The sequence below is a fragment of the Musa acuminata genome, chromosome BXJ2-2, assembly GCF_036884655.1.
Source record: "Musa acuminata AAA Group cultivar baxijiao chromosome BXJ2-2, Cavendish_Baxijiao_AAA, whole genome shotgun sequence".
Taxonomy (NCBI): domain Eukaryota; kingdom Viridiplantae; phylum Streptophyta; class Magnoliopsida; order Zingiberales; family Musaceae; genus Musa; species Musa acuminata.
The window spans coordinates 32,925,606-32,995,206 of NC_088339.1; the positions used below are offsets into that span (position 1 = coordinate 32,925,606).

Below are 69,601 nucleotides of genomic sequence, written 5' to 3' on the forward strand. Positions count from 1 at the left end.
GCAGTGTTTTTTTCCTTCCTCAGAAACCATATATGGTTCTGGGAACACTTCGCCAGCAGCTGCTTTATCCAACTTGGAGTGACAAAATACACCCTGATTTAAATAACTCCCCTGGTAGGTTTTCAAATATCTTACCGTATGTTACAACTGGTGTATGTGAATTTGGATAGTGTCTATCATTTCCATTTTAAATGTTGATTTCTTTTTTCCGTCAAAACTGGGATTAGAGTGCAATTCCATTCTACTTATCTTGTGCTATTAAAGGCCATTTTGTGACATTCTAAGATATATTTTCACAGCAAGTACTCCAATTTGCAACCGTTCTTCATTGCATTACTTACATCTTACTCTTTGTGCACCTCTTGATATTTCTTCCTCCAATCAATGCTTCTTTCCTAGAAAGATGTCTACAATACAATTTTATTGTTCATAATCCATAACTTGCATGAAAAATGAAATTTGGTCACAGATTGCACATGGGGATCTGCTAATATGTATTTAGGTACAGATATGCTATTATAAGTGATACGAGAAATGTTAGTTATGTTATTTCTGTAAAATGCAAATCTGAAGCAAGTCACTGGACATCCTTCTCTAATTTATTCAAGATAATGATCTTCATTTTTAGTATCTAGAAGTATACTTATTAATTTCTATTGTACATATGTTCTAATATTTTATTATGAAAAATTATTTTTTTAAACGGTAGGCATCCTCCGAACATTAGAAGAGTCACAAAAAGGTCTTGATGATGTATTTTTGAAATTGAGAAGCTAGTTTCACAAGAAAAATGCTCTTAACCTTATATAAATTATAAGATGAGCTTAACTATGATGAAATAATATTACGAATATGTTCTGCGTAGTATAATACTATAATGTATACAATGACATGACATCCCAAGTTCTAAGATCATTGATTCATTTTATCCACATTAATGAGCATTTGCCATACTTCTACAAAATGTATCTAAGAAAATACTACATGAGAATCTTAAAATTATCCAACTTTTTCTTTAATGATTAAAGAGATGTGACATAAATGAGGTATCCAGTACTCTATGTACACTCTACAGATTAGACAGTTTGCTTTAAATCATCTGTATCTCTAGAGTTAAGGTAACACTGGTAGTTGTGGTTAATTCATCCTTGTTAAATGCAACACAAGGAACTACTTGGTACTACTTTTCTAGCATAATTAATTATTATGTGAAGAAAGACTTCCTTGTGCTTATGTCTTAAATTTCATGGTTGATTCTTGTCACATGGTTGCAAGATTTGAACTTAACAGATTGGGTAGCTTGTCAGCATTTTGCAATGAGAAACTTCTGAGTGTGCCATGCTTGACATGTTTAACTCTCCAATATTCATCTGGTGTGCTTAGTTCTGAAGTATCTGATATGCAGACCTGAATTACTAGCCTTTCATATGCTGATATGATGGATTGATATCACTCATTAGCTTAGCTATGAAACTCCTAGACAGACCCATAGTTTCTAGAAAACATAGTTAATTTTCAAAAATTCAATCTAATTTCAAAATTATTTTATAATGAACTTGAGCCTACTTTCTGTATAAATTTTGTCCTATTAAGTTTTCTGTTTAATTAAGTTAGCCTCAGAAAAAAGTTGTCTAGTATTCTTTTTTTCATGTGCTTGAATGTATCTATATTCAAGTTAGGGTTATCTTGGTTCAGATTTATGTGTCGTTCAAGGTGTACATCCAAGTCAAGTTATTATTGATTAGCTTTTTCTTCTATTCCTTCTTAATGTCATCATTATTGCATTTTCAGAATTGTACCTTTTGTTGTGTGCATTTTCCAGACTTTTGGCAGTTACTAATGCACGAATAGTATTTGGTAGCTCCTATATTTCTGGTCTAAAATGACTGAAAATTATAAAGAGGGCTGGCTTAGAGTTTTGTATAAGACATCTACTCAAATGCTACTTTCTTTTTTATTCATTAATGAATCCTGTCTCAATTAGGACAAGGATCAGACTGAATATTAGATTTGAGCCCAATTATGTGTACCTCTGGAAGCCAGTTGCATCTCGAAAATTGCATTATAATCAGAGCTTTTTTTTATGTTTCAATTGAAATCTTTGAAAACTTCGAAGATTGGAGAGAATTTGAAATTTTAGCGTATCAACAACAGACGATTTTGTGGAAGCAATGATGAAAACAATAGAATTTTGATAACTTGAAGAATGATGTATGTGTTCGCTGATGAGTTGGGCAAACTAAAATGAGAGTCATGAACCAAAACTAAATGTCCAAAATCTGAAGATCTGGAAGGCACTTTGCCCGTTTCATGGTAACTAAAAATTGCTATGGCCCTTATTTGGAACTATTTCCAACTAGTGGCCATTCACTGCTCTTCTAAGTCCCCATGAAATATCCCCAAGTTCATCCGTTAAAGTGATCTTGAGTATTATCCATTCACATCCATTATTGTTCTGTACAAATAAATCATGAATGTCTGACAACTCATGCCTTGTATGAAAGATTAGGTGTCTGTTATCATTGGTCCAATGTTGTCTCTTTATTTGACATAAGAAAAGAATACCTTGAAAGAGTATGATTAAAAGTAGCATTTTCAAGCTCTTTTTTTTTTAATTTTTTTCACAAATAGCAAATTTCAGTGTTATTTCTGTTGACTATGAGATAAGAAACGAGTATGATAGATATCTTTTTGATATTAGATTTTGTGAATATATTAAATGACACTTTCAGTGATTTATTTGTGACATTTACATTCGGAAACTGTCAAAGACAATAACTCTTACATGGTGTTGCAGGTTATATCTTTTCCGAGAACAAAATTCGGAATTATAAATTTGCTATAACCATATTTGTCAAAGTAATCTCAGATGATCTACATGGTCTTTAATTATTGTTGTTCTTAATTGCTTTTAGGTTCTCTGCCCTTCTTGTCTCAAGCACCAAGCTTAGCGGATGAATTTGACAAGCCTGAGAAGCCAACTATTGATGATATGATTCAGGTGCTTGAAAGAGTTCGGCTTGGGGATATCTTGTCTCGTTTCAATGGCTTGGATTCAATCTATGAATGGTCTAGTGTTCTTTCTCTTGGTGAACAACAGCGCCTTGCATTTGCTCGCCTGTTGCTTTCGAAGCCCAAATTGATTTTGTTGGATGAGTCGACAAGTGCATTAGATGGTGCCAATGAGGTATGAACATTTTATTCTTTTTCTTCAAATATTGGATGCAGATGTTACTTTTTGCATAAATATAACCAGGGAACCAGTTTTTTATTCTGAGGAATGGATAAATATGCTTTTTGAAAGAAAATTCGTGGAGAAGCCTTTCCTTATGAATTTTGTTCTAATTAATAAGCATTTGAATGCTGGTTATCTTTCTCGATTTGGAGAAACCTGTTAGTAACATTGTCATGTTATCTAATGTCTCATCCTACATTAAATGCAGAATCTGGATTTTTTTAACTCTTTTAGTTTCATGCCTAATTAAAGATAGCTGCAACTTATGTGCAGGCTCATTTGTACAGACAGATTGAAGCTGCAGGGATAACATACATCAGCGTTGGACATCGGATGACTCTTCGAAACTACCATAAAAACATCTTATACATATCTAAGTATGATGCAAGAGGCAGTGAGCGGAATTGGCACTTTGAGCCCATCAGCCAGACAGCTACAGAGGCAAACTCAACATGTTAACGGTGAAGCAGTATTACACTTGAAAGCCGACAAAACCATTGGGCAGACTTTCTGGCTCGGTATCAATTGGTTAATATAACAAAAGAAAAAGAAAAAAAGGTTCTTAGTGAAGATACATGATTGGATTTGGCTTTTTTTCATCATCATTTGCTGGTGGATATGGAGTCACAGTTTTCTTGTATAGAAGAAATATCAAGTTCAAGAATTATCTAAATCTTCTCTTTTTATTTTTGGATCATGATATATTGTTGTATAAGAAGTTATTTGATCCACATTTTTGGACTATTATCATACTCATTCTTAAATACTTTTAGTTTGCTATATCTTGTTGCATTACTGATTACCCTGCTGTCGTATTTCTTCTACAAGCCTATTGATGAATGCAGAGGGGGAAGAACTATTACCATCACAATGGCTTCCTTTTCGCCCTGTCGTGAGGTAAAAGATGAGTAGAAAGAAGAAACTGGTTATGATTCCCGCCATTTCACATTGTAAGTTTGGGAAGCCTCAAATTTTTGTAGTTCTTCTGTAAATATAAATATCATCATTATTATTATGTAAAAAAATTTAATATCAAAATCTAATAATATATCAAATTTATGATATATATCTTTTAATGTTATTCATGAAGTTTTTATTTGATTTTTAGGTGTATCGGATCCAAAAGCTATAGTAATATCGATTTACAAAGAGAATAAGATTTGTATTATTTTCTCTTTTTATCACTCACATGATCCGTATTATTTTCTCTTTCTAACACTCAGAGCGATGAATTAGGAACAAAGAGAATAAGATAGGAGATGAAAGAGAATATGTAATATCTATTTAAAGAGAGATAATAGAAGATTTTTAATTTTTCAATAATGTCATCTCATAATAATGTCACATATCCATCTATTGTGCTTTTAATTCTTGTGAATTTTTATCTATTTATATGTGAGAGAAAATGATCTAGAATAAATAAATAAGATATTTTCTACTGTCATCTCCTAAGAAATTATATTATAATTAGATTTTTTATTAATTAATAATTATAATCAAAATTTAATCATATCTAGAATGTATATTATCTAATTAAATATGAACATATAATCTAACACCACCTTCCTAATAGAATGCAAAGTTAAGTTCGAAAGATGTTTTCTTCTTTATATGAATATAGAATGTTTCGTAACTAATATTTTAACTAGAAAGATGAATAAGACCTAAGAAAAACTCGATTTGAAAGATTATTATTATTATACTCTTTCAACCTGCAAATTATGTGATAAGATGTTGGACGATGAGGTAAGTGAATATCTATGTTCGAGAGATGATGAAGGATTAAATAGTGTAATGTTATAAGTGTTAAAAGGGTTCGATGACATATATTGGGTTTGACATGTAAATTATAAAGATCAAACTTTTGACTTGAATTATTGTTTAATCTCATAGACGTTATTGCTGACCGGTTTGCTTCGTACTCATCCACTTGTTTATAAAATTTAAAGTTCTTTTAGAGAAAAAAAAAATCAAAGTAGGTTTTTAACTTTAAAAAAAATTAAAATTTAAGATAAAAGAAATCACAAGTGGGTTTATGCTAAGCTCGAGTTGTTTTGTAAATTTCTACTTAAGAAAAAAATTCGATAGTTTCATAATTGAGCTTAGTTGAGATGGTACGTGTGTCGAGTGTCGATATAACGGGATATGTCGTTGACACTAAAAAATTATCAAAAATTCCTCCGAAAATATTTAAAAATAAAAAAAACTTAGATTAAATGTTTTAAGTTAAAAGTAATTATAAAATTAGTATAATTTAAGTATTAATGATATTGAATTGACCTAATTAGTCTTCTTTCACTGCTATAAACATATTAAATACCTTAATAGGCATTAAAGATATTGAATTGATTCAATATAAGTCAAAATTTGATTAACTCATCATTAAAATTACTAATCATAGTATTAATAAATTTAATTAAAATATAATTAAATATATTATACCATCAAAATATGTAAATCACTCTAATATGCATGACATATAAAGATTTCACATTATATATATATATATATATATATATATATATGATTAAATTAATATTAAATAAATTAATCATAACATTAAAGACTTTAATTAAATCCTAATTAACCCTATAATAACAATCATAAAGGTCTCAAACAACATATTAGACATTGAAAACATATAATATGCTTAATCATTTCATAAATCAGTAAAAATCTAAAAAAATAATATATACATTTGCTTAAAAAAAATTTCTCTAACTTAAGTGTTAATCCTCTTAAATTAACCACTAAGCTTGATTCAATCCATAAATAATAACTTTGTATAGTTAAATAAGTAAAAAATAAGAGAATAAAAAAAAAATGAGTGAGAAAGAGATTAAAAGAATAGAAGAGTTTATGAGAGTGAAAGAAGAATAAACGAGTGGATAAAAAGGATTTAAAAAATCTTTTGATTTGGTTTAAATGTTCAGATAGACCATTTGAATTTAACAAATCTCATCCATTAGTATAAGTTAAAAACTAATTGTTACTAATCATTATATGTTAGTATCGATCGGATTTCATACAAATTCCATATCAAAAGATATCGAATCATATGTCACATACCATCGGTACAAGATGATCTATATATCGATCTCCTATCAGATCGATACATACCGCTTAATATACCACGACACGATGGACATCGATAGGAATGCTTCACCAACCTTGATCAAATGACAGACATCATATCCAAATGCTCAATCCAATATTCATAATGGAAGTAATGCTCAATAAAAAAGAAAAAAGAGTAAATGTTTGGTTGATAAAAGACAGAAGTGAGATAAAATTTCTCATATATCTCTCTTGAAGAATGAGTTCTTTCAGATTTCTTCCTGTTTGAAAATGAAGTACATATATAGATGTTTGAAACTAGGAAAAGCTCTCATAAATATTCTCTTTCAAGAGTATACAAGAAGATATTTTGACTTATGGGCATTCATATACAACCCTAGAATATGGCATTTATGATAAGTTACATTCATAGAGTGATGAACAATGTATCAATTTCCTCATCTGAAATAATCGATCAATGTGATACTTGCAACACTTGTAGGGACAAAAATAATATCTCCACCACCCAACAGAAAGAACAATGTTACGTGAGTAATGGGAGCTCGCTTACTAAATCTTGATTCAACCCCTCTTCCACATGATCTCAAAAATATCTTATTTTTACATCCAAATTCTTGATTCATTTAATATGGTTTGCATAAACAAGTTTAGTCTTATTATGTATATATATCGAGGCCTTCGTTTTCCTCTAAAAACGCAGTGCATTGTTATTATCATCATAAAAGCATTCAACTTTTGGACAAAGAGAAGAGAAAGTCCTAACTCGGCACTTTAAATGGTATCATGTGCAGGACGGCAATCTATTTGAGCCACAATGATCTAATTGATTTCAGCATGCTCTCAGGGAGCAAAAGCATTTCCAAGAGAAACTAGGGTTTGCCATTTCTCTGGAACAAACACTGGATATGCATCTGCATGAAGTAGACAATTGCACCACTCAGGGCAAAGGCAAACATGAAATTATCATCGTCCAATGTCCAAACACTGCTAAATCTATATACATCTGAAACCACAAACCTCCAAACATTTGCAGAAATCCATCGCAATCTTAGTTAGAGAACTTCAGTAGATCAGCTTCACAGCCAAGATACTGGAAAGGATTCCTATGGACCGATGTCGCCATGTCCAGGAGCTGAGAAGGTGGATTGCACTTGCTCTGAAACAGCTGGTCTAGGTCTTGATGAGAAGCCAGAAGCTTGTCCAAGATTGACCAGTCCCCAGGAAACCTATCCTGTGGAAGAAGAGCTCCTCCTCCTGTTGTCAGTTTCATGAGGTTCTGAGAGCACTCGAGGTCCAGAGAGTTGATGGAGAGTGGTGGCACAAAGGGTGAGATTGTGGCCTCGGAGCTCAAAAGCTGAGGGAGATGCATGGAGGCATTGAATGAGAGGTCGTATGGGGTTTGGATGCTTTGCTTCTGATCTGCTGGAACAGATCCACTTGCCTTCCAAGGACTGAACTGCTCTTCTTCCATGACTGCTTCTGGAGGAATGCCCCTTTGGTAGTTCTTCTTCTTGAAGACTCTGCACACAACCCATCCATCTTCCTACATCGACAGAAAACATCTCTCTTGGTTAGATTCAGAGATTGGAACTTGTCAGGCTTGATCGGTCACATGGTACCTGGATGTCTGGGTTTTTGTCTTCCAGGCGATACTCATGCATGATCCAATCGGTCTTCTGCCCATGGGGGGCTCTCCCGGTGTAGAACACTAGGGTTTTCCTCATGCCAATCCTCTTGGAGCTGATAAGGTGGATAGCTTTGTCTCTCCCGGTGGCCTTCCAGAATCCTGCGGTTGTTGCTCGGTTGGTTCGAGTCCCGGTCGGGTACTTCTTGTCTTTGTGGCTGAAGAAGTACCACTCATTTTGAGGCCCAGACCCAATTCTGCACTTCTCTGCAATGAATCAAAGGAAATCTATGAAGACTATGATGAGGCATCTCTTTTAATACCGTTTCAAGAAGCTCATGGATCATATCACAGAGAGAAGCAAAGGGAGATGAAGCTCATTCGACTAAACCTTTGAGGTCCCATGGCTCGAGCTTGTTGATGTCGACATCTCTTATGACATCAAGATCAATAGCTTCATATGCCACCTTCTTCCTCAAGTAATAATACAGCAGCTCCTCATCTGTAGGGTGAAACCGGAAGCCCGGAGGGATCGATAGCTGCCCGTTGCTCGGCATCATACTTGCTAAAGCAAAGCAGACATCTCTCATGGTTCATATCTTAGCATGGACTGTACACAGAAGAACACAGAAAAAGAGACACACCTTCAGAGAACCGGGCTTCTTGATCTGCTCCGAACACCAGCAGCAAGGGACAGTAAGGTAAGCCAAGAGGCAACTTGTTCTTCCAGGAGATGGGCTTTAAGGGAGAGGGTGGTAAGCGTAGGACACACTCACAGCAAGCAACCATAGCAAATATAATATGATGCAGGTTGCGGTAAATAATATACTGGTCGAGCTAGGGTTAGGGTGACAGTGAGAGTGCATGGGTTTTGGATCATATGGAGAGTCCTACGTGAAGAAGGGGAGTTGTCTTTTGAAGAGGAGACCTGCTTGGGAAGAGTCTCACAGTGAATGAGGAAACATGCATGCAGACCGCCAATAACCAGTAGAGATAGATATCAAAGAGATGAGGTCTCTCTCTCATTCCATATTCCTCTTCTATTCTTCATTCACCTTCTGTTCCCCCAACCCCACCCCATATGAGGCCTATTTTATGCACCATAGCCTTTTCCCTCATGCAGATCTGACATTTCCACCTTATTTTAGTTCTCCCCTCTCAAGAAATGGATTCATGGAGACCTCAGATACCATTCAATAACATATATCAGTCTCATAATTCTTGATTTATGAGTTCTCATACACATTTTACAGTAACATGATTTCCAGGACCTACTTGTCCTGTTACTTTCTGTCTCAAGAAGGCGTTCAGGAAACCTAAAGCACAGTCAAGAAGAAGAACGGAGAGAATTGTGGCGGCACGTGCTGCAGCGTGGCCAACAGAACAGAGGCGGATTGATCCTCGAAGTCTGTGTGGGTTTGCACGTGCAAGGATCCCGTAGCAGCACTCCACCGCAGCCCTCACTTCGAGGCCGCCTCAAATCCAACCACAGCCGAGAAGAAGAAGAAAAAGCTCTTACGTTATTTGCAGTAATAAACAAAGCACGTCATTGTCTCGTCGAAGGGATTCTTACGCTATCTTTCCCTCACCATCTCCCGGTCAAACACGGAGGCGTTCAAAGAATTCTTGTGATGTCGAGAGTGAGAGAGATGAGATAACTTGATGTGGCTCCTACTTCCATGTGTAATCACTGGTCCCTTTCTTGCTCAAGAGAATGAATACATGCCATCAGCTGGTAGTGACAGCATTTCTAGCAGTAAAATTATCAGTGGCTCAACATTTACGAGGGCCTGCATGCCGGTGGCAAAGACATGCATGGGAGCATGTAAAATGGAGGAGGCTTTCAACTCCTCAGCCTCGAAGGAAGAGAGAGAGAGAGAGACAGAAAGAGGGGGGAAATAAGAGAAGGGTGAGGTTACACGAGCTACTAGTCTGTGACTTCCCTTCTTCTTCGCCTACATTTCTGTGCTCTGTCCCTTCTCCCTTCCCCTTCATTTCCTACTGTGTCTTGTCTCATGTAGACTCACCTTCAGTGGAACACTTTGATACGTAGACAGCATAGTCTAAAAGGAAGAGACGAACGAACGAACGAACGAAAGCTTTTACAGCTTGCACGACATCATCACCACATTATTCCTTGCCCTAACCACAGCTTTTACTCAAATCATTATCGCATCTTTTGGCCAACGTACACGGTTCAGAGCTGATAATGTACATATCTTGATCATCTATCATTTGGTGTGAGGATGAAGCTAAGATCATCAAGTATGTGATGTTCCTTAGCTGTTGATTCTCTTTGCTAATGGCATCACGTGGAAGTCTGTGCTCCTTTCTTTAGGAATCCTTTCCTAGAAGATGTTGGAGTGATTGAAGTGTATGATTGTGAATTTAAAGTGCATTGCGTAGAACAATTTTATTATGTTTATAATTACAAGCCTAAGTTTACGTAAGGATGACAATCTTATAAATGACTGCCATCATACATATAGTCTTCATTAGAATTAGCTTGCAAAACAGCTGTGTCATTGTTGTCACCTTATATTAGCATCATTAATGTGTACAAAATGCCTTGTTGATGAAGGATCATCTGGTGCTACTTGTAGAAAACAACTTTGACAACATACTTTAAGGAACATTTAAATCTAGATACTACTAGCATGTAGCATGTTGTGATTCTAAAATTAGGTTGGATTTGTTTTTGAGCTCCCACATGCTAGAAACATTGCTTAACATGATTGCGATTTCGACCGATACAATTCTACGATACCGAATTTTTTGACAATCGAGCCGCTTCACAAAAATAATCAATCTAGAACATATGCATATGCAATTGCTTCGCATGCAAGAATCGCATTGCTAGTCGTTCTAAATTTGAGATATTTCCGTAATTGACAAGCAAGGTATCTCAATAAAAAAAAAAATTTATCCTTAATTAACTAATGCATAAAACCAATGAGAATGTTTCATCGGTTTTTAGATAGATCATTGATCTTGAGATTATTATTGGCTAAAAGTAAGGTAATTTGTTCATGGAGATCCACTAACGAAGGAGATGGTATTAAGCTACAAGTATGAAGGAACCAAGCAAATTTACATTACTTTTCTATTTTTCATGCTCTCACAAAAGTTTGAAGAACAATGGAAGCTTGTGAAAAAATTATCAAGATTAGGAAAGAAAATGTAGATCTGACTTTCAATTTAAATGATTATTCATGTAGTTTTGATTCGTCGAAAACCTATGTTTACTATGGTTGATAAATGAGCCACACCATTAATAACCACTATTAATATGTTAGGGTCTACATTTTGTAATTTAAACCATACATTGATCAAGGCATTTTATAACACATACAAATTCAATTTACATTAAATGATTATATGTTATTGAACAGATCATATCATATTGTTGAATCTATGGTGTACCTCTTTAGGGCTATTGATGAATGAGTATGAGTTCATGAAAAAATCAAAATTGATAATACAGTTTGATTAGATTATAGCATGTATATAATTATTATTTATTTTGAATGTGAAGTATGAAGTATAGAAATTTTCTAAATGTAAAATTTAAGCTTAACTTCAGTACTATGGATTTATTTATGATGTGGTCTAATTTACCATCAAGCAGTTTTAGTTTGATAAAATTATTTAATTATGACACATATATAGCTCATTGAGAATTAGGCTTATGTTTGTGTAATCTCAAGTCAAACTCAGTCAATTGTCTGATGATACAAAAATAAAGTTAGAAATCAATCTCAAACTTAGCTTTATTGGGGCTAAATTCAGGATGAAAATGATGAATAAAAGTCAGCTAATGAGAAATCCTAACATCAATCTAACATGTAAGGAAAAACAAAAACAAAAAAAATTGTTGACTGTGACCTGTTTGACAGTCTAATTATGTAAAAATATCTTATTATAGAATTACACACACACACACATATATATATATATATATATATATATATATAGTTTTGTAAGAAAGAAACTTATCTAAGAATATCCAAACTCTAAATTAAAAAGATTTAGCACTCACAGAAGGAATGGAAAACAAAAATATTTGTCCAATGTGACCTCTTTTACAATTACATAAGATATCTTTTTCTAAGTATATATCCTACTCTGCAAGAAAGAATATTCCTATAACAATTCTAATTTAGAAAACTTACTTAAGAAATCCCTATCTTAATTGATGTACTTCAAACAAACAAATAGAATCCTATAGAATCATCAAATATGGCTGAATAAAATTCTATATAATTTCGGAAACTCACGGAAAAAGAGTAGATCTAATGCTCATTCAAGGGTAGGAAAACAAAATTTGTATTCCATATAACCCATATCTTATTTTTCAAGAAAAAAAGTGTATTAGAGTCCTCCTATGTAATAAGATCTTATCTCAATTAATTCAGTCTTGAAAAATAATTAAGAAAATATAATTCTATGTAATCCTCACGAGTTTGAAGGTGCGTTCATGGGAGATTGTGATACCTTGAAAGATTATTTCTTGAAAAATTGATGGAAGTTGCAAAAAAAGAAAAAAAAAATGCATATATATCATAGAATATAGGGAGGATTTAACATAGCAAACATATGATTTGAGAAAATTCTTTGGAGTTTGGCTATAACAGGTTTTTCTTGGCCAATATGTGCATAAATTGGTAACGATAGCTATTTTATTATCTATCTTTATTGATGGCTATGGCAGAATGATATGGGAGGAGAAGTCAGATGAGAAGAAAAGAGGACTTGTTATGAAGATGTTGTAGGTGAATCATGGTGATTTGTCTAAGAAGAATTTTCTTGTCAAGATTGGCATCCAAAATGCACTTCTCAGCATGCTTTAATCTGAGAGAAAGCATTGGCTTGGTAAAGATATTTAAAAGTGTTCTCAAGCAATTCGTACTTGAGCATATACATCGACATTGCATCATCAAACTCCATTTGAAGCAGTGTCTGTGTGGAAGACAAAGGCAACTCATTTTGAAGTCTTTGGCTATGTTGCTTATAACAAAACGACAGTAGAGTGCAATACATAAATTAAAGACTCCATGTCTTATGATCGTCTCACTAAGAAGTTGCTGATTAGCTGTGATGCAGCACTATCAAGTTCTAACGAAGAAGATGATGAGTAATTGATTGCTCTAATTTAACATGTTGATGAAGACGATAATGATTCCAGCTCTTTCGCAATTAAAACTGAGCAACACTAGGCTTCATCAGGTTCCAACTCTCCCAAGCTCCTCTTCCTCCAAAACCCCTCCATGAAAATGGAGATCATCAAATGAATCTATGAGACATCAAAGTCCTTTGAAGAAGCTACGAAATGATTGCGGTGGCACGATGTTTCGAAGAGGAGAGAAAAACTTGTGGAGCTGAAATGGATCCACAAGAGGTCTGATGGCTCGATTCAGAAATGTAATGATGTTGATTTGGAAGAAACATTTGCTTCCGTAGCAAAGCTCGACAATATTTCGGCTATGTTTAGCTTTAGTTTCTCAACATAATGAAATGCTTATCGATTCGATGTAAAATCAACTCCCTATAAATAGTGTTGTAGAAGAAAAAGTAATTGTGCTACAGCCACAGGGACAAGAACTTGCAGATCAAGGAAAGAAACTATACGAACCTAAGAACCACTCTGTCCAAAAGGATTAAAAGGCATGCATTTCAACAAACACAAGCTACATAGAAATGTGAGTGATCTCACATTATATATATGGCAAGAGCTCATGAGGTACTTTAGGTCTTCATGTGGATGAACTCATTCATATGCTTGTTGATGAGTTCAGTTTCTTGGATAGGAAGTGGTGCAAAATGAGAGAAGAACTTTTGTTTCTCAAGAAAACTATAAGTTACTCCAGTTCAAATGATGAAGCAAAGACTAATTCTAATCTCAGTCAGCCTGACATTTGGCAAACTACGAATCTGTTTATCCCAACAATGCAATGTGCAAGCAAGATTGATTAGGGAGTCGCAAGAAGTTTACTATGACACTTGAAGAAGAAGAAGAAGAAGAAGAGCAAGCTCTTTTGGCAGTTAGTATGCTGAATCTGTAGAGAGTTCAGAGCATATGTGTCTGAACTCTTTCAATTGATGAAAGGTGTTTTCCATCAAACAAAATTAATAATGTTTGAAGATTGATTATCAATTTAACCAAATCTATTTCAAGATTGCTATGCTTATTATAAAACCAACAAAATTGATAGTATTACTCTTTCCAAGTTTATTAAGAGTATGTATCACAAAGCTTCTGAATTGAGGTGAGAGCCTTCCAAATTTTCCAAATAATTGCTTTCGGAAATATTGTTGTTTTAATTGTAGATTGGTGGATGATAGATTAGATCAACATTTGAACATTCTTGTCTCAGTGCATATTTGGTAGAAGTAAAGTAAATTTCCTGTGCAAAACGAAAATAAAGTTCAGCCAAGTTGATTCACTATTATTCGATATATTTCCCAACACAAAGAGACATGCATATAAATATCTCTTCCATCTCTCGGTCTCCTACACGTACTGTCCAAGTCATGCAATCCTGCGAAAAACACAACAATAATATATCAATTCAAAGTCAATATAAAACTTTTGCCTGTCTGTATATGATGTTTCTCTTAGACAAAATTATGATTTTCAGAAAATATGCAATTGCTTAATCTTTCTCAAACACGAGACTAAATGTAAATTTACAACAACTACTTAATCATTTGCTTGCATGGAATAACAGTAATCGAGCATGCAACGGAGAGAAACAGAGAAACGGGTTCTTACTTGGAGCAGTCAAAGCTGAGGCTGGTGGGGATGACGTTGGTGGAGACGCCACAACCCCCCGCAAGGCCTTTGGCCTTTGACGAGTCGACAGAACCTCCGGCATCTTTGAGTTCTTGGACGAGGCATGCACAGATCGCCCGGCGGTCCTCCACCGTGGGTGTCAGCTCCTTGATGCTCTTGACGCCGCTGCAACACTGGTCCGAGAGCGACGGGTCTTTTCCGGTCACGTACGGCACGCATTCACCGAACGCCGTCTGCGCTATCCCGCAGTCCGTGTGCGTGTCCGACGACGCCCTCAGCATGGCAGCCGCCAGAATCGCTACGAGAAACAAGAGACGAGCCATGCGCGTACAGAAGAAGCACTACACTCGCACAAGGACAAACTGCGACGACTGCAACAAACCACGCAAGCAGGCAATGTATATATGCAGGAAAGAGAGAGGGAGTAGAATGCCGTGATTTGTTGTATGATAGAGGTTAATCAGGCAATTACCGATTTGATGCAATTAAATCAGGACAAAGATTCCAATCGAAGTGTCATCAGATCAGAGATTTTGAATCGGATCGGATTTTGCATGAGCTATCTCGACATAATCACAAGCGTACGAGAGATTTGATGGATATGTATACCCCAATCAAGCTATACTATTATGTATGATCATCTATTTTGTGATTTGATATATTTGGCAGACACATAATTAATTGATACTAACATCAGAGTCAACGTTGATGTATGCGACTATAGAAACAAATCAAAAGAGAAAGAAAGATAATTTAGAAAGTTTAATTATCTTATATATGTTTCTTCTTCTTCTTCTTCTTCTTCTTCTTCTTCTTCTTCTTCTTAACTACACTACTTAGAAACTGTAGATCTCATTTGTTATTACTATCTTTGCAATATTTGATAGCGTTGAAAAAACCATTTGTTATTATACGGAGTTGTTTTTATCTAAAAATATAATATCATTATTAGTCTATCAGATGATTGTATATTTGTTACATCATAATGTCAAACATCACATTGAAATTATAGCTTTGTGTGTGTGTGTATATATATATCCTCGTGGAGTTCGCATTCGCCGGCCTTCGTTTGCATGTCGCGTTGTGCATTTCATATGCGCCGTTTGGGGATCACACGATGCTGGATTCCAATCCTTGCCGATGAGCCCAATGACACAGTCATTCGTCTTCTCTCTCACTTCTCCCTCCTTATATACGCTTGGGGGTTGTATCACCTTCAAAGCAACCTGCATCGACCACCGTGAAGCCATGGCCGAGAAGGAAGGCGGCGTCGTGAAGGAGGGCCACGAGGAGGGCATGAAGCAGGCGCTGTCCCTCCTGGAGGAGTTCGGCCTTCCCCTGGGCCTCCTCCCGCTGGCCGACGTCGTCGAGGTGGGCTTCGTGAGTGCCACCGGCTACATGTGGATCGTGCAGAAGAGCAAGGTGGAGCACAACTTCAAGATGGTGAGCAAGCTCGTGAGCTACGACAAGCTGATCCACGGCTACGTGGAGAAGGGCCGTATCAGGAAGCTGAAGGGGGTGAAGGCGAAGGAGCTGCTGCTGTGGCCTCCCGTCCACGAGATCACCATGAACGAGGACCCGGCCACCGGGAAGATCCACTTCAAGAGCCTCGCAGGCGTCACCAAGACCTTCCCTGTCGAGGCCTTCGCCTTGGGCCAGTAGGGGAGGAGCTGTGTTTTGCCTTTCCGTCCATGGAGTGGTTGGGTGGGTGTTACTACTACTAGTTTCTGTTCTCTGTTTGGGGGGTCACAAAGGGAATAAGAAAACATGGAGAAGAAGGCTCTCTGTTATTATGTTTCATGTTATCTAAATGTATGTCTATCAAGGGTGATTTTGATTCTCCAACACGTCCACACTTTTTGATGTTATCACAAGTGGCTATCCAATGACATGTAGGACGACAGGTCATTCAACTTAGTGTCAAGCTGGAAGCGACACACCGTCTAAATGTCCATTATCATCTTCTCCACGTCAGCATCTCACTAGGGCAATGCAATATAATGAATGCCTATGCCACATACCCAATCCTTAATCACATATCTTAATTAAACACAAGTGTTAAACCTTATCTACAACCCTAAAGATGGGTGGAAGTTGCAGATTAAAGAAATATTGATATAAAAAGTTGATGCACCAAACCAACAAGTCTATACTTAAAGATGAGGCATCCACTTTGCTCATTGTTCTTTAGGGGGGAGATCATAGTGGAGCATATCATTACTTTATGTTATCAAATTGGTGGGAACAGAGACAACAATTTGGATGCTAAACATGGTTAATGTGGCCACACCAGACTTCCAGCGAAGAACAATTGATCAATCAATGTGTTGCTTGATGGGTGGCGATCGTTGACCAAACCGGTTGACTTGTTCAACCCATTAGGCCCAATAATAATAATAATAATAATAATAATAATAATAATAATAATAATAATAATAATAATAATAATAATAATAATAATAAAGCTTGGATTGGAGTGAGAAAATTTGATATATAGAGTCCATGACATTCTTATAAGTAGAATTTGATTGGAAAGTATTCCATGGTGAAATATAAAAGCGGATCCAATTAGTAGCAGCCCGACATTAAACTAAAGCACATGACTGCTGCGTTCTCATGCTCCTTGAGATCACGTCGTCCCATTAAACTATAGCAAATGCTGCTTTTCTCTCATTTGCCTCTTGCGGTTTCCGTTTCTCGCCGGCGATAAGAAGGTCTCGCCCTTCCTACGATTCCGAGCTACACAGCTTGAGATCGGACGAGAAAGAAGGAGAAATGATCGATTTCAATAGGAGTCCGAAGATGAAACCCGCCGCCTGTTAGTCTCTGCCTCCAATTTTCCCGTTTTCTCTCGTGATGGAAGCGATCGAGTGGGTTATAAGAAGACGAGTTACTGGATCCGTCGTTGGAGAGCAGGTAGAGGGCGAGGTGAGGAAGCTGCGGCGGCTGAGGCTCCCCCTCTGGTCCTGCCCGCCGAACCGCCCTCCCGGTTCTTGTGTTCCAGCAGGACAAGGCTTGGATTTTTAAGTCGCCTTCCCTTCTTTCCTCCTCTTCTTCTTCTTCTTCTTCTTCTTCTTCTTCTTCTTCTTCTTCTTCTTCTTCTTCTTCTTCTTCTTCTTCTTGTTCGAGTTCTTGCGTTTGGATCTGTCTTTGTTTCCCGCGTGGTTGCCGCTGTTGTTGTTCCAGCTATGGGTTCTCTTCCAGATGGGGATCCGGGGTTCTTTAGAGGGTTTCCTAATGGTCTGGGGTTCAGTTCTGGATCGGATGGGTCGTCGTCCTCGGTGGTGTTGGATCAGGAAAGGAGTAAGCTTGTGGGGGCGCCTTCGAGGCTCGACGGCGGAGGGGCTCTGGACGCCAAAACGGCGATGGCGATGAAGAGCCACTGCGAGGCCGAGAGGCGGCGGAGGGAGAGGATAAATGGCCACCTTGCCGTGCTGAGGAGCATGGTCCCCTGCGCCGACAAGGTTGGTGGTCGCTTTCTCTTTGTTCTTCTTTGTTTGCTTCGGTGCCTGCTTGCCTTGTGCTGTGGAGGTTCTTGCAACACCACTTCACAACTTGATTTAAAACCTTGATTTGTTCTTCTGTTTATGTGAACCCTGTGAACTTGACCAGTCTTTGACATGGTTGAGGTTATTGGCATCTCTATGATTTGGAGGTGAAATTTTAATTTTCTTTTATTTGTCCCTTTCAATTTGCCAATGTTGTATATAAACCTCTCCTGCCTCTAAAAATTGTGTTGTAGTTATAGGTGTGCCTCTTTGCTTCATTGGCATAGGTTAGATTCTTGGTTTTGTTTAGTCTGATATGGTTGGGTGTTTGAGAAAATTCGAACAGTAGGAAGTGAAAGTCAAATAGAGAGAAACTACTCTGGAGCTATTCACTGAACTTATCAGTTTCAAAGAGTATCTATGTAAAGCACCTATTCTGAGATTCTATGAAGAAAAAAAAGCCCATCTTATGTTATTTCTCAAATCACCAGTGTTTACTAAGGATCAACCTACCCAACATACGCAAGCCTAACACTCATTGTTCTTCTAATTTTTCCTTGCTTTCATGAAACTTTGTTGTTGACATTATCGTGTCGCACGACAAGGCCCAATCAACAAGGAGGCATTCCCCAAGTAAATCCTTGGTTTTCGAATATTAGGATGAGCGAGTTAATGTTCACCTTTTTCGGCTTTTGATAGGTTTGGATCTTACTCTACTCCATTCAACCACTATTTTGAGTGTGCACTATTTCTTGAGGTTCATGTGCTGTTTAATTAATTCACACTCCCAGTGAGTTTTGAGAATTAGTATTTAGTAGTAGAAGATGTTGACAGTTGATGTCAAGATCATTGATCATAAAGATTTTTTGTCGTGAGACATGCATTTTCTCGATAGATGGGACTCCTCTTTATTGTATTTTTATTTTTATGGTCCTAGATAGCATCTACGCTTATCAAGAGCTACAATCTTTATTCCCTGTTGCTTTCACTCATGCCCTTTGTTCTAATTCTTCAAACTGTAATATTCTTTTCTTGTTGCATGGTTTGTTGAATTTCCATCATGAATTTAAAATTGGAGTTCAGTTTTGTATTTTGTTGTTCATGATCCTAGCTACCTTTATCTAAAGTCGTAGTTTTTTTTGCTTTCCTGGGTTTTGTTTATGCTCTCTGTCCTATTCTGTTTCTTCAATTGAGTCCTCTGTTGACTATGATCCAGAAAATGGTAAGGGCGTTCCTTAGTCATCTACCTTTCCAAGATTAATCAGATAGTTTTTAACATCTGATACATGGAAGATGTTTACTTTATATATGATGAGGATTATAGAACTTAATATTTTATATTTTTTTCTAGAATACTTATCTATCTATTATGACTTTTACATCTAATTTTTTGAAGACCTATTTCAATATTATCATTGGATACCTAATCCATCAACAGCTTAAGATTCTATGTCATCTTGCACTTTAAGAACCAACTATTCTCTTGACAAAGCATGTCTATGAGTGCAAAATCTTTTCATTGAAGAAACCAGTGGAATTATTAATATATCGATAAATTGTTGTTTTTTTGATTGATCAATAAATTGGTTAGTAATATTGGCTACATTTTAAGACATATTTTATTAAAAGGTAGTGGTTACTTCTTGCAGTTGGACAAAGCTGCCTTGTTGGCCGAAGTCATTGGTCATGTAAAGAAACTCAAGAGGAATGCTGTAGAAATCAGCAAAGGCTACACCATTCCATCTGATACTGATGAGGTGAGGGTTGAAGTTCAAGGAGATGCAATGAGCACCAGCGGTTTTATGGTCAAAGCATGTCTATGTTGTGAGGACCGGCCATGGATCCTTGCAGATCTAAGACAAACACTTCACAGCTTGCATCTTCAAACTATTAGAGCCGAGATTTCAACTTTAGGTGGTCGAATCAAAAACGTGTTTGTGATGAGATCTGCAAAAAACTCCAGAAACATCGACAGGCATCATTTTGTGGCTTCTGTTCACCAGGCTCTGAAGTCCATACTCGAGAGAATCAATTCACAAGTGGACTTTCTGCCGAGGGCCACATTTGCTAACAAAAGGCAAAAAATCTCACTGTTGGAGTCATCGAGCTCCGCTTCATGACTATTACATTGAGGAATTGAAGCGCATAGTTGCACTGCTTGCACCTGATAGGATGTGATGCTTGGTTTACATGGACTGTTTTATCTACCGTAGCTGAAGTATGTCAATAGTGCTGCTTTGAACTAGAAATTGGTGTTTGATGTATGTTATATTGGGTTTCCTCACATGTAAATCTGCAATGTATGTGAACTTGATGGACTAAATTTATATAACTTGTCTTGTAATTTTCATGTGTTATTTATTTGCTGGGGCTCTTTTGGAAGGGAGATTTACGATTAAAATCAGCAAAAACGATAAGAATAGAAACATATAGAGGCACATAAAGCTACCTTCATTAATGGATAGATGTTGTTACGCTTATTTTTAATATCTTTTTGGAAGCAAACGTTGTTTAGGCTTTCGAATTGTGTCTTCAATCCCCATATATTATAGTCGACAGATTTAGTTCCAAATAGTGTTGCATTTTGTCTCTCTTTTTTTAATCCTTTTCTTTCTTCCTATGCTTCTCTTCTTCTTCTTCTTCTTCTTTCTTCTCTGTCTCCCTATATATATATATATATATATATATATATATAAATAAAGAAACGCAAAAGATCGTCGCCACCTCTGCTTCCTGTGCGCCTCGAGTTGTCACCATTGCCTTTCTTCCGCGATTCTGAAGGCGGCGACGGCGACAATAGCAGGTGTAGTAGTTTCTTCCGCAATGGCCTTAGTTGGACTCCGACGCTATTATTGATACCATCATATGCTTCTTCCCAGTGGCTGCTACTGCTGCCACCGCTGGTTCACAATTGGCTTCCAGAATTACCCACCGGACTGTCTGCTAACACTGTCATAATCGCTTTATGTTATAGTTTTCTTATATTGGTAAAAATTTTATGTATGATAATTAAATTTTAATTATGATTTTTAGATATTTATATAGTTATTCACATGTATATATTTTAAAATTATAAAATAATATTTATTTTTTACATAAAGATATGAATTATGTTTTATCATGATTATAGTTATCATATAATTTTTTTTTATGATGATTAATACATAATTATTATTATTATTTTATTAAATATTTTTATATAAACTAGATTTAAAAAATTTGATCAATATTATTTATAACTTATATTCTTATGGTTTATTTGTCTAGTAGTTGCCAAAGCATCATAAGATGATAAACTTATGGGATGTAAATTATGATAAATATTTTATCATTTATAAAATATTTTAAATTATATTTTATATTATTATTTCGATCTTCTAATCCCTAAAGTAGCTTGGATTAATAAATTTATAAAATTATATTAAGAAAATTTGTCTTAAATAATATTAAAAATATAATATTCATACACATAAATAAGAGATTTAGATAATCTCAAATAAAAATATACTTTAAATAATATGTGATGATGCAGGATGATACTACATATCCTTTTAGTTTATGATTGTATATCTAATTATAGCAACTCTATTCCATACTGATGATATCAGTCATTCATAATGATAAAATCTTGTGTGAATACTAGATATATCAATATTTCATCCAAAAATAAAATAAAGACGATATTAATAGTTTAATATTTTCTAAAAAACTTAAAATATTAATATTATATTATTTTGTTACAATGATACTTACTTCATTGTATTCTTATAAATGTTAATTTTTTTAGATTAAATTATTATAAATGGCTTGAGTATTAAGAGTTAGATGTTAAATTTATTTGTTGAAAGGATCACAAAGTTTAATAATTATTAAATAACTTTGAAAAGGGTCTAAAAGGTTCAATTTTAATAATTACTAATAATATTTAGATTTTATTATAAAATATAATTAATATATTGAGAAATTAAATAATTGAATTAAAGTTATTGGTAAATCAATAATTGATACCTTAATGGAAAAACCGACTATAACTCAACATTACAATATTAGTGAAATTCTATGATATATTATCGTTATTACTAACAAAAATATAAAACTTAAAAATATTGGGTATAAATTTAGTTGAGTTCTTCAAGCATAATTTATTTTTAATTCTCTTCCTTCTTTATTTGGTCTCATTATAAGATAAATAGATAAGTAAAATTTAAATGAATTGACCAATATATATTTAAAAATAATTAAGATTAAAATAGAAAAGATTTTTAATATTTTGAGTACCACTCGAGGAGGAAAGGGTAATAATAAAAATTTGAAACATAATTTATCAAATAAATCAACTTAGCTTATAAATACTATATAGACTCATAAAAAAATATTCACATTAAAATATTATTTCTCTAGTAAAAAATATTATATGAATAGGACTATAAGATTTGGCCAAAAAGAAAAGGTATAAGCTAAATTATATGAATTAATTCTAACGCTGTAGCTTATGTTACCAATAATAATATGTAGAAAACTATTTTAAATCAAAAACTAAAATAGCATGAAAGAATCATCATTATAGGGAATTATCTTAAAGTGAAAATGATAATAGTAGATACTTATCATCTAAACCTAGAAACGATTCATATAATAGATATTGTGGATGTATGTTATATTCTAACCATTCTATAAATTTAGTTAATTTATCTAAAATTATTAAATATTATTTATTTTGGTAATGTTAAATTCAGTATATTTGTAATTTAATTGGTTATGAACTTGTATAGCATGATTTCTATAAAACTAATATGAATCTTGAGTTTGCAATAATCCTATAATCAAATATTATAATGAAACATAGATTTATCCTTCGTATTATATATATTTATATATACGAGTCACTTCATGTTCTTGTGTTATTGGTGAAAAGAGACATGTTATTAATTCATGTATGGTCTTAGGTTATTAATATCTTTAAGTGTATATAAATGAAGTTAAGAAATAATTGTTAGGATAGGAGCGGCACTAAGAGGGGGGGGGGTGAATTAGTACAACGGTAAAGTATGATACACTTTCGACGATTTAAACACTTTCGGAAACTTTGTACGATAAATGCAACGTTTCATTTGAAACCGTTTCGATTGCGTTTTAACTTGAAGGAATACGTAAGGAGACAAAGAAGTAGAGCATCAAAGTGCAAATGGTTTGCAGTAATATAAATGACAATAAGTAAATGCAAACCAGAGAAGACGGTAGTTTATAGTGGTTCGGTCAATCGTGACCTACATCCACTCTTCCGATTCCTCTTCCGTCGAGACCACCGGCATCCACTAATGATCTTCCTTTACTAGGCGAAGATCAACCTCCTTCTTACACCCCTCTTACAACCTCTTACAAGTGGTTCACCCTTTTACAAAGATTTCAATGAATAGAAAGGAGGTGAACACTCAAGCTATTGAAAACAAGACTTTTCCTAAGGCTTTTCTCAACTTCTAGCTACTCAAAAGGTTGTTCTCTCAGCTGAGATTTGAGGGGTATTTATAGGCCTCAAGAGGATTCAAATTTAGGCTCCAAATTTGAATTCTCGTTGGGTTTCCGATGCTGGCGGTGCCACCGCCTGTCAGTGGTGGTGCCACCACTTGTTAATTTCTGACCCTAACAGTGCTGGGCAGTGCCACCGCCCAGCCCAGGCGGTGCTACCGCCCAGCTCTCGGGCACTGGGCGGTGCCACTGCCCAGCCCAGGCGGTGCCACCGCCTACAGTATTTTCAGCTTACTAGTTGGGCTTCAATCTTGGCCCAAACTAGTCCGAACTCGGGCCCAATTGGCCCCTACTTGGGTTATAGGATTAATACCTAATCCTAACCTTAATTAATATGCTAAATACGAATTTAAAGATATTTTATAAGCTATTACAAAGTCCATAAGTCAAGACTTCTTTCGGCGAGCTTCCGACGAACTTTCGGCGGTCTTCCGATAAACTCTCGGAAACCATTCTGCGGACTCCCGGCAAGCTCTTAAACTTCACGATTTGATCTTGGCGAGTTCCAATGAGCTTCTTCGGCAAACTCCGATCTTTCTCGGCGAGCTCCGCAAACTTCCCACGAACCTTTCAGTGAGCTTCCAAAAAAACCCTTCGGCAAGCTCCCTACTCATTCTCGGCTAGTTCCGGCAGCATTCCCGACGAACCTTCGGACTTCCGTCGAACTCTCGAACTCCCAATGAATCCTTCGCGCTTGACTCTGCACTTTGTTTCGCTTTATGTCTTTCTCATTATCGTAGTTATTCCTGCATACACAAACTAAAACTCTACTCCGATCTAGACAATTATTACAACGTGAATTGACATTCCGTTGCCCGACACGTCATTGGTTCGCACTTCGTCCGATTCTTCAACGCATCGTCCTCTCTTGCAGCTTGTTGCCCAATCGGCAATTGACCTCCGCAATCCCGATATCCTTGGCGCAATTCCGCTCTCCTTGGCCCGATGGCCGACGTCCGAAGCCTTCTGCCATCCAATATCCTGATGTGATCTCCTCCGGCGCAATGTCAATTCCTCCTGCGTCAACTGTCTAATCCTGATCGAGTAGACCTGCATTACTCAAAATGCAGTTAAACATCTAAACACAATCAATTAGTTTCATCATCAAAATCTGAGATTCAACAATCTCCCCCTTTTTTATGATGACAACTAATTGATGACTAACGGAGTTAACCTTAACTCCCCGGAGTTTAAACAAACCCCCCATATCAATATGCCATTGATAGAACACTTGGATTATCTCAAATCCAAGTAACATTCATCACATGTTATGAAAAACATTTAAACCATCATGCAAATATATATAAAATATTTAATTCAATGCATGAAGTCATCAATATACTTCTCCTCCTATGTCATCAACAAAAAGGAGAAATAGCTCTAGCTATTTTAAAAGATATGCAAGTTTTTACAACATGAAGCTAGATTTTCATCACAACATATAGGCACAAAAGCATGGCAATTCAACACTTGAATTTTTGTGCAAGATTACACTTTGCTTTTCTTTGCAAGTAACAATATTTATGATGTTTGATATAGCAAATTTTATATCATGAAAGGTAGCAAACTTTTGTGATGTTTCAAGATAGTAAGTTCTTTCTTCTCTTTTGAGAAGTACTATTTTCGCTTCCTTTACAAAGTGCAAGCTAGCAAAGTGTTTGAAAAAGTGAGCAAGTTTTGCAACATAGAAGCTAGCATAAATTTCCAAAGCAAATAGAAGATAGCTTTCTTGTTGGAGTGTGTAAGCTATCGATTCTTGCTTCCTATTGTAATGTGTAGGTTGCAAGTCTTGCTTCTTGAGATAGGCAAGATAGTGATGTTCAAGAAGACAACTTTTGCTTCTTGAAATAAGCAAGTTAGCAATCTTTGCTACTTAAGATAGGCAAGCTAGCAATCAAGTTTTTGCATCTTCTTGACTTGTGCAAGCTAGCTATCTCCCCCTTTGTCATTGTCAAAAAAAGGGAAGACCCTTTACATCAATTATGACAAAGGTAAGTATCAATTTCATTTGTGCATCATTATATTATCAAATTGAAATATGCACTATTTCAAAAACCTTATATTTCATTCATGCACGATATTGAATAAATCAATCAACATTATGAGCATATCATACATGATACATTATTTTGGTAATAAATCATAGCATTTATCAATATTTTGATCATTATACCATGCATTCATCATTTAGAGCATTTATGATACACATTATATGCATATATCATCACAATAAAAAATAATTGCGTGCATAATTTCAAATCATAAATGTTTCAAATCATGATGGTATTAACTTGTCAAATTTCATCCGACCATTCATGATCATAACTCTTCATTTGTATGTATCAAAATAATATCAAGAGTATTTCATGCATAATTTTATATCACCACATAAGGAATATCAAGAAGAAAGTAGTTGGGTGATGTGATAAACATTTCATGAATACAAGGAATTGCATAAAAATCATATCATGAAAGATTAGAATATGTGAATGCCAAAATGCATAATTTCTTTTTGAAAAACCTACTCATAAATAATCAAAAGAAAATCTTGGGAGATCGATTAATGAAAAAATCTTGATTCATAATAAATCTTAATTTTTAAATATCACGGAATCAAGATCATGATTTTGAAAAAAAAACTCATTCAAATTCAAATCGTCCAAATCATCAAAATCTCAATATTACTTTCAAGAGATTCAAAATGGTATACATAGATTTATCATAAAGTAAATTAATTTTCAATCATCACATAAGTCATTTAAAGAATTTTTGAAACATAGGAGAATGATTAATTTAAGCATGCAATGTTTCAATCAAATTCAAGTCATTAATAACAATACTTTCATATTGTGAGTATCAATTCATGAATACTAAAAGACATTATTTGTGATTCCAATTTTGCAAGATCAAGATTATGATTTAGATAAAACTCATTTAAATCAAATCGTTAACTTGAAATTCATAATCAAGTCATCAAAATCAATTTCGAGATTCACAAAATTAGTAAAATAAATTCATTAATTTCAATGGGATAGAAAATTCATTTCCATTTCATACAATTAATTTCATGTGAGAGTATTTAAGTCTTTTGTGAAAACATGTATCATCATCAAAACATAAGTTTCGTCATGAAGCCGTTAAGACCAAACACATCATGATATCACATCTATCATCAAAAGACTATCAAGAAATTCATCATAGATGTACATGCACTATGTTATCTTAATATGTCATAAAAACGATTAGTCTAAAAATATGTTAATCTAAAATGAGAGTTTCAAATCAACATTTACATCAAAAACTCATGTATGTCATAAAATCATCAAGATACACATGTATGGATTAATCCTAAGCATTATCACATATCATATAATTATCATCCCTAATATTGTATACATCATTTAACATTTCAAAAACATAACATGCATGAAACCTTAGCAATATACATTTCATGATCAAAGTTTTTAATTTTTCAAAAGATGCTAAAAAGAAAAACATGATATAATTTTTGAAAAATAATTTTTATTTCCTATTCCTACTATCTAAATTAAGCACTCATGAAAAACTTCAAGTAATTTCAAAATAATTCAAGAGAGTTGAGTTACTTACCTTGTAGTCGAAGCCCATCAAAGCTCAATTCGCCGTTTCATCTTTGGAAGTTCTTGATTCATCCTTGGGTGCCTTCCTTTTCTTTGGCCTCTTCCTCCATTCAAGATCATTGTTCATTTTAGATTTTTGTTTAATGAACTTATTAAGAGTTAGTGTTCGAAGTTCAAGTTCATCATTGTCCTCATCACTTGAGTCATCGCTCAAGTGGTATTCATTTGTCCGGAGTTCCAAATCTTTCCTATTCTTTGGAAGGTGGTTCAAGTGTTCATTGTGTTCATCATGTGCATTGCGCACCATTTCACATGTCATCAATGAGCCGATAAGTTCTTCAAGTGGAAAAATATTTAAATCTTTTGTTTCTCGTATTGCCGTAACTTTTGATTCCCAAACTTTAGAAAGCGATCGTAAAACTTTACTAACAAATTCAAAATTCGAGAAACATTTGCCAAGAGTTTGTAAACCATTGACGACATCCGTAAAACGGGTGTACATGTCAACAATGGTTTCGCTCGGCTTCATTTGAAAAAGCTCGAAATCATGCATTAAAATGTTAACTTTCGAGTCTTTGACTCTACTAGTTCCCTCGTGTGTGATTTCAAGTGTTCGCCAAATATCAAAAGTCGTTTCACACGTAGAAATCCGATTGAACTCATTTTTGTCCAAAGCGCAAAATAAGGCATTCATAGCCTTTGCGTTTAAAGAAAAATACTTCTTCTCCAAATCCGACCATTCGTTCATCGGTTTAGAGGGAAGTTGAAAACTGTTCTCAACGATATTCCATAAATCCAAATTCATAGAAATCAAGAAAACTCTCATTCGAGTTTTCCAACAAGTGTAGTCCAATCCGTTAAACAACGGTGGAGTAAAACCGATAAGCCTTCTTGAAAGCCATGAAGAGCCATTTCTCTCGGGTGTAAATCCGAAATTAGAAATACCGGGCTCTGATACCAATTGTTAGGATCGGAGCAGCACTAAGAGGAGGGGGGGGGGGTGAATTAGTGCAACGGTAAAGTATGATAAACTTTCGACGATTTAAACACTTTCGGAAACTTCGTACGATAAATGCAATGTTTCGTTTGAAACCGTTTCGATTGCGTTTTAACTTGAAGGAATACATAAGAAGGAGACAAAGAAGTAGAGCATCAAAGTGCAAATGGTTTGCAGTAATATAAATGACAATAAGTAAATACAAACCAGAGAAGACGGTAGTTTATAGTGGTTCGGTCAATCGTGACCTACATCCACTCTTCCGATTTCTCTTCCGTCGAGGCCACCGGCATCCACTAATGATCTTCCTTTACTAGGCGAAGATCAACCTCCTTCTTACACCCCTCTTACAACCTCTTACAAGTGGTTCACCCTTTTACAAAGATTTCAATGAATAGAAAGGAGGTGAACACTCAAGCTATTGAAAACAAGACTTTTCCTAAGGCTTTTCTCAACTTCTAGCTACTCAAAAGGTTGTTCTCTCAGTTGAGATTTGAGGGGTATTTATAGGCCTCAAGAGGATTCAAATTTGGGCTCCAAATTTGAATTCTCGTTGGGTTCTCGATGTTGGCGGTGCCACCGCCTGTCAGTTTCTGACCCTGACAGTGCTGGGCGGTGCCACCGCCCAGCCCAGGCGGTGCCACCACCTACAGTGTTTTCAGCCCACTAGTTGGGCTTCAATCTTGGCCCAAACTAGTCCGAACTTGGGCCCAATTGGCCCCTACTTGGGTTATAGGATTAATACCAAATCCTAACCCTAATTAACATACTAAATACGAATTTAAAGACATTTTATAAGCTATTACAAAGTCCATAAGTCAAGACTTCTTTCGGCGAGCTTCCGACGAACTTTCGGCGGTCCTCCGATAAACTCTCGGAAACCATTCTACGGACTCCCGGCAAGCTCTTAAACTTCACGATTTGATCTTGGCGAGTTCCAACGAGCTTCTTCGGCAAGCTCCGATCTTTCGGTGAGCTTCCAAAAAAACCCTTCGGCAAGCTCCCTACTCATTCTCGGCTAGTTCCGGCAACATTCCCGACGAACCTTCGGACTTCCGTCGAACTCTCGAACTCCCAATGAATCCTTCGCGCTTGACTCTGCACTTTGTTTCGCTTTATGTCTTTCTCATTATCGTAGTTATTCCTACACACACAAACTAAAACTCTACTCCGATCTAGACAATTATTACAACGCGAATTGACATTCCGTTGCCCGACACGTCATTGGTTGGCACTTCGTCCGATTCTTCAGCGCATCGTCCTCTCTTGCGGCTTGTTGCCCAATCGGCAATTGACCTCCGCAATCCCGATATCCTTGGCGCAATTCCGCTCTCCTTGGCCCGATGGCCGACGTCTGAAGCCTTCTGCCATCCAATATCCTGACGTGATCTCCTCCGGCGCAATGTCAATTCCCCCTGCGTGAACTGTCTAATCCCGATCGAGTAGACCTGCATTACTCAAAATGCAGTTAAACATCTAAACACAATCAATTAGTTTCATCATCAAAATCCGAGATTCAACAATAATTAGATAGAAAAGTTAAAATTTTTTAATCTAATAACGATGATAAATTTTATGATATATATGATAAGCTCAATTATAATTCTAATTTTTTTACAAAATTCCTAGAAAAATAGGATATGTAGTATGTTTTATTAGAAGTGTCATAGCAAAATGAGATTACCAAAAGATGAAATCCTACTTTTAGAAATATGATTAGAAGCATGATAAATTTTTTTCATATATCCGAATCAATATGAGGTAAAACTCTAAGGATAATTATGTATATTTTGAATATTATTTTTAATAAGTCAATTCTATCAACTTGAGTTATACACCCATAAGAAACCCAACCTAAGATATTTACATATTTAGGATTGTCCTATAAAAAGTTAAAAGCCTTCGATTTACATAGAAAGAAATTAAATTCAATGATTATTTTTTGATATTTTATTATTTATTCAAAAAAATCAAAGAAGTATAAATTTTAATATCCTAATCATCTAGGAAGATAAGATTTATAGAAAATAATAAATCAATGGGAGTAAAAATCTTAAAATTTAATCTTGATATTAAGTAGATATAAGTTAGTACTCATTTATCATTTATATTCGGGAGATTATTGTTTCTTAAATCATTGAAAAAATTTGATGAGAGTGAATAATAAAATAATATTGATAAACTGATTTTGATATTGATATCATTACTAATAATCTTATAAAATAACCATAACCGATAGTTTTGAGAGGATCTCAAAAGAAAAAATAACTTATTATTTCTGATGATTAATTAGTATATCTACAAGAAATAAATTATAATATACGAATCAAATAGAGCCCTTATTGTTTTCATAAGTTATGGAAAGTGATAATTCCAAAAAATTATACAATACAATAAAGATGGAATCAATAAATTAGAAGTACTCGTCAAATTGCTTAACAATTAGAAAAGAGCTTAGGCTTTTAAGACTAAATATAACTCAAAATGAAATATCGAATGACATAAAGTCAAACTGAAAATTTTACTCATAAAAAAATATTAATTATAACGAGATATTTTTCTAGTTTATTTAACAGACTTGTTAAAAATTATCATGATATTAGTGTTTATTATGATTTTGAGTTATATTATATAGATGTGAAAAAAAATTTTGAATGAAAATCTGGATTAAAAAAATTATATAAATTAACCTAAATGATTGATAAAGAAAAGAAAAAATATAAATTTTAATATGCAAATTTAGAAACTTCATTTATGATCATAAATAAGCTTTTAAATAATAGTATATAAAGGTTAATGATATTATTATTTTATTAGATTTAAGAAAAATACTATATGTTGATAATATTTTACTTATCAATAGTAATATTAGTTTGTTATATGAAAATAAAAAAATTTCTCATCAAAAAATTTAAGATGATTAATATGATTGAAACAACTTATCTTATCTACGTAAAGATATTTAAAGATACATCTCAATAATGATTAAAATTATCTTTGAAAGAAATTATTAATTGAGTCTGAGAAAGATCTAATATGTAATTTTGTTCAACAAATGACAAAGATATAAAATTTAATTAAAATTAATATTTTTAAAAATTAAATAAATAATAAATAAATAAATAAATCCCCTTTATTATATACTCAAATTTATGTCAGACCAAATATCAGTCTTTCAATTGAAATATTAAAGTTATCTAAATATAAAATAAAATTACTCCAAATAATATCTTTTTCGAAACCATTACTGCATTAGGATAAAAATAACTTTAGGGATGTAAAGTGGAGGCTCCAACTTCAATTAGGACTTGCCATGTCGACACTGCCATTGTCATCACTGCACTGCATGAGACAACCACTACAAAACTCTGTAAGACCTGCTACAGAAGATTACAATCACCACAACAATGTTCTTCGTTTGACAACGGACAGGACCTCGCAATCCTTAGGACTCATCTCAATCACTCAGGCCACCATGGTACATGGAAAGGACAAAGGAAGAAGACCCACCCAGCTTGCAGCCAACCTTGAGGCTGCTTCACTTGAAGACACATACATGTCACTCATCCAGTAATCTACACTTTAAAGGGCAAATCACCTCTTATTCTTCACATCAAATGGTAAAACCCCACGAAGATTTCAACTCACACACAATCTTCTCTCTATATCCACACACACTGCTGCATGCACACATTAGGCAGCGCCTACCAAAGCCAGTAAAGATCTCTCTCTCTTGTTTATGTAGTTTTCGTTCTTGAATGACCAGAATTTGCTGCCTTTGTGTTAGACTCTTGGTTTGTTGTTTCTTCATCTGATTGCTTAGATGGTTTCTTTGCGAATTCCTTCCCGTCAATGCTTGCATGTTTAACTGAACTAGGTAGTTTTGCACCCTTACCAACTCTGTTAACTACCTTCGTGAGAGTGGAAGATCTGGTCTCCCATGGCTGAGCTGCAATCCATTTGTCCACCCAACTCCACTCCCAATTACCTTTCGCGAGCTCAAAGACAAATGGCCCTTGGTTCATCCCGGAGTTTGCCCTCCACTACATGTGCAAAACAATTGCATTAGTCATAAGTTTCTACTCACAGCTTTCTTTGGCAAGTTCTTCCAATGACAGACCTGATGAGAGAACGCATATGCCATGGCTCGTTCTCTCTTGACTGCAGCTTCTTCTCTTTGCTGTATCCTGGCAATTATTTCCTCCTTTGTCTCGCTGCCTCCGTTCCAGTCTACCTGGTAGGAACTCGAGGTAAGGTTCACGCTTCTGAGTATAACTGAATACTATGCTTGTTGCTAATTTGCCACAATGTAAATGAATCCCTGACGTGGTCATACTTTTGTCCGATGTAATGCATAGCTCCAAAGTTTCTTGTTGCTTCAATCATGCTCAGTTTACACAAGGCTAAGATATAACATTAAGATGATTGGAATTCGACTGTTTAGCCATTATCAATTATGCATCTCTTAAAGAAAAAAACACGTTTGGACATGCATCTCTCTTACCTCCAAATCATGAAGCTTAGCCTCAAGTTTTAACTGATTGTCATGTTTCTTCTGCCTAATGCGACCTTCTGCTACCATATTAGCACGTCGAGCTCTGATTTCTGCCTGTATTTTGCTCCAGGCATGAACATGGATCAAAGTGTTTGTTGTCTGCTTCTTTACAGAATTATGATAAGTGAATGCTTGCAATTTTTGAGTTCTTCTCAAGCTACTGAGAGTTTTCCTTGCCTACAAAATGATGTACCACTATTTAGCCACATCAACAGCATTCAAGCAGATGCGTAGAAAAGCTAATCTAGCAGGAGCTGTAACAGAGAGATCATTGATTATAATTTCCATTGCAACTCCATGAAAGAATCACTTGTTTTAGAAAAGGAGATTAAACATGATTATAAGCATCACAAATAATTTTCATCAAGTTGTTTTGGTTAGATCCTGGAGTAAAATGAAAATTATTACAAAGAAAACAAATGATGCTATCCAAATAATGTTTACCAACAGATCAACAGGGTTGCTTTTGAAGACTTGGTAGGATGAATATAAACTGCAAGCCAAGGTATAATGCTTCGGTCAGACATATGTATCATCCAGTTACTAGTCCAACTGTGACCAGCACATAGAAGAATTAATTTCTCCAAATCCATGTTTCGTACCAGAAATGACACCCAATATTGTAAGCCGACTTATCTATGCGCTGGTATCCTCCCATCTTGTTTCCTTTTTGTTTAGTCAATTCCCCCTTTCCTCTTCTTTCTTATCTCTCCTTTGTGGCAAAGTAACCTAATCATATGAAAAGCCTGGTACTGCAGTAGATTGGACGATTGAACAGTCTGCTTGAGAAGGTAATCTTATCAGACAAAGTGCTCGGTGTCTCACCAGACCAGGCATACTAGTCCACACCAGCTGGTACAACCAGTAATTCTGTTACTGATTTCATTTCTTAGTACTAAAACGAATTTAACATAAGAAACAAGAAAGTATCGATCTAATGTGATAGCATGCCCATCGCTATGAGCACCATGATAATTGGTAGTGTACACATTTGTAACCACACTGGTTGTGATGGAGGAATGATTTCATTGATAATCTACTGAAATAACTAAATGTGCAAAGGTACCCTGAAAAAAACAAATTAACTTTCAAGACTCAGTTTAAGATGTTCAGCGAGACAAGTGTGAAATTTGTTTTTCCAGGAAGCGTGAAATGGACAATTGCATAAGTGTAAACAATCATACCTTGAAGCCTCGAAAAGCAGTTTGAATTCGAATAGCAGCTATAATCTCAATAGTCATGCCACAATCTTGAGAATTTCCATTTAAAGCACCATTTAATAATTTATTAGGATCATTATGAGATCGACTCTTCAACTTAAGTGGTTGGTCAGCAGAATCCTGTTAATACCATTGAGCTCATGAATGATGAAAAAAGACAATGTGGAGAAGGAATGAATACCTGATTTAGATGTTCCTATTGCAGATAAATATGAAGCAGTTCGGGCATCAGAAGTTAACAGATAGTGAATGACAGAAATTATATCTATAATGCATGCAAAATAAATAACAGTAAAATAATTTGGATTTACCGAATGGTAAAGAAATTAGTGAACTTGTATGGCTACAGAAAAGTTATTACTATAAAGTCGAAGCAATAGCTAGTTAACAACTTTAGCTTTACTGCTTCCTGTTGATTCAATGCTCAATTTACTCATTCTTCATTATCAATTCAATTGCTACAAAGATCTTATAACCTTATCTACAAAAGTGAAGATGGTGATGCTGTTTCAGTTGCTCACTTAGAACACCTTCTAGTAATCTATCTGCAGCAATTAAAAGGCTTCAATGAGATCCATTTTCTTGGAACTGGTACATGTACTATTAAACCCCTTTGGTTGTTTCAGGGATTAGCCATAAATCTACATTGATACAACAGCGAAATTGAGATATGTTTTTCAAGGAGAAGAATCAGTTGGTTAGAGTTTCATGTTTCAAGTTCATTGGTGCTATTGACATTTCAAGAACTCCCATTGTATATCAAAGCAAAGAAAAATACAATGGTCATATGTTGATATTATGTAAGAAATGCTCATTAAGATCCATATGTTCACCCAAAATATGCCCTACAACCTGATAATTTAATGCCCACAGTATGCGTTTTAGGCTCATTCTTTTTCTGCATAGACAAAAGGTCATTTCACCGGGCCTGCAGATGAGACGAGACTTATGGAACAAGAGTAAAAGAGAAGATAACCAATCACCTGCGTTGGCCTTTCTTTGTTCTTCTTCTTCCGACTAATTATCGTCCTTAACCAATCTCCAGTACCCATCCTCTTGAAGGCAGCTAAACTTTATGTCTAATGCGTCAAATGCAAAACCTGCAAGAATTTTTTTTTAATATTATTATGATCTCCCTGAAAAAATAATATAAACCTCATCATGTGAAAAGATTAGAAGACCATCTTGAGTGAGATAAAATAAAGGCAGAGCAAATTGGTAAAACATGCAGAATTCAATGTGCCAGGCATTTGGAAAAGTAAATCAAGGCATGAAAATATGAAGAAATATGATTTTTGTATAATAGATTACAACAAGGCATGTCAATAAAAGTTGTGCATGATTTGATAACTACTTACCGCTATGGCTAAAAGGGAAGCATGCAAAAGATGCATAAGTAAAACTGTAATTCATTAGGGTATGTCTATGAACCAAATTTTCAGATGTAAGAAAAGAATAATGGCACTTCATTATGAGAAAAGCATAATTGGTAAGTAATCAAGTGCTTGCAAGATGAAAAGCATTAGACCACAGGGACAAGAGATTTCCAGGGACACAAATAAAACAACCTTAATTGTTCATATACCAAACCATTTTGTTTTTCCTTTGCAGGAATATTGAATTTCATGCAGATTAATTGTCCACAATTTCTCAAACTATATGAGCTGATTATATTAGAAATACTCCCAAATCTCCTAACAAGTGCACCTACCATCGAAGTTGTCCCAAGCAACCTTCCTTTCCCTTTCGTAGTTAAAAGAATGTAAGATTTATTTCAGTACAAAGTTTTTTTATAACAGTTTATCTCACTAGTTCTTTTTTCACTGTGTCAAACATGTAAATCAAAATATGATTCCAGAAAAGATAGCTTAGAAAAAAGAGCAAAACCAAAACTCTCTAAAGTAGCTCTCCACAGTAAACCCTCTCAAAGACTAAAAAAAGCATCTCAGAAGAATTCACTACTCAATTTATGATTCAAAAACAGACAAAGCTGCAGCAGAACTTCGACAGATGAACCAATACATTCCGGTTTCTTCATGTGATTTCGGATAAGTATTATAAAACTCCAAATTAATTTCTAACAAAATACTTTATGAGCATCAGTCGAATAAAAATCCATTACAGATTGGAAGCAACAAGATCACAGGAGGCCTCAGCTGCGGAAAATTCCATGTCCAAATATATAGATGACGATTGAATTAAAATCGAAAAAAATGATTTACTGATCAATTTATGAAACCAGATTTTGTATAAATCTTCAACAAACCAACATTAATACGACAAAAGAAATATGGCATCCGATAAACACATGGACAAGCTGTAGCAAAGTAAATTGCAATAGACAAATTATGAAGATTGCCTGGATAATTCAAGGAACAGATTGCACATAAGAACAATATTGACCAATTTAGATAACCACCTTAATATTCGCCAAAATCACCGATAAAGCAACCTTCTTCGGACTCGTCAGATCAAGTCCCTGAACAAAAGATGAACTCAATCGTCAAGGTGATCCCAACAACTCCGCTCAGAACTGCTCTGTGAAGAAATAGAAAGATCAAATACAAGGAACAGCGGCAGTACCTGAGGAGCAGCAATGGGGAGGGGAAAGAAGGAAAGATCAGAGATGACAGGGAGCTTTCACAAGAGGAGGAGTCACTGTGGCAGCAGACAGAAGACACCGAGAAGAAGCAATGCTGATAAGCCGTAGCAAGCAAAGGAGGGCAGGTGGGTGGGTGGGTGGGTGGGGTAGAGGCGGAAAGCCACCGCCATGGCCCAGACCTGCATCAGATCACCTCCGTCTCGAAGATTTGTATTGGTCTTGCAGTGCCCATTCTCTTACCTCTCTCACTGGCTCAGGAGGATCCAAAGATAACATCATTTACTTCAGCCGCCGACATCAGCCACAATTATTTATTTATTTATTTATTTATTTATTTTATTTTATTTTATTTATTTTATTTATTTTATTTATTTTATTTATTATTATTATTACATAAACTATAAGTTAGTCATTTATATTGTGATGATTTCTTTAAAAAATATTCATATTTTAGATATTTCTTAATCGACACTATCGTTTTATTTTTTAAATAGTACTCCTAATTTAAAATACTTAAATTATTTTTAAATTTTTTTACTTATTATAATGCTTTGATCATTACAATAAAAAAAATATAAGACCTACTCGAAAATACTATAAATGATCTAAATGAAGTCATAGAGAATATTTCATGCAATAAATTTTTTTTAAATATTTTATATTCAACATATGCTAACATGGTGATTAATAATTAAATATTTTTTATTTCAAACTTATGGTTGAAATGTGGATCTTATTTCTAGAAAGCTTTACATTCAAGCAAATGCTATTATGATATCAACTTTCATGATGTGATTAAGATATACTATCAAGAATGTAAATAGTCAACACCACTCAAACTTACTTAAAACCCAAGCAACAAAAAAATAAAAATCACAAGTCATAATGATTGATTCAATTATGGTGTTGAGATTTTTTTTAAAATAAAAAACTTATTATAGGTACATAACATTTACACATGAATTTAAATATACGACCTATCATTCACGTAATAATACATTAATCAATTCAGATGTCTCGACACATATAGATGTTATGATATTTTATCGTTATTTAACTTTTTAACAAATAATCTTATTAGTTAAGTTAAAAAAATTAAACTATTTTTTTATAGTTTTTAGTATTATCTTATTTTTTCTAATTACAACAACTATAGACTTTCTTAGTTAATGATTGTATCATCTTAAATAATTTTTTATCATTATATCATTCATCCAAGTATACCTAATCATTTATATATTTTTTTTAAATTATTTGCGTAATTATATATTTATGAAATTAAATAAATAAATTCAGCTAGGACAGAAGCAAAAAAGATGACCACTGAAATGACTTGTAGCATCACAAAATAAACGGTGGACTAATTGTTAAAAAATCTATAAAATATATCTAATAAAATTTTCACTTTCACAAAAAAAAATGTAAAATTTATAAATTGAAATGAATAAATCTGATATTTCAGTTTTCTATGAGAATATATATATATATATATATATATATCTTTTTATTACTACGAATCTCTTCTTCTCTTTCCACTTTGAATACTTCTTTTTCCCACCCTCGCCGGAGCTCTCTCTATTGGGTGGATGGCTTTCCACCACTCACCCTCCGTTGCTCTCCCCACTCGCCTGATAAGATGAAGCAATCAGCAACGTGGAAGCATACTACCCACCCACGTCTCCACCACGGCAATCTCACCGTCTTCCCAACCCATCCCCTCGGTAACGTGGACGCATACAGTCCGCGCGTACACAAGTCTTCTCTTTCCTCCTTCCCCAAGCCAATAATAATAACCCCTTCTGAGCTCCCACCGTAGCTCGTACCTTCGCCTCTGTAACGCCACCTCCGACGAGCGTACTGATGGCGTCGCCGACCCACTTCATCCTCCCGGTTCTCCTCCTCGCCGCTCATCTTCTCGGGTCCCGAGCCGTTCCTCCGACGTGCGAGCGGATCGAGTGCCCGAGCTACGACGTGGTCGACAAAGGCAACGGTTTCGAGATTCGCCTGTACAACTCCACCCAGTGGATGTCGACCTCTTCCATAGACGACATCTCCTTCGTCAACGCCACCCGGACGGGCTTCCTCCGGTGAGCCTTCGAGTAGCAGTGGCCGTCTTCAAACGTTGGGCATTCGGATTTTTTGTTTCTTTTATGAAAATAAATAAAAAAATATTATTATTACTTCACAGGAGTTCTACTGATTCGTATCCAACCACATAAATATTGTGTACATTAATTATTCTTTAGGATTTATATTTTTATGTCCTTCCAACTTCATAATGATTTGTATCACTTCAACAGATTATTTGATTACATCCAAGGGAAGAACAAATACGGAGAAAAGATAGAGATGACTGCACCGGTGATCACCCAAGTCGCACCCAGCGACGGTCCCTTCTGTGCCTCCTCCTTCGTCGTCAGCTTCTACGTGCCTAAGAAGAACCAGCCAAATCCACCGCCTGCCGACGGACTCCAGCTTCAGACATGGGGGCTCAAATACGCAGCCGTGAGGCAGTTCGGAGGCTTCATCTCGGATGGCGACAGCGTCGGTGAGGAAGCGGCGGCCTTGTACTCCAGCCTTCAGGGCTCCATTTGGTTCTCTGCGGTCAGCAAAGGACAGACGGCAGATCCCACCTCTGCTTATACTGTTGCGCAGTACAATTCTCCGTTCGAGTTCTCCGGTAGAGTCAATGAGATCTGGATGATGTTTGCGATGGACAGTCACAGAATTTAGATTGAGGCGAGTCAATGTTTCAGAACATGTATATGTCGGTGTGTAATGTATTATGATATATCGGTATCGATCGTAAATGCATGCCGACAGAATCATACTGTAGTCTCTTGTAGAGAGTGGGAGGATGAATGCAATTAGATTCATCGTATCGACACCAAATGGAACATCCAAAAGAACAATCCACTGACTCGTATGAAGAAGGTGAAACAATAGTCAGTCTCTCTCTCTCTCTCTCTTCCATTTCTTATCCAACGAGACTACAAAGAAATCGAGAATCTCTACTAAATTACTTGGATTCTGAAGATTAGGCACGCCTCATTAGATTAAAAAGACATGAGACGGAGTTGAATTCAGCTCGATGATCAACAAGCACAACTCAGCTGCACCCGAGAAACTAAGAGAAACTAACATTGTCCCAAAATCCAGAAGATACAGCAAGGCCGGTCATCCTTCTGGTATCGCTCCCATTGACCAACTACATATGCGGCTGAAGCAGCACGGCCACAGTCAATAATCCTTCCTTTATGTACGCTGCCGGCTCGTCAAGGCAGCATTGATCGATCCATGACACAACCTGTGCTCTCTGGAAAGAATCTCCTCTGCAGCCTGGAAGGTGTGAATTTTGCCCAAGATATGTTGTTGCCATCTACATGCTCTTGTTCGTAGAACGTGCCAAAGAGAGAAGAGATAGTACCATCAAGGCTGGTATTGTCTCCGTAATCCGTCATGCTAAACGAATCCCGGGTGCCCTCGGTGGTAAAGGATGAGTCGTCTGAGCTTGTAAAGAAAGTCCAGTCGCTCGATGTAGCATCAGAAAATTCTGTGCCTGATGTATCTGGATATCTTCCATTTGGCAGGAAGTTTCTGCTCGTGGGCCTCGGGAAGAATTCATCAGCATCCTCGGTGAGATCTTCATTTTCTTTTCCAAAACCGTTTCTCTGGTGCGATGAGTTTTCTCGGGCAAATAATGTCTCATTTCGTCTTTGTTGCGCATGTTTTGATGTTTTCTGGCTCTTTGGTATACTAGTTGGAGGCCTCGATAGCCTTTTCTCAGCATAACCTCGTGGGGGACGTGGAAAAGATCTGCAGGATTGGATGGATTTAGCAAGTTGATGTGTACTAATCCACCATTCCACCAAAACAGACTTAACATACCTTGAATAGAAAAGCATGTATGCACCTTCGGACATCACTTGACTCAATGTTACTGCTTGCACCTGTTTTAAGCAAGAGATTAGATCATATAAAAGTAACCTGAAATGCTTGCATCTGTTTTGAGTTAAATATGTGAGCGTAATCAAAGTAGTTTTTGTAATCATGAATCAACTCATCCATAAAACAACTTAAGATACGAAGGATGTCCAATCTCAACTCTACATCAACCTTCTCACTGACCAGTTTGTGTACTTGAGATGGGATTTCACATCTCCCTATCAGCCCTGGTTAAATCAAGACATTTCTTGCTCTAAGAAGCTCCTCATAAAAATGAGGTTCCTAGCTCACTCTTAGGTGCATTTATAGAAAATGAGATCAGATTGAAGGAGTCAAGATTTCTAATTTTGGATACCAAACCAGTATTGTCCTGGCATGATGTATGCGAATGCGACCTATACGTGATGCCAATACGGTCTGCCAATATATACCTAGTTTCAGATTTATCCTGAAAAGAAAGTGAAAAAAAAATAAAGATGTCATCTAGTACAACCCCTATACCGGATGATACAGATTCTGTACCGGACAATACAACTCCTATACCGGATGATACAAACCTTTTACCAGGTGTACCGCTTGGTTATTCCTGGTCCGCGTGCCAATAGGCTGTCGGACCAATAAATACTACCCGTCCTGGATGGTATTTGCAAAACTTTGAAGGAATCCACACTTCGAAACCACTACGAATTCACCATATTCTTAAAGGCTCAACATTGGCATGACTTCTGAGATTTTGTAGTAGTGTTTACAGAAAATTCTCACCGATGATTATATATAGTCATTAATTATCATGTATATAATCATTCCCCAACATGTATATATTGGAATGGCCTTTTTGCCTGTACATTTATAGCTTTTCCTATGTCTAATAATCCTTTAACCTGAATTGCATCAGGAAACCTGATACAATACTAACTATGCAGTAAAGAAAACTGTCAATATCCAGAAGAGATGACAGAAAAATTGGAGTATCACAATATTGTTTTCCTAATGTTGTTCATCAACCAGTCACGTAACAGTACAACGACATTTATGCTCATTCAGAAATACATGTTTCAAAACCCAAGCAATAAAACACACAAGACATGTATTGTAAAATGAGGCATAATATATTCAAACTGAAATGTTCAATATGTGTAGATAATGCAAAATAGGAATCTACCTATGGCAATCCTGATAAGAAATGAAATGTTCAATAAGTTGTGTAGATAAATTTATCAGAATAGAATCCAACAACAAATAGCATTTCTGATCAACAAAAAGAGAGAGGCATCAACGATACACTAGTAATGCCATAAATCCAGTTTGTGAAGCTTTCTTTATTAATGATCACCATTAAGCTGGGGGAAATAGTAACAAATGATATCCAACATAAACTGATATAATAAACTCTAGTTACCTGAGAATCGTCAATTCTGAACCATGTTCCTTCCAGATCTTTAATGTATGAAATATAGTGCCCAGAAAATGATGCATTTTGTGCATCCAAATGCACAACAACAGCATACAACAGGTAAATGGGAGGATTGTCAACAGTCCCAGTCACAAATGGAACCATGTCCAGCATGTCAGGGAAGGTAACACACTTATTAATTTTGCCATACTTTCCTGTCTAATTAAGCAAAATAAACAACACGTTATATGAGAAACGGGGTCAGAATACAAAGAAAAGATCTAATAGAAGTTAAATTATTTTTATAGGCTAATGTTACTCACAAGAAGTATTGTCAACAATATGCAAGGCCATTTAATAATTGCTTTCGAAGTATCTTTTGAACATAGATATTGTGCAATAGCATCATGTATTACACACAACAGAAGGACTAATCATACATGAATTTTAAAAGAAACCTGAAATGACATATGGAATAAATGTCGATAGAATGGACAAGAACCAATCATTTATGTTTCACATGACAAATGACATTCCACAGACACACAAAGCAGTTACTTTAGGGCATAAACTAAAGTCTATCAACATAGAAAAAAGATGGCTCGGTGCATAAGGCTCCTGCCGTGCGAGATCTAGAAAGGATCAATATATACAGCCTTGTTCCAGCATAAACTAAAACTAATCTACTCAAGAACTTAATACCTGGAATCTCTTCAAAACTATAGTTAGTATGTTTGGCACCTCATGTACACTCAACTGCTTTCTGGCTTTAACGTATGCCAAACACCTATGTTTCAAAAATAAGAATATAATCAGCTGGGACAAACAACAAATTTGGTTCAGATGCACGAATAAGGACTATTGACCAAACCTTCCACATCTGTACATGTTGTCTCCATCTAAATCCTCGGGAGCAGTAAATTGAGTGAGAGCATCTTCTAGTGACTCAACCCAACCGTGTATCTCCAGTGTAAGATCCATAATGCTCTCGTATCGTTCAGACTCAATATGGCATCTTAGGCACTTAACCTTCATTAGGACTAATTGTCATTTATAATTGAGGAGATCATACTGAGCTAACATATATATATATATATATATTTATTTATTTATTTATTTATTGCATCAAAGTGATAGTTAGATCAATACCTTTGATTTGAGGCGACCACCAAATATCTGTTGTATGAGTGTGGTCTCTTGCAACCTTGGATCAACTTCCTTCTCACCACCCATTCCTTCGAGGAAGACAGATTGCATGGACATAACTAGAAGCCTGGTTGTTTTGGAAAAGATGCATCAATATGACTGCTGTTGAAGGTAGCTGTTTGAAATTGTATGTAGACAAATCTAACTAGAATACGAGACTGGAATGAATGATGCTAAACCTAATCCCACCATTCCATAAAACTAAACTCAGTCCATGATTTCAGACTCTAAAGCCAAGAGGAGTTCCTCAAGTAGGTTTAGGTCGGGTTAGGGCATATTTTCCAAATTATTATCAGTATAAAAATAAAACAACAAATTCAATCCCTTTCTGGGATAGCTTGACTCATATTTAACCTATCCAAGGCTGGAACCAGACCCAGCATCAACAAGTCCAGTCTAACTGGACCCAAGCTTACTGACGCTCACTACCCTTCTTAAAACTAAAGATCAATCTAGCTTGCCTAGACTATTGCATCCCTCTTCTGAACTAACTGATATGCAAAAAACTTTGACAGAAACAAATAAAGAAGCACTAAAGAAGAGGCAGGTTCATTTGCTACACCTCAGGAATTCATGTGCATCTTCTTGGTCACCACCACCCATGCGACACCCGATATTTTTCATGTTTGAAAGGATCCTACTGGGAGATAAAGGACCACCTCCTTCCCGCAACATTGAAACATATTGCTCAAGTTCGCAAATGAGGCACCATTCTTTGACATGACCTAAACAATGAAGAATAATTGAGCTGAAGAAACCCAAATAAAGTAATAAAACTTCTGATATTGTTTGATCATTAAAACAAGTACTAGAGTCAAAATTACAGCTTTTTGAATGCAATCTCCGAAGTAGGTAGATCCTAAGAGGTTTTGTGCCAGTCAAACATTGCAAAACAGCATTAGCATAGCAACTGCAATGAATACAAAGCTATAGAAGTTATATAGAGAAATTGTTAGAGAATATTAGAAATAGTAATAAAATGAATCAGTATTTTATAAAAGTGCAATATGATTTTGGAACAGACTAGGCACATGGACCACATGCCCAAAGCCATAACATTAAGATGTATAAATCTTCACTGCTGTTGTGATGTACTTAAGGACTAATTATGCAAATCGGTAAACTCAAATAATTTGCAAACCCATTCACTTGCTCTTAATAAATGTATACCATCTGAATTATTATTTCGAAACATGAAGCATGCTATTTTATTTAAGACAGAATTTATGAAGATCTACAGGTTACTGATGCTCCATATGCTAGGAACGCAGCGATGTCCCTAAGCATATCAAACACCAAAGTCTAAACCAATTAAAAGAGATGCATCTATGCAACACTAGACATTCATGTTAAACAATCCAAAGGTCCAAACACTGTTCCAAAATAGTGTTCTAAAACATAAGTTATTACCTGCCACAGATTTCTGCTTATCAAATCTAGATTTCTTCGAGTTAATCAATTGGTTGGTGTACATATGTTGCACATACACATGAAGAACTTACGATGACCATATTTTGCATAATAGATGATAAATCATGGATTCAAATAAGGATTCAATTTAATAACATAAGCATCACAGTTAATAAAATAAACTGCATAAATGGATAATAGCCAAGGGGCAACAATCATCTCTTTGCATGATGTACATAGATACTCCAGCAACAAGACACGAGTGATTAATGTTTAAAAATTCAGGTTCAAACTGACAAATTAGATATCAAATCAAGCTGAAGACAATCCAGCCTTCCAGAAATTGAGATTCCACTAGAAAGAATCATTCAAATGAAAAAATTTTCTAATGCATACCTATTGCCACAATTAAAAAGCCCCCTAGGATATATGTACTCTTCTTCACATTGGAAAAACTTGACAACATCCTCATAAGGAAACAACACCTGACAAACCTGATGTTTCAGAAAACAAAAGTCAGAAATATGTTAAACCAAAGAAATTCATGATTTTAAATCTAAAGAACAATCAATTAATTAATTAATTAAAACATACCTTAGTTTTCTTATTGTCATTTCTCAATCCAACAAGATTCCATTTAATAACTTTAGAAATCTTCTTTGAACTTGTCAGCCTCCCTTCGATGCTTGGATTCTTGTTGAGGTCCTGTAAGTGGATGTTAGAGGAGAGATTCTTCTGTGGAATGGCTGCACAAAGTTAACAAACAAGAACAATAAGCAAAAGCCAAAAAAAATCCACAACAGCTAAGAGTATAAGCAACAGAATTTCACGATAAGTTCCAGTTATCCTACTAGTTCCTCTTTCCTCGTCGCTCTTTCTTTCTAATCCTTGAGAATGATATTCTCTTGAACCATTTTCGGCTAAGTTTTGTGACAAGAAAGATGAGTATCCCAAAGTGTAGGGGGGCTTTCTGTACATTATGCTCTGTTTAGCTGAATGTTCATCAGGGTACCTAACATGGGCTGCTTCAGTAGCAGAAGATAACTCAGCCCCGTAGGTGTCTACTTTCGCTGAACTGATATTTCCACCATTTTGGCATTCAGTTATCACATCTTGATCCAAATGGAAGGGGGATGACAATACAGAGGAGCCATTTTGTTCCAATCCCCTTCTTGTTTCATCTGCTGATGTATCATGGTAAAACATTACATTTCTGGTATTAGATGAACTGTTGGTCTCTTGATTCGAATGGACTTGTCCAGAGGAAGCAGTTAAGTTTCCACTTGCCAACTAAAACCATCAGTAAATAAGGTAGTAAGAAAGTGCATAAAAGAAAAAAAACTAACTCACTTGTTGAAAGCACATACAATATGACATTAAATCATAAGAACCTTATGCACCACAGGAGCATCCACTGAAGGAATCACATTTCTATAATTGGTCAATGAGGCTTGAGCAGAAAAACCATAGCTAGAGTCTTCGTCACACACACACGTAACGCTGTCATTGTCGTTAAGATTAGCTCCTCCTAACTTGTTCAAGACCAACTTCTCTGATGGCTTCCTTCCAGTCTCTGAATTTTGAGATGTATTGATGATCATAGAGGAAGGATCATCCATGGTATAATGAATATTGCAACAGATGGACTCTTCAACACCATTGCCAAGGAAAGGTGATTTTATGTTATCTATTAATGGCTTGTGCTGGACTGTGACATTAAGAGGTAGGCTTGCAGTAACATTCAAGGAATTATCACTCCATTGTCGACATTCGTGCTTGTGCCCTTGCCTCCAGTGAATTATTTGGCATTTTCCAGAACTGAAAATATGCAATGAATAAGTGTAGAGTAATGAAAAGACAAAAAAAGAAAAAGAACTTCTGAAAAAAGCTCCCAAAGGATTTGAGATTAGTTTCACCTTTCAAATCCCATGTGCTTGAACCAATAAGTCAGTGTGATACGTACCGACTGGTATTTATAATCATTGCATAGATATCAAACAAATCACTTATAACAATCATGAGAAGCAGGAAAGAATTAGCTATCAGGTAACAACTATTTCTTTGGCTGCCACGTAAAACCATTCAAACATGTAGCTCTACTATGGGCAAATCCTCTTACCCTTGTGGCGAATGATTTGAATCAATCCACTCAACTGTCAATGCTGTATAGTGATCATCTTATATTTTTGAGGCATCATAAACCATTCAACAACTATCCATGTTATTCTTGTGTTGTCTTTCCTAAGAATCCCTTTTGTCTACCTCAACCTCCAATATCAGCTGCTCTAGATTGCTACAATAATTGGGTATGTGGCTTCCTGATAGCCAACACTATAACACATAAAGAATGTCTTACTTTATTGCTCTATAAAATTCGAAGCTTTTAACTTTTGCCTTGAGTTGTATCAAGTGATCAAATGTCATGCCTGGCACACTTATGCATTTTTCCAACTTTCAACAATATCATCTTCTACCTCCCACTAACAACCGCTTATTGATTCAAGCAAGCAAAATGAGATTCTTTGAAGTTCAAACTTTAGCTAAATTTTACCTCCCTTAGTCCCTTTATTGTCGACTTATTGGCTCTAGCACATCCATAACATAGCAAAAGTAAATTGTTTTATCTTCACAAAACATTTGTATGCAGCCAAAAAGGCAGTATTAATAAAGATAGGCAGAAACTTCACCAGGACAGTGCATTAACTTTGAGAACCATTTCGTTTTAGTTCCTAGAAATTTCTGATATCAGGACCAGTTACAGTATATTAACAAGAGATGATGGCATGAATAAAGGATTACATAGGCTTATCTGCTCCACAGATGAGGAAAAATTTTTATAATCCTATCATATGTTAGCAAGCATTAACTAGGATGTCTAGAGGAAGCAGGACCCCTGATACATAAGATGTCTTCCATGTCCTGGTTAACATTGCCCATAGAGAGCAAAAACAAGATGCAAACTTTTGAATGAAATTGCAAGTATAAAAAAGCTTATAACAGATAATCTAGCCAAAAGGTATATGAAGGTTGACAAGGGCAGATAATGCAATGCAGTGAAATTGTGAAATATTATCAATTATATGTTTTTGCCAAGACTAGCAAAGGTGCTTGCTTAACAAGAACAACTTCAGCACCATTGATCACTGGCATATAGAATGGTTAATTTATAAACATTATCTCTTAGTAAGAAAAAATATTTTTATTATAACTGAGACTATGTCTCAACTCTCAAGATGTTTACCTATCAAATTTCTGAACCTACAACTATTATCATCTTCGTCAGTGATCTAATAATAATAATAATAATAATAATAATAATGACAGTCTTATTAGCCTATTTTATCTTTCCAAAGTATTCAAGAATCCCTGTGATTGCATAAAAAAGGATGTAAGGAATATGGCATTCTCCTATCATCAGATCTTATCAGCCACAAGTGCACTATGAGCCCCAACCAGTCCACAAAATAGATTTGGCAATTGACATCTTCTCACACAATCACATTATCATCTTCATCATCCATCTTTCTATTGCATTTGAATACTATTATTTGGGGCACAAAAACATCATACGGAACAATATTTGCTAAACAAATCTCATCATCGACATAATATTATCATTACTTCCAACACCTCTTCCTTTTTTCTGTCATGTCCAATTAGCAATCTAGAATCAACTATGTTTAGAGAAGTGTCCAGTTCACATCTGTGGCAGCTTCTGATGAAGCAAAATATTCTTCGATCAGGAAAGAATGTATGGCTGTTGAAAAACATAAGAGCTTATGAAATTATGACATTGTTAGAAACACATGAATGTAGTACTATTCATACCAGTATCTAACCGACTTGCACCTGGAGCAGCGTGTTGTAGCAGGAGCAGAACATCTACTACATTCATGAAAGATGGTTCTTGATGAAGGCAAAATTAAAGGAACATGAGCAGTTGTTGTTGCTTCTGCTTGGCAAGCTTCTTCAGCAGCAAGCTGAGCAAGCAAACCTATCCTTGCCTTCTTCTTTGCAGACTCGTTCCATATCCCAAGTAAAACATAAGTGATAAGAGGAAGCACAACCAGGAAAATGAAAAGAGCAGGTATGTCAGCTTCCCTTGGCAGAAGCATGTCCCCACCACCAGACTCATGTCCAATTTCAACTTGTGCTACTCGTAGGAATTCATATCAGTTTATCAACGGTACTTTCTCCTTTATTTTCATATAAGATCATAGAAGTCCTTTTGTCTATAAAGAGACATGTTTGAAAAGCATAAAATCAGTAGCACAGATAGGTCCACAACTTTGTGCTCACTATTTTTTTTGAAGTTTCGGGTACGTGTGTACCAGAAAAAAAAACTACTATTTTTTTCTCTCCAAGGAAGAAGAAGATTGCTGTTAAATTACCCTCAAATAACCCAGATAGATCAGGCCCAGTGAGACATTCCTTCTGAAAATACAAGCAAGAAAAAACTGAGGAATATATATAAATATTAAAGAAGCAACAAAAAGAAAGACCAAAAAATGAAAGCAGCCTTACTAGTTTTTGTTAGAGACCAACACATAATCACGAGGAGGAATCAAATCCAGGCTTGATCGACGAGTAACGGAGACGTAGCAATCTGGAATATCCTAATTCCAAGCTTTTGAACCAACTAAGAAACTTCAGCCTGAAATGTTCTATCTTCAAGCTTTTTTAACCAACACAGAAACTGAGGAATGGCGCACTGCAGGATACCAAATTCGGCATGCAAGTTCAGTATAAGATCATATCACAAAGTAACATCTCAAGAAAATGAAAACTAGAACTCAGTAGTGACTAAAAGTAAAGCTCTTCTCAAGCTCCATTGTCTAACGAAATTACTCGAGAATGCAACCCAAACTGAAGGAGACACGATGGCATCAATCATGATTCGAGAAGGAGACCGTCGAGGAGAGAAATGAGAGGCGTTTTAGAGGGGAGGCCCATTTCATTTCACCAAGATCCCTGTTTTACAGTCTCTGGCAGAGAAGAACCAAATCAAAGAGTTTAACTCCCAACAAACCCACACGATTTCTGCCCCTTGACCAATACATGCGCACTTTTACCAGTTTCGTAACAAAAACACACATTGCATCTAGCATTTCCAGACTGCTCATGAACAACAAGTTCGGAAAAATCCCTCTTGTATCAAAGTCCGAGCAAGAAAGCGCCAGAAAAAAAGCAGAAAAAGAATCAAAAGAGTTATTTTTTCGGTTGAGAAAAATACCAAAAGCGAAAAATAAATGGCACTAATTGGCAAAAGGATGCGGTTTTCGCTCTTACCTCAAAGGAAAGAGATGTCTTAAGCATCAAAACCTCGCATCCTCCGAAGATTCCCCAAATTCCTCTTGAGAGGCTATTATGACAAGGAAAGGAGAGGCTTTTTCTTCCGAGCTGTTCCTGGCTCCGTGGTACTTTTCACACACACACGCACACGCACAACCCCTCTCTCTCTCTCTCTCTCTGTAGCTGGTTTGCTCACCAGGACTAAATGGCTCATAAAAAGAAACGAAGGTAATAATTAACAGACCTCCGGTGTTCACCTCCTTGTGTGCATCTGTTGGCCTTCCTTCTGTTCCTACGCCAACCAGTTGGAGGTAAACCCTGGCAGAGGAAGCAGAGTCAAAGCTCTGTACTATCTTGTGTCCTACATACAATTACGAACCCAAAGTCTCCTTATATTCACTGGAATATCAATGAAAAGGCATCATTTTTCTACGACGAGATCAAAGAAATTTGAAGTAATATTTACCTAATTGATCAGTGATTTACATGCATCAACATTTATTTTCTTAATATACAGATCAGATTGTTTCTGAGGGTCTTAATCTTTTTATGCCCTGAATCTTTCCAGGTTAATACGACACATACATGGAGCTTTGGGAAAGCAAATCCTATAATTCTTGCCTTAGAAACATGTGGAGTTGCACAAAAACTTGTAGTGGCATCATACCATTGTAATTGCCGGCATTTTGATGCTTAGATGCACTGCCTCATTGTCCCCTTACTCCATAAGCATTCCTGTCTTCTACCATGGTTACTTTTGCTTAACCAAGCCCACCAACGGGACACATGCACATGAGCTCGTTCTTGGACTCATCTCCATGGCTTTTGTCTCATCGGGGAACATGTGCTGCTGCGAGAGATGCCAAGTTTTGACCCGCTCAGTGAGGTTGCAGGGAAATCATCTTGCCTTCGATTGGAAGGAGAGAGGCCAGAGGAAAAGAAAGGTTTTATCCCTTTGATCGGCTCCCCCACTCCCCAACAAGGACAATGATGATGTGATGGCAGTGTCAAATGAATGCATGGCCGTGGGACAGAAGTCCAAGGTGGAGCCACAATCCATGAAGACGAAGAAGGGGAAGTAGATAGGACCAACTTAGTCTCACATCGATTGAGGAGCGGAGGAATCAAGGGCTCAAGGCAATCGTGTCTTCCTTACTCTCAGGTGTTTTTTTGGAGCTTGTGACTCCGAAAGAACAAAATCGTGCGGATTCGATCGTATTCATCCAAAGCGGACAATCCCTCGCACCCCCAAGACGCACCGAGATAGACCAAGTAGTCCCCTATCACTGACTTCAGATTTGAACCATGAATAATTGTTTTAAGATTTGGACGAAGAATTTGGTTGAGAAAAATCTAGTACAAGTTGGAAATTAAAAAAAAATATATGAAGGGACAAGGAGGAAACCAAAGTGATAAATGAGAATAATTTTAATGATTCAATCTCCTGCTTCATGTACTTGATGATAAATAACTTAACTTGGGTTGTACACAACTTGAGATCAACATTATTGGGCTAAGGATCACTTTACTTGATGTTCTATCTCTGTCATTCTTGCAAGACCACATTTGCATTAACATTGATGCTACACTTGCCCCCACCATAGGTAAGAGTCATGGATGATGGTTAGCAACTGGAAAAGATCTAATAACGTTGATGTAAACAATATTGGATGACAACCAATGCTGAGGGATTTTAGAATATGGAAAAGCAAATAATTGAATCATTGTATAAAATATAAATTGAGTGATCAAAAGGTAGGCACTCATTTTTTAAACAAACTAGTATAGTTCTCATACATTAAGGAAGTTTTATAGTAGATTTTCTAGATCAACTGAGTAGAACAACACACACAAGGCTATGATGTAAAAAAGAGGATCTTTAAGACATTGTTCTATTGTGCTTTCCCTGCAACTCTGAAGAAGGTTACACACATGAGTGGTATAAATGTATATAACAATATATACAATATATATATATATATATATATATATATATATATATATATATATATATATATATATATATATATATTGGTGTCACAGCATAAATAGATGTAAATCAACTTGCTGATCAATTCCTTGTCACAGAATTTGTATCAGATTACCATGTCCTGTTAGCTGTTGTACTGACTACATCCTGATGCCTCCAAAGCAACAACAGAACCATATCCATCTTCCATATATCCCCTTGCAAGTTAATGTGATTAGTACTGTGGTAGCAAAGACTATGACAGTGTTCCTAACTGAATTATATTACTGTGCTTGACAAGTTCTAATCAAACTAGGTCTAGCAAACAACTACCCATGAACTCAATGACAATCTTCCACACAGCCATGTAACCTCAATGATATATTAGAGGCAATTTGCACCTCAGCTTCCACCACAAGTACAGTGAACTAAGTGCACCTGCAGAAGCATGATCCATGAGTGTCTCTAGCTTTGATTAGAGCTATGACTACCTTATTAGAACAAAGAATATAACTTTCCTACCTAAACTTGTATTAAGTTCCACCTCAGTAAATAGCCTTTTTTTTCAAGTTCAATGAGAGATGAGCCAATTATTGCCTATTAGCCTCAAAAATTCCATATTGCCGTCTTCCTTTCCACCATTCCATTCAAGATTGACATACAAATTTCTTTCCCTTATCTTTCTTTTTCCATTTTCTTCATACTCACGTATATTGGAAACAAACTAACAATGAAAGAACAATAGAACCAATAGATAAAAAGGAGAAAAAGATTAAAGAAAAAACGAATGGAAAAGGAAGCGATTGCTTTCATCCAATCACCATCACTACAGCCACGCAAGTCCATGGGGAGTCATCCTTCCTTGAGAGTCCGCCAGTGAAACAGACATGGCCAGCATCATTTGCTCTTCGAAGCTATCTGGAACAAAATGCCCCGGAGCCACGATAGCACTGTTGGGAAATGGAATTGCAATAGTTCCTGGATCTATCGTGACATTGGAGCCAGTGTAGCTGGTCCCTGCCTCAGTCATGTCTGACCAATGATCGGTTGAACACTCACCAAACTGCTCCCTCAATATTTCCCTCCCACTATCTGGTGGTATCGCAGTCCAACTCCCTAAATGATTGTTCTGAGCAAAACTCACATTTCCAGCAGGTAAGCTACCTGATCGATGAACCATGTCGAATACTGAGGTAGCACCACCGGCCAGATTAGCAGCAGACTCAACACTGATATGCTGGCGCTCAGCTAAAGCTGCAGCCGCACAAGCTAACCCCCCATACGGAGATACTTCTGGAGGAGCTATTCCATGGGAATTGTAGCATTCCTCTGAAAAGGATGGCCCTGGCAAAAAGCTGCCAAGATAACCTGGATATCCTTGATGACCATGTTCCTGGTGAAAGTAAAATGTCTGATTAGTGAATGGGTTCTTGAAAAATTAATACAATTATGAGAAAATTGTTTTAGATAAAAATGTATGCATTATATAATTTCATATGACCTAATTCAACATTTGCGGTAATAATGCAAATTAAAAATACTTTTTCCATATGTCTCTGAGAAAATGACATCAGGGACTGACTTGGAAGTAGGCTAACTAGCTATTAACAGATAAAGGACATGTATGAATGCACACCATCTAAAATACACATTCACCAAAAGCATGTAGAGAAAAAGTTTCACAAAGATGGCATTTTGTGGAATAAAATAAAGCTCCTGCCATTTGTCACAACACTGACTTCAATGCTTACAACCTTAACCATACATTAGGATAGGCTGTTTTGAAAAATTAATCACATAGCATCCGGGTTTAAGAATCAAGCTCTACACCAAGGTCATTTGTGGATACTCAGGGAAGCTAATGTAGTTTACGAGTCCCTACGATTAACCAAGTGAAGAGACATGAGATCTCAAAAGCCAAGAGACTTCTCTGATTGGTTAGTAAGAAAACAACAGCAAACAGAGGGGGCAGGAAAAACTCAGAAAGGAGAGAGTAGAGAAACAAGGATTAACCAACAGTCAATAGAGTGTACCAGTTGGTAAGATCTCCTAAATTTAGAAATCAATAATTGACTTAAAGAGAGGTCTAAATAGCCAACTGAATCCAAATTTGTATGCTTGTCAAACTAGTAAGAACCAATCAGTAAGACGGGTACCAGCTAGTACCGCATTGGTACCGGCTGTTGCACCCAAAACACACAAACATTTCTACTTGTTAAGAATTTTTTGTTACCCAAGTCTACCGGCACACTTTCTGTGATTCGACCCATACAATACTGAGCAGTATGCCTGGTATACTGCACAACATCAATCTATGATTTAAACTAGGTCCAGGCAAGATCCTGATATGGTCCAGTCCTGATATAGCCATGTTTGACTCAGAGTGACCAATTCAAAGGCCCATCTGAACATAACTGGGGTTCTTCCGCTTGACTCCAAGTTGAAAGACAAAAGTTAGATAAGAAAAATACAAAAATTAATAGTAATGCAAAATGAGAAAAAGAAAAATCAGAAGAGGCCTGCAGCCCCTTTCATTCTTTCTCTGGCGAAGAAGACCTTAGCATAAAAGATCCAAACTAGCAGACAGCAGACCAGCATAGAAAATGAAAGATTGAGCAAACTAATAAAAAACTTCAAGAAACATCTGATTATACAAGTCAAGAATCTCACTTTATCCCAATCAAAGACCCTCTTAAGTCTTAACCAATACCAATATCATCTAGCTGCCTCTTCTTAGCTGGAAATTTATTCAAACTTGATATGAATATTAAATATTACATACTTGATCCTTCTATAAGAGAAAGGAAGTACAACCAAGTACCTAAAAAATAACTAAAAACATTAAAAAATATATACATTTTAAGTGTCAATAATTTCTTTGAAGAATTGTGCATGGTATCATTAAAGAAGTCCTTGGCTACAGATTTACATTAATATTCAAATTAAAATGTTACTTGGAGTTGGATGAATTGTACAAACTTAGAGCACTTCCTGTTCTTTATAATCTAATGAGAATTCAGCTGACAGAATACCTTATACATGAAAACCACAAGATCATTAACTGCATGACTTGGATGAAATAAATGAGTGAGCCAAATGAAGTGATATATAACTAGCACCTATGTTTGTGCAATTTATGGAGGCAATAACATTTATATCAGACTGGAAGCATCATTTTAAAGAAAATTCTGATTCAAGTACAGAGAGATATTGGAAAATCAAAGGAAAACTAGTCCCATAAAACTAGAATTAAAAGGCAAAAAAAGAACAAAATTACTCTACAACAAACAACATGATGAGCATATCATCCATGAGGACATAATATCTGCTTTCAAAACATTAAACAGATAAGTCATTGAACAGGCAATAAATACACACTGTTTTAGGAAAAGGGTAAAACTTACACAGCAACTCAAGAATCAATATTAAGAATAATTTAAAATACAACAAATTTTGAAAATACTGTTTGCATAATAAACATTCATTCAGCTCAACTTCCAGCAATTTAACTGTGAACGAATAAAGTAATAATCAACTTTACCTGAATTGAGAGCCAGACTGCTTCCATAACCATTATGTCATCAAGATCCAGGTCCAAATTATCAGCCCTGCATTTTACAAAGTTTGAAAAATCAAGATGAATATAAAGAATATATCATGGTTAGTGTGGGTGGTTAGTGTGGATGGATCATGGTTACACTCGTGCCTAGATCTGGATGGATCCACCCTCCATTCAAATAGATTTAAAGAATATAAGTGTACCTACCTCAAAGAGCAACATTGCATGCTTGAAACTATAAAAATTCCATCCGGAAAGCCAATTTAAGGAAAAAAGTAAGTTATAAACATGATGGCAAGATTCAATAATAACTTGATTTGGGGGAAAAGATAAACTTCCCCTCAAGAATTCTCCACATGACAAGAAAGAAATACTCAAAATTAATACTAATGGGGATAATTGATTCAAAAGAGGAGAAATTTGGTGAAATTAACTAGAAAATGGAAAGAAAAGGATCTACTTGTGGAAAAAAAAAAAGATAAATGGAGGAGTCATGAGGAAGAGGGGAAGGGTACCGGTACCAAAATATAGGTTTACTGCCCAACATGGCTTGGTACCAAGTAAAACTACTGAGCAATATACCTATTATGAAGCTGGACCAAGAACCCAATGTGGTTCATGGTCGAACTGACAAATACCAATCAGGACAGATGGACCTGTCTTACCAAAATTTGAAACCATGCAATAAACCAAAGATAGTCACCTTCATATCCAATAAGCACTTGGTATATCATGAATCAAATAATTTAGAAAAGAAGTATATTATATCATCTTAGAAACCTAAATCACTTGATCCATGCTCCAACTGATGGTTAAAGAGAAAAGGATAAGAAAAACAAATGTAAAGTTTGGTGGTCATTCAACAGCACAATTCCATTATCCAATCATGTACATGTTACCTTCCTCTTTGTAATTTCTAGATTAAGCCCTTAACATTTTCTTTCATCTAATTTTCCCTGCAGCCCTTGAATGGTTGATTTGGGTCATGAGATATAAACATATGGGATTTCCATCTCTCTGCTGAACTAAATGTAAGGTTAAGGTTTGATTGAGGGCTCGTTGGCCAGATCTAATTTCATAAGAGACTGACACATACACACTTATATAAAGGAGGCCATTGTATCAATAAAGATATGCATAAATGCTTCATTATCAACATGTTTGCAGCATTACACCTCTACTATGGTGACACCACAGACTTCCACCATTTCATTGACTATATGGTATTTAAAAGTCCACCTGCTGAAGGCAACAAAAACAACACCAGAGAGAAACTGAAAACACCTTCATTGTCATTGGCTCTTGGTTAATAGGCAATAGTTGGCTAACGCTTTAAGCTATTCCATCATATTACCAAATTGTTCAGTAAATAGCCATGCAGATCTGAACAAAAAAGGATGTTATTGCATCTAAAAGGACCTCAGAAGATCCCAGTAAATGCTTAAGGCCTTGCACAAGCTGAACCCATCAAGCCCCCAGGTTTTTTATGATAAAACTTAAGGAATGGATTACATAAAAGCATCAGGAAATAGAAGGTCAAAATATAAACAATCATTGGAACATAAACATGCATAACAAATTAATAATTAAAAAGAAAGTTTGCTATAGAAGTCACTGCCACAGATCCTTTGTACAGAAAATAGCCGATGAAGCCAGGCAAACAACTCACACCCACTTTTCGCTCGAATCCTATTTCTTTCAACAAGATCAAAGAAAGGCCTCAGACACCCTAGGACTAGATGGATCTCAGTTCACAAGCAAGGGAAAAGCAGGACACTCTTTGGCTTTGTACAGACCGATAGCTCAATTGGTTGAGAAAAAGAAATGGAAAGCCACGTGTCCCAGAAAAAACTCGGTGTGGGCTCTAATCAAAGAGAAAAATGTTTCAGATAATTTTATGAATTGTTAATGAAACTCAAGATTGACCAGCAGAATCAACCAAAATATCAAATTTGTTTCTAACCAAAAGAAGAATTTGATACACAAAATACAAAACAATTATATGCACAAATTAAAATTTTCATGAAATAGAAATAATATAATCAAGCAAATTCTTTTTGTCTAATCATGCTAGATCCAACAAGATCAAGTATGGATCTAATCATTGCACATAAAGATCTTTAATAAGTATGAAAATCACATAAAGTCATATCAAGTGATAGATTCATAATTGAGTGAACGTGGGGTTAGTAAAATTTCCCAGGCTAAACCGACCATTGTTGATAGTTGGATACATCTCTTTTCCAGCATCAATAGTGTTGTCTTCTAGGACTTAAGAGGATGAGGATTCTGTCGGTGGTCCCTTTTTTGCTTCTCTTAAAATGGCTTATGAGAATTTATAAGTCAAATTTGAATACTCCAGAAATCTTTGTTGAAGATGTATTGATGTGGTCTTCTATTGCCTTGTCATAGGTGGAAACACTGTGGAAGTTCCACCAATTGCTCTGGAACATGCCATGAAGGCACAACATATGCATTCACCATGGGCAGCCTAAGCACTATAGTAACAGGCCATGAGTCAGCCTGTGGTTTGAACCATGCAGGCCCAACAGTGAACAAGCCAACAGGGTTTTGTAGCCAATGGCTAAGCCCAACAGTGAACAAGCCAGGCACCACACAAGCCTAAGCTACATTAAATATTCTTCACCATTGTACCTGCTTACCTCAATTGTCTTGCATCCATCCCATTTTGTCACCGTGTCAGTCATGTGAGAAGTCATGAGACAGAGAGCCCATGCTTCTGTCCACACTAAATGTCTATTTTCTGCAGTTGGCTTTTCATTTCTTCTCTTGATTTGGTTTAACTTGTCACCGTTCTGACCCATTGGTCCCCTAAATAATCCTAGTGTAGTTCCCAATAGGTGCAAGGGTATTTTGGTAAAATATTATATAAAAAACAATTTTGGCACAAAAATATTTTGCATGAAATGACCCCCAAGAACTATTAATATCTATTTTAAAGGGGTGTTTTAATCCAAAATTCAATGTTTTCTAAATGTTCAAATTTTAAGATTAAGACCAAATTGCCTCCTCCAGTGTCTATGAAAGGCTGGTTTGGAAAGCTAACAAACACAAATATCCCTCCCACCTCTCTTATTTTTACTGCACATACAATTTCTCTTATATTATCTTATCCTAGGCCGATCAACCTCACTTGGAACCCCACATCCTCTCTCTTGGGTCCTGCCAACTTGAAACTTGGTTGTGTATACTTTACAAACATGGCATATGTGACATAGGGATCGTGCACAATTGGATGTCAAGTGTGACAAAATTAGGCAATATAGCTATGTTTATTTACTTCCTACCACCCTTTACACAATCATAATTTCACTTAACTAGATCAACATTTTTTAACGTACTCACTAGTCACTATTACAAACTCAGATAATGTCCTATAAGCTAAATGGATAATTATGACTAGTATCGGGTCAAAATAACTAAGCTTTTCATCAAATAATACAAATACAAGTACATGTATACAAAATAATCAAGTAAAATATAATTGTCCAAAGTAGTACATCATGCATAGCATGGCTTCATATGTTATAATAATACATGATCCAAGAAAAAGCTCAGATTCATTAAGAACATTTTATACTCGATGTTTCATCCTATATGATTCCAAAAATTACTGCCTGACATAAGCATAAGATCCACTTAATGATTTCATGAATCTTGTCATTCCAAGAATCGATGCTACAAGGAAGACTATGATACTATAAATACAAAAACATTTTCCTCGATCCTAACTGAAAAGCCAAAAATCATGAATCTAGAACAGCTTTCACTATCCACAAGATAAATAACTCTTCTTCTACATGCAGAATTGCAGCCTAGCAGAGCTTTTAGTAACAGTCATTTGCATGGAGGCCAAAGAAACATTAGCCTATCATGAATGTATTAAACTGTTTTAACCCAGATATTTTCATATCTCATCCTCCCATATTAAGATTCAATTTATCAGACAAAAATTATAAGAACACTTTTCTCAACATGATAAAGCCAATTCAAAAGACAATTTACATATAATAAGGCCAACAAATTAACAATCATTCCTAATGGTCATTCTTTAAATCTTCACTGTACAAGCCAAGGCCTAACCACTGTCAAGCTTAGGCTGAATCATATTTGAAATCATTATGGCAAAGACAAAAGCTGGCAAAGGCAAAGGAAATAGAGACAAGGCCTCAAGGCAATCCTTCTCCTCTCCATAATGTAGCTTGGACAGGAAGTTTGCACAAAATTGAAGGAAGAGAGTTGGTTAAGCAGCTGGCTACAGAATTCTATCAAATCTTGATGAAGCATCCTCAACTTAAGTTGTACTCTATAACTGACCCTTCTTTATGAGAAAAGGATTGGATTAAAATAGTCAAGACAAAAGTAAAACAAAGGGAAAGTATCTTATTATACTGATCAAGTGGTAACTTCAGATTTATCCAAAATAACTCTTTACGTTTTCTTAAAAGTAAAAAGTTGCAAGGCTCAAATATAATTTTATCTAAGCTCACTTTCAAAATTTTCTAGATTTTGCTATGATAAAGAACATTTCAATTACTTCTTTAACAACCTAATGCCAAAGAATCATAGTTATCGTTGTCCAAGTAAAATGAGGCAACCCTTGAAAATTCATTCCTAGTTGGATTACTGGATCAGATCATACATAGTACAGGTCCCAGTAAATCTGTGGTATAGGTCAGTGTATTGTCTGCTATAGGTGCCTAAGGTGCTTGTTCTATATATATTTTTAATTACTTAAGATATGATCATGTGTCTGGGGACTTCACCGATTCAACCCTCAAGTCAACCAACTATGAGCAAGATGACGCCATGATAAACTTAATTAACTTAATGTTAAGAGATACTACCAAACTCTGGCATCTGCTGACTTACCAAGAAATTCCTCGAGAATCAAAATAACTAGATATGGTTAGATTCAAAATTCATGATAAGATGGAAGTCCAGCGCAGGAAAGTATTCAACTCCCTGACCAAGAAAAAAAAGGTTTAAATGATAAAATGATGGATAGTTTCCTTTGCTGATCATATATATGATTAGGTGGTAAGGTCGACCAATATCATATTTATTGTAGATGGTTCAGTCTCTACTATTACAAACAGGATTATAAATCATTATTAGCCAAATCAGAACAGAACAATTAAACTAGTAGAAAAGCCCAAAACAATTTTGCACCTGTTCTGTCTGGAGTGTGAAGGAAGCACGCCTGATGGCATAGAGCATGAGGCTTGAGATGAAACAAAATCATTGGTTTGTGTAGTGCATCTTAAAGGTGGCACTGTTGAGTTTTTATTGGAGCATAAATCAATGTTAGTAGCCAGAATTAAAATAATAGTGTAAAACAACATATCTAGTGGAAAAAGGACCTGAAATTGAAGTGCTACCTATGTCACAATACTCCACTTCTACTGGATTCATTATTCTGCTTGATGAACTTATATCTTGTATTTTCTTCAGCTTTTTTGCTTCATCTTGAATTTCTTGCTGCCGAATCCTTATTTGTGCTTCGATGACTTTCTGCTCTTCCTGCATTCATGCAGAACTTTTGAAAAATAAGCCCCATCTCACAGGTCAAAGCCGTGCGAAGGTAGTACAAACTGAAATACTTACAACTTCTTCCATGCTCTTCTCCTCTTTTGTCTTCACACCTCGGTATTCAACAGCGTAATTTGAAGTTTTACAAAAGGGGCACCTTTTAGGTTAAGTAGTAAACTTACATGGCTTTGTTGTTGTTGCCGTCGTTGTTGCAGTAAACCTTATATGACCAAATTATGTTTCACGAAAAAAAAAAAAAGTAACAGACAAAGGATACTGTGTAGGACGAGTTGCATCTGGTGGTTTCATCTGAAGGAAACACTCTGCAAGAAGCCACAAATTTAAGTCAAACAAAGTAAACAACATGGATGTACAGCAAATACAAAAAAATGTCTAAACAAAAAAGCTTTTCAATATCAGAGATAGATTTGCAGTACCCGTGCATATGCCTTTCATGCAACACCTCGACCGGTTAAGACCCGGATAATACTACAAAAGTTCAGCAAAAAGGGGGGAAAAAGTTTATATCATATCATCATCGAAAGAGATGAAAAGGCAAGTATAAACAGGTAAAGATAGAAATCCCAACGAATTACATCAGGTACTTTTTCATTTGAACTGCTCAAAACTACAATACTTGAATAACCAATCAGGTGATGAAAGAAGGGTAGAGAATACGAACCAGAAAACAGATGGGACAGTCTTCAAGATCAATGGCGCGTTCCTCGCTTCCAGGGTAGCAAGGCGCCAACTTGGACTCGAGAATGAGCTTCCTCAGCTTCTTCTGATCAATGTCCGGGTGCTGGTACAGTCCCTGCGGCCTCGTGTACTTGTCATCCACCACCTGCCTCCTCCTCCCTATCTTATTCCCCATCTAATCCACCTCCAAAAAAATGCAAGAGATCCTCAAACCAAGCAACTTCTCCCCGACCTTTTATTCCTCAATCTCTTTACTAAATCACCCACAAAAGCTAAAAGACAGAAAAATCAACAAGAAAAGCAACCAACTTCCCCTCCAAGAACCGACATTTCATTTCCACGCCTCCAGATCGAGCCAGGAAACCACCTCGGGTCCTCCCTCTCGCTCCCAATACCCAAATCTACATCAGCGTCGCTACAAACCCGGAACAAGAAAGTAAATGCGGCGAGCGGAGCTCAATCAAAACCCTAAAATCTAACTCGCGGACATCCCCAACAAAAAGCGACAACAACCCTAAGCGCCCGTCCACCACCCCCCTCGTCGTAGCCCAAGCTTCTTCTTATATCACGCCGCCCCCCCCTCCCCCCCCTTCTCCTACTGATCTCGAAACCAGACAGAGAGGTCAGGAAGAGAGAGAGAGGGGGGATCGGCCGTACGAGGCTTCGGAAGCAGGAGAAGGATCGGAGAGAATGATTGGAGGGAGGATATGACGGTGGGATGGGTTGGAGGGGAGACAGAGATTTGCAGACGCAGTGATCAGAGCCGGTCGGTCGGGTTTTACTTTGGCTGTAATAGCAACGAAGTTAAGACAGCGGTAATACAGAGAGAGAGAGAGAGAGAGAGAGAGAGAGAGATGGGTGTTTGGTAGGCAATGGCTAGTGGAGTGGACTCAGACTACGTGACAGGGATTGTTCCTAATAATATAATTGGAATTGGGGATGTACGTCTTCAATTTGTCCACATTGGGGACACTAACTGTCCGATTTCATGCAGAAAATGCCATAATTATTGATGATGAAAGAAAGTGACAAGACATGATGAGGACCCAAAGAAAACAACGAATTATTCTATAATCTCATTTTAAGAATATAAGTACATGTAAATGTTCTAACTTATTATTTAATTTCAACACTTAATCAACTCCTTTCAATTTTCGTGTCATTTATTATTATTATTATTATTATTATTATTATTATTATTATTATTAACATTATATTGAATGGCCCATTCGATATTCAAGACATTTTGAAGGATCAAAAATAAAATTCTCGCAATGTTTCTCGAATAAAAAATATTTCAAATAACATTATTCTTCCTTACTCACTAGATGAATTGGATTGACTATACCCTATCTATTGAAATATTGGTCATCTCACATCCTAAATATATTGATCATGTAAACTAGCAACATTAATGTTTTTACTGTAATAAATTGATGTATTAAACATGGTGTGCATTTGCCTTTTCCCTCATGAAATTATTTAATAATTTACACATAGATTGAGTAAAATTCTTATTATAAATTGTATTTATGCTATGATGAAATCATTTCCTACTTTTTAGCCAGCGATAACCCAATTTATCATGTAATAAATAAATCCTACCTCATGATTTCTATCTATGTTCATACTCTTAATCTCTCATTGCCTATAAATGTATGATTTGTGGAGATAATATCTTATACACAAAATATTCACTTGTGATACTATTCGATGGATTAATCGAATTGAGGATTTAACTCGGATCATCAAGAATTCTTTTTGCTAATAAGAAGTACTTTAGATGATAAGAACGCTATCGTCAACTCTAGATAATATATATGGCAATCTCTTGTCGCTCATGAGACAGTCAAGAATTAGAAGAACAAAAGAAATGCTTGCGAGGGGAGGTAGGCTTCACACGCACCCTACTGTGGCTGAGAATGACATAAACTAAGATAAAGAAGTCATCATATATATATATATATATATATATATATATATATATATATATATTAATCTATCATAGTAATCATCAAGACTAGTACTTGTGTTTGCTGGAACATGAGCACATACATTGATTTTGGAATGACAGAGAAAACTATCTCTCGGTTTGGTGAATCCTTTTGTTCTCCCTTTTCTATCTGGTTGACATTTTGAATCATCTAAAGTGACACCACAAATCAGTGCAGCCAGTTTGTTCTTTCTTGTTTGTTGCGTGCTTTTATTATTATTATCTTATGTAATTTGCAAAAGGTTTATAATCATCTTGAAGCATTTGTGGGCATAATCCGATCATTCAATATATGTATGATTAAAAAAAATTTATCGGATAATTGCTAGGATAATATGACTTAGATTGACTTATAAAAATTTGATAAATATATTATTATATATTTCAATTTAGACATCTTGATCAATTGTTTGAGTAAGACGAAATTAATCTATTAGAGTCATCACATTCAATATCAAAATCGATATAATATTTTGACATGATGAGAAGCCTCGAGTACGAAGAGATTATCTGTGAACAAAGTGACTCGTCAAGACATAAAGTTAGCACTCGGTTTGACTTAGGTTATGTTGGACCTTCACGATAACGTCAAACTCCTAAATTTAAAAAATTATAATACATTAATTAGTTCTACATTAAAAATAGATAAGATTAAGATTATTAATTTTAACTTAATTATTTTTATTAATAATTTAGTTAGTCACTAGATATGACGTTTGATATTAGAGTTAGAGGCTAAGTAGAAAAGAGTTATTCATGCATAGAAAAACATAATTGAACGAGGGCTCATTATATTTTTGTGGAAGTTTTTATGAAAAGTCTGATCAAATCCATGATTTTATGGGTTAGATAGTATATTTTTTTTCTCGAGTATAATAAAAGAAAAAAAGATATATCCAAACTTCCATCAATACAGATCATACATAATTTTATCTTTTCATAATTTTAACTATAAAGAATAACGTGTATAATGATACTTAGAGTTACATAGACATGAAAAATTAATATTTTCATATAAAATTCACATTAAAAAATAAAATAAGTTGACTATTTTTCACTAAAACATTGCCCGGAGAATATATAATTCTCTTAAGATAAGAACGAAGACTTCAAATCATATTTGAACTTTTTATCTATTATCTAATATATTTATATTATTTTCTCTTCCTCATCGTCTTTCCTTTTTTTTTTTTTTTCTTTTCTTATCATCGTCCCTATTACAATTATATATTTTTTATAAATTAAAATAATAATTTATTTAATTTATCATTAAACATGTGATTTGTCTCGTTGAATTACCAATTCAACCAACGAGCATTGATTGGATCTGATTCTAATAACCCCAACTTTCCGAGTCAATTTGGAAACACACGACTGCTTCAAACCTCAACAAACGTTCCTCACCTACCAAGTAATCTCATAGGGTATATATATATATACACACACTAATATCTATCCACAGTGATCGTGCAACAACCAACATTACAAATAAAATAAATCTCCATGGAAAATAATCCCTTCCAATATTATTTATAAGCTTCTATCTTAAAAAAAAAAAGGTGCAAAAAATTATTTTTATTAGTTTTTCATGTCCAACCATTTCATTTATTTATTTTTAACAGAATAAAAGGAAAAAAAACTTTAGAGGTATATTTCTTTTATTTTCAAATAATTCATTGTGATTTGTCTCTATTTTTAACAAAATAAAAATTAAAAAAATACAAAAAATATATTTGTCTATTTTTTTTAATGTTTATACATTTAATTTATTATCAAAAAATAAAAATATGTGAAAGAAAAATAATTAGGCGTAAATTCCAATTTAGCAATACAACCTTCTCTGAATGGTCGGCCTGATTTCACCTAACCGTCCATTCATCACGCCTCTCCTTTCTCCATCTCTCTCGCTCTCTTCTCGATTCCAAATCGAATCCTTCCATCTCTTCCTTAGCAATCCAAATAGAGCTCATAAGAGAGAGAGAGAGAGAGAGAGAGAGAGAGACTTTGCTGACAGTTGCGATCAATTGTTTTCGATTTGCTTCTTTTCCTTGATCGATCGACCGCTTTCGAGAATTTTTTGCAGCTGTTTTTTGTCCTCCTTATTGCTGTTTGAGGAAATAAATGGGTGCGGTGGCGGAGAACGCGGTCGGGTCGGAGGATAAGTACATCGGCCGCCAGTCGCATGCGCCATCGGAGGTGGAGACGGAGAACCAGCGAGACGTGAGGAATCTGGTGGATTTCCTGTCGAAACTGAATCCTTCCGCCAAGGAGTTCGTCCCGTCTTCGTACACTGCTTGGAAATTTGATGGCCGCCTCTCGGCTGGTGCGCCTATCTTTGTGGTCGCGAGTGACTACTATAGTAAGGGAGGGATTGGCCATGGTGGTATTAGAGATTCATTCAGCGATGGATCGTCGAATAACCAGCTGAATCGTGGAGTAATGGTTTATTCGTTTCAATTACTAGTATAGTCTCTGTTAGATTGTACCATGTTTTTGGGTTTTAGGTTCTTTCACAAAAAAGGAATGATCTCTTTTGAAATAAAAAAAAAGCAAATTGGAGGAATGAGATAATATGGGTGGAGGAAAAATTTTCCGCATTTTGTGGCAAATATTTTGATTAATTTTTTGCCTTGTTTTTGGCTGATATACCATGTGACTTAGAGTGAACTGCTTTTAACTCGGCAGAGGGGAAATGGTTATAGTCAGGGGTGGAGGAGGAAGAATGATAGAGTTCGGAGTGCTCAGAGCGAAGAAAGCATTCGGCGAACTGTGTATGTTTCTGATATTGATCATCATGTAAGACAGTGATAAGAAAAACCCTTTCGGTGTCAATTTTATCCCATTCTGTTCTTCTTTCAAATTTGGAAGGGACCTCCTCCGCTCCTGTCTTTCTTTTGTAGTAATTTGAACTCGGTTACTCGTATTTATCAGGTCACCGAAGAAAAGCTTGCTGGAATATTTGCTACCTGTGGGCAAGTAAGTTTTCTTAACTGCAAAATGTTCCTTTAGCTGCAACTAGTAAATATATATACTATGCTATACAGGTATTATGATTCATGGTGGAGGTAAATTGCTAGTTATTATGCAATGTTATTTTCCTGATTATTTTGAGGCTTTTGTACTGTAGGTAGTTGATTGTCGAATTTGTGGTGATCCACGCTGGGTTCGATTTGCGTTCATCGAGTTTTTTGATGAGGGTATGTTCACATGACGTTGGGCTGTTTGGTGTATGCATTTGAACGCTGAAGTTATTAGTATTATGCATCTTATAATTATAATGGTGGGATCTTTACCGATAGATGGTGCAAGAGCAGCCCTAGATCTTGATTTTACTAAGCTAGGTTACTATCCAGTCAGAGTCTTACCTTCAAAGACTGCAATCCTGCCTGTGAATCCAAAATTTCTTCCTAGGGTGAGTTCTTGCCTAGATTTTAATATGATTACTGATATTGTTTTATGTTTTACTAATATGATGAGAAAATGTAGACATTGTTTTTAGATTGTGTTGCATGGTTACTTCAGTTTGGTTGAATTATGCTAACCGGAAAGATATAATGCAGTCAGAGGACGAGAAGGAAATGGTTTCAAGGACAGTGTATTGCACGAACATCGACAAAGAGGTACGCGGAACTCTGCTTATGTTGTTACATGCTTTCTGCAAATGGCTAAAAACATTTAAAATTATCATCAGAAAAGATAACTTGGAAAAAGTTAATATTACATGCAATTAGTTTTGGCATATAACTTGATGGATTCTCTTTATATGTAGCCAATAAGCGAACTCCAAATAGTTGGGGCATTACAGCCTGTTGCACTTGTTATTGTTGTATAGATTGCCTTTATATGACTTTGGATTAGCTCTCTTGCAGGTTACCCAAACAGAAGTAAAAGTTTTCTTTGAGCAATTTTGTGGTGAGGTCAGCTGATTATCTCTGAACTGATACCTTTTTAATTCATTGTTTAATATGGTTAATCATTTTATTTATTCTGTACAGGTTTCTCGTTTGAGACTTCTTGGCGATACACATTTAACATGTATTGCTTTTGTCGAGTTTGTACAGGTAATTATTAGCAAATACCATCCTTGTATATCTGTAAGATGATTTTTTTAAAAAAAAAATCTTACTCTTTTCAAGGCTAAAAAGATAATTTTCTTTGTTAGGCATGTCTCGATCATGTTTGTCAGTGAATCCATCTTTCTTTTTTAATTTTTTGAATTATATGGAAAAATAAGGTTCTGTAGCCTGTTCAAATTCATGAAGTGCTGAAATCTGGTGGTGAGTTCAGGCATTTAAAGAAAAAGCATTATATTCTATAATCCTGCTTTATGGTAACAGTCATTTTAGGGCATCTCAAGTTAATCCAGTATGTTCACATTCACCTTGACATATCATGCTTTCTAAATGCTTTGTTTTTAGCTAAGTTGTACAGCCATATCATAATGTCCAAGAGTTCTAATTTCGCTCTGTGAAGATAGTCATAGCACATGAAGATTTGTAGTTTGTTTATCATCATCTTCCTCACTCCATGGTGTCCTCTTTTTGTACTTGTTGTCTTGGCATGCTTAGGTTTTCAGGGCAACTTTGATTAAGCCACAATTATGATGTAACATCAAAACCATGATTTTTTATCATTTCTTGAAACATTATGAAACTTAATTGCTAATGATAACTAACAAAGAATAGTTATTGATGTCCTTATGCCCTTGTAATGAAGACAAATAATCTTAATCTTTTTTTGTGATCTCTGGTTGTCTAATTGGCACAGTTATCAACTATCAAGCATCTAAATGGTGGCAGTTACCTTGTTGCATTTCCATACTTTGTACATGTTGGAGCTATCAATATACTTCTATACAGTTCATTAATGGCATTATTATGATTGCTCGACCTGCTTATACACACACACACACACACACATATATACACTGCCTGGAGAGAGATGCACTCTAGTGTCATATTATATTATTTATTGGGATTGTAAAATTAAGGGTCATTCAGTTGGGAAAACACATAATCTGGCATGAAACATGTATTTCATGCATTATAATTAGTTGTCAGAAGATTGTTCACTGGGAAAAATTGTAATTGCATTCACCTTTTTCATCTGATCTAATACTAGAATTATTTCATTGAAGGGCATAATTAATATGTAAAGCAAAATTGGTATTTTGCACCAGAAATGATGTCTGGTAATGTATATATCAAATAAAAGTAGAACAACCCAATTCAGACGGTTGTAATGACTTTGAGCTCAATAATTGATCATATCCTTTCTAACTGCTACTCTTTGGAAGATGCAATGGATAGGACTTGGTGAGATCTCTGTCAAATTTCTCGACTCCTAAGCAAGGATTGCAATCTAGTACCAAGGTATTATAGCGGTCCCTAGCTGGATAATGTATTGACCAGTCTTGGTGTATCAACATATGGTACTTCGGTATATACCAAAGACTCAAAGAGGAAGGAAGGTGTGGCAATGGGGGTAGAGGAAGGAAGAAGAAGAGGAGGCGGTGGAGAAGAGCCTACCCGATCGAGGAAGAGGAGGAAAAGAAATGAAGAGGATAGGGTGGAGGGAGAGGAACAAGAGGAGCTGGAGGAAGAGAAGGAAGGAGGAATAGGAAGGAAGAAGAGGAGGAGAAGAGAAACATACTCGGTCCATGGCAACGTGGGCGATAGGGATGTAGGTGGTAGCTAATTACATGTGTTGAGGCTTCTCCCGGGATTAGGGCTGGACTGTGAGGAGGAGGTATGTGATTTTTGTTTTTATATGGCCGGACCGGACTATTTGAAATTGGTCATGCTCCTAAATTACATTTTGTGTTTACTGTCTTGGTTCATTTTTTTCTGTTTCCTTGTGTTAAGG

General features: G+C 35.8%; 10 protein-coding genes across 19 annotated transcripts in view; 5 read left to right on the plus strand and 5 right to left on the minus strand.

The window, feature by feature from the left end:
• Positions 1 to 4,015, plus strand: part of LOC135606167 (ABC transporter D family member 2, chloroplastic-like) — a 14,619-nt gene extending 10,604 nt beyond the window's left edge. The window contains exons 8-10 of the mRNA XM_065097007.1: positions 1 to 114; positions 2,916 to 3,187; positions 3,509 to 4,015. The exon at positions 1 to 114 is cut by the window's left edge and continues 202 nt beyond it. Of these exons, the coding sequence (XP_064953079.1) occupies positions 1 to 114; positions 2,916 to 3,187; positions 3,509 to 3,694 (572 nt within the window). The 3' untranslated portion in view covers positions 3,695 to 4,015. The remainder of the gene's footprint in view (positions 115 to 2,915; positions 3,188 to 3,508) is intronic.
• Positions 4,016 to 7,070: 3,055 nt separating this feature from the next.
• Positions 7,071 to 8,983, minus strand: LOC135584502 (NAC domain-containing protein 76-like). 2 transcript variants are annotated; one of them, XM_065094742.1, is made up of 4 exons: positions 8,582 to 8,983; positions 8,329 to 8,502; positions 7,933 to 8,204; positions 7,071 to 7,856 (listed from the first exon to the last, which is right to left on the minus strand). In XM_065094742.1, the coding sequence occupies exons 1-4, from the start codon at positions 8,724 to 8,726 to the stop codon at positions 7,362 to 7,364; spliced, it is 1,086 nt and encodes a 361-aa protein (XP_064950814.1). In that variant the 5' UTR covers positions 8,727 to 8,983; the 3' UTR covers positions 7,071 to 7,361. The 2 variants fall into 2 exon arrangements, with proteins under 2 accessions (XP_064950814.1, XP_064950815.1); XM_065094743.1 differs by having other exon boundaries at positions 7,072 to 7,856; positions 8,329 to 8,498; positions 8,582 to 8,689.
• A 5,483-nt stretch (positions 8,984 to 14,466) lies between these two features.
• Positions 14,467 to 15,053, minus strand: LOC135604863 (non-specific lipid-transfer protein 1-like). The gene is made up of 2 exons (XM_065094518.1): positions 14,710 to 15,053; positions 14,467 to 14,476 (listed from the first exon to the last, which is right to left on the minus strand). The coding sequence occupies exons 1-2, from the start codon at positions 15,051 to 15,053 to the stop codon at positions 14,467 to 14,469; spliced, it is 354 nt and encodes a 117-aa protein (XP_064950590.1).
• Positions 15,054 to 15,971: 918 nt separating this feature from the next.
• LOC135605054 (uncharacterized) lies at positions 15,972 to 16,505 on the plus strand. Its single transcript, XM_065094744.1, has one exon. It carries the CDS (start codon positions 15,979 to 15,981, stop codon positions 16,390 to 16,392), a length of 414 nt encoding a protein of 137 aa, XP_064950816.1. The 5' UTR covers positions 15,972 to 15,978; the 3' UTR covers positions 16,393 to 16,505.
• Positions 16,506 to 17,334: 829 nt separating this feature from the next.
• Positions 17,335 to 20,568, plus strand: LOC135606168 (transcription factor bHLH30-like). The gene is made up of 2 exons (XM_065097008.1): positions 17,335 to 18,194; positions 19,868 to 20,568. The coding sequence occupies exons 1-2, from the start codon at positions 17,919 to 17,921 to the stop codon at positions 20,336 to 20,338; spliced, it is 747 nt and encodes a 248-aa protein (XP_064953080.1). The 5' UTR covers positions 17,335 to 17,918; the 3' UTR covers positions 20,339 to 20,568.
• An 11,131-nt stretch (positions 20,569 to 31,699) lies between these two features.
• LOC135606169 (protein IQ-DOMAIN 10-like) lies at positions 31,700 to 36,866 on the minus strand. Of its 3 annotated transcripts, XM_065097009.1 has the most exons (7): positions 36,699 to 36,864; positions 36,535 to 36,594; positions 35,099 to 35,215; positions 34,080 to 34,235; positions 32,845 to 33,072; positions 32,461 to 32,574; positions 31,700 to 32,383 (listed from the first exon to the last, which is right to left on the minus strand). In XM_065097009.1, exons 3-7 carry the CDS (start codon positions 35,165 to 35,167, stop codon positions 32,078 to 32,080), a joined length of 873 nt encoding a protein of 290 aa, XP_064953081.1. In that variant the 5' UTR covers positions 35,168 to 35,215; positions 36,535 to 36,594; positions 36,699 to 36,864; the 3' UTR covers positions 31,700 to 32,077. The 3 variants fall into 3 exon arrangements, with proteins under 3 accessions (XP_064953081.1, XP_064953083.1, XP_064953082.1); XM_065097011.1 differs by lacking the exon at positions 34,080 to 34,235 and having other exon boundaries at positions 36,699 to 36,866; XM_065097010.1 differs by lacking the exons at positions 34,080 to 34,235; positions 35,099 to 35,215; positions 36,535 to 36,594; positions 36,699 to 36,864 and adding exons at positions 33,340 to 33,388; positions 33,498 to 34,063.
• A 1,587-nt stretch (positions 36,867 to 38,453) lies between these two features.
• Positions 38,454 to 39,552, plus strand: LOC135606171 (uncharacterized). The gene is made up of 2 exons (XM_065097013.1): positions 38,454 to 38,804; positions 39,018 to 39,552. The coding sequence occupies exons 1-2, from the start codon at positions 38,578 to 38,580 to the stop codon at positions 39,448 to 39,450; spliced, it is 660 nt and encodes a 219-aa protein (XP_064953085.1). The 5' UTR covers positions 38,454 to 38,577; the 3' UTR covers positions 39,451 to 39,552.
• A 59-nt stretch (positions 39,553 to 39,611) lies between these two features.
• Positions 39,612 to 50,882, minus strand: LOC103976493 (ubiquitin C-terminal hydrolase 15). The gene is made up of 16 exons (XM_065097012.1): positions 50,631 to 50,882; positions 49,961 to 50,281; positions 49,196 to 49,382; positions 48,500 to 49,105; positions 46,063 to 46,489; positions 45,523 to 45,961; positions 45,266 to 45,417; positions 45,068 to 45,165; positions 44,086 to 44,171; positions 43,824 to 43,986; positions 43,205 to 43,328; positions 42,927 to 43,084; positions 42,758 to 42,842; positions 42,062 to 42,274; positions 40,606 to 40,667; positions 39,612 to 40,533 (listed from the first exon to the last, which is right to left on the minus strand). The coding sequence occupies exons 4-16, from the start codon at positions 48,784 to 48,786 to the stop codon at positions 39,993 to 39,995; spliced, it is 2,835 nt and encodes a 944-aa protein (XP_064953084.1). The 5' UTR covers positions 48,787 to 49,105; positions 49,196 to 49,382; positions 49,961 to 50,281; positions 50,631 to 50,882; the 3' UTR covers positions 39,612 to 39,992.
• Positions 50,883 to 52,585: 1,703 nt separating this feature from the next.
• Positions 52,586 to 62,556, minus strand: LOC103976495 (E3 ubiquitin-protein ligase GW2). 2 transcript variants are annotated; one of them, XM_009391714.3, is made up of 8 exons: positions 61,727 to 62,556; positions 61,482 to 61,533; positions 61,322 to 61,367; positions 61,120 to 61,201; positions 60,876 to 61,035; positions 60,685 to 60,787; positions 55,474 to 55,540; positions 52,586 to 53,325 (listed from the first exon to the last, which is right to left on the minus strand). In XM_009391714.3, the coding sequence occupies exons 1-8, from the start codon at positions 61,916 to 61,918 to the stop codon at positions 52,759 to 52,761; spliced, it is 1,269 nt and encodes a 422-aa protein (XP_009389989.2). In that variant the 5' UTR covers positions 61,919 to 62,556; the 3' UTR covers positions 52,586 to 52,758. The 2 variants fall into 2 exon arrangements, with proteins under 2 accessions (XP_009389989.2, XP_009389990.2); XM_009391715.3 differs by having other exon boundaries at positions 60,894 to 61,035; positions 61,727 to 62,554.
• A 3,036-nt stretch (positions 62,557 to 65,592) lies between these two features.
• The window catches only part of LOC135606172 (polyadenylate-binding protein-interacting protein 9-like), a 5,412-nt gene continuing 1,403 nt past the window's right edge, over positions 65,593 to 69,601 (plus strand). Inside the window, exons 1-8 of one of the 6 annotated variants that reach the window (XR_010484709.1) lie at positions 65,593 to 66,199; positions 66,422 to 66,532; positions 66,668 to 66,712; positions 66,864 to 66,933; positions 67,036 to 67,148; positions 67,297 to 67,356; positions 67,595 to 67,653; positions 67,732 to 67,797. Coding sequence is in view for 4 of the 6 variants with exons in the window: in XM_065097016.1 (XP_064953088.1) it covers positions 65,858 to 66,199; positions 66,422 to 66,532; positions 66,668 to 66,712; positions 66,864 to 66,933; positions 67,036 to 67,148; positions 67,297 to 67,356; positions 67,606 to 67,653; positions 67,732 to 67,797 (855 nt within the window). In the remaining 2 variants the exon portion in view is untranslated. The remainder of the gene's footprint in view (positions 66,200 to 66,421; positions 66,533 to 66,667; positions 66,713 to 66,863; positions 66,934 to 67,035; positions 67,149 to 67,296; positions 67,357 to 67,594; positions 67,654 to 67,731; positions 67,798 to 69,601) is intronic. The other 5 variants (XR_010484710.1, XM_065097016.1, XM_065097015.1 and 2 more) reach the window with 5 other exon arrangements.

Coding starts and splice junctions, on each gene's coding strand:
- LOC135584502 (XM_065094742.1), bottom strand. CDS start 8,726: ATGGTTGCTTGCTGTGAGTGTGTCCTACGCTTACCACCCTCTCCCTTA. Junction 8,503..8,581: donor AGAAGCCCGGTTCTCTGAAG/GTGTGTCTCTTT, acceptor GCTTTGCTTTAG/CAAGTATGATGCCGAGCAAC. Junction 8,205..8,328: donor CGAGCCATGGGACCTCAAAG/GTTTAGTCGAAT, acceptor GATTCATTGCAG/AGAAGTGCAGAATTGGGTCT.
- LOC135604863 (XM_065094518.1), bottom strand. CDS start 15,053: ATGGCTCGTCTCTTGTTTCTCGTAGCGATTCTGGCGGCTGCCATGCTG.
- LOC135605054 (XM_065094744.1), top strand. CDS start 15,979: ATGGCCGAGAAGGAAGGCGGCGTCGTGAAGGAGGGCCACGAGGAGGGC.
- LOC135606168 (XM_065097008.1), top strand. CDS start 17,919: ATGGGTTCTCTTCCAGATGGGGATCCGGGGTTCTTTAGAGGGTTTCCT. Junction 18,195..19,867: donor TGGTCCCCTGCGCCGACAAG/GTTGGTGGTCGC, acceptor TACTTCTTGCAG/TTGGACAAAGCTGCCTTGTT.
- LOC135606169 (XM_065097009.1), bottom strand. CDS start 35,167: ATGGGTACTGGAGATTGGTTAAGGACGATAATTAGTCGGAAGAAGAAG. Junction 33,073..34,079: donor CTGCTTTTCGAGGCTTCAAG/GTATGATTGTTT, acceptor ATCATTTTGTAG/GCAAGGAAAACTCTCAGTAG. Junction 32,575..32,844: donor CTAAGCTTCATGATTTGGAG/GTAAGAGAGATG, acceptor AGTTCCTACCAG/GTAGACTGGAACGGAGGCAG.
- LOC135606171 (XM_065097013.1), top strand. CDS start 38,578: ATGGCGTCGCCGACCCACTTCATCCTCCCGGTTCTCCTCCTCGCCGCT. Junction 38,805..39,017: donor ACCCGGACGGGCTTCCTCCG/GTGAGCCTTCGA, acceptor TCACTTCAACAG/ATTATTTGATTACATCCAAG.
- LOC103976493 (XM_065097012.1), bottom strand. CDS start 48,786: ATGCTTCTGCCAAGGGAAGCTGACATACCTGCTCTTTTCATTTTCCTG. Junction 45,418..45,522: donor CGACGAGGAAAGAGGAACTA/GTAGGATAACTG, acceptor AACTTTGTGCAG/CCATTCCACAGAAGAATCTC. Junction 40,668..42,061: donor TCAGAATTGACGATTCTCAG/GTAACTAGAGTT, acceptor TGCTTAAAACAG/GTGCAAGCAGTAACATTGAG.
- LOC103976495 (XM_009391714.3), bottom strand. CDS start 61,918: ATGGGGAATAAGATAGGGAGGAGGAGGCAGGTGGTGGATGACAAGTAC. Junction 60,788..60,875: donor AGGTAGCACTTCAATTTCAG/GTCCTTTTTCCA, acceptor AAAACTCAACAG/TGCCACCTTTAAGATGCACT. Junction 53,326..55,473: donor CAGTCTGGCTCTCAATTCAG/GTAAAGTTGATT, acceptor TACTTTCACCAG/GAACATGGTCATCAAGGATA.